At 39.5% G+C, this 72089-nt stretch overlaps 1 protein-coding gene across 1 annotated transcript; it reads right to left on the bottom strand.

Annotated features, from left to right (window-relative positions):
• Positions 1–20269: 20269 nt before the first annotated feature.
• On the bottom strand, positions 20270–47256 carry bsg (basigin). Its single transcript, XM_052037529.1, has 8 exons — positions 46994–47256; positions 37048–37225; positions 34530–34618; positions 31248–31384; positions 30259–30532; positions 24799–24823; positions 24626–24708; positions 20270–22865 (listed from the first exon to the last, which is right to left on the bottom strand). The coding sequence occupies exons 1-7, from the start codon at positions 47058–47060 to the stop codon at positions 24648–24650; spliced, it is 831 nt and encodes a 276-aa protein (XP_051893489.1). The 5' UTR covers positions 47061–47256; the 3' UTR covers positions 20270–22865; positions 24626–24647.
• Positions 47257–72089: the final 24833 nt, after the last annotated feature.

The following is a 72089-nucleotide window of genomic DNA, read 5'->3' as shown; positions in this document are numbered from 1 at the left end:
TTATTATCCATCCTTAATTGCCCTTGTTCAGGTGGCTGTGAACATACTTCTTGAGTCACTGCAGTCCTTCTGGTGAAGGTGCTCCTGCTGCATGAAGATGAAGAAACATTATAATTCCATGTCACAAATGTGGTGCATGACTTGGAGGTGAATTTTGAAGTGCTGGCATTTATACATGGCTGTTGGAAATGCTTTGGGTATCGAAATGCTTTGGATATCAGAATTGGTTTATTGGTTTATTGTTGGTTTACTATTGTCACATATACCAAGCTTGTCTTGCATTCCATTCATACAGATCAATTCATTACATAGTGCATCAAGGTAGTACAAGGTAAAACAATAACAATGCAGAATAAAATGTAACAGCTACAAAGAAAGTGCAGTGCAGGTAGACAATAAGGTGCAAGGTCATAACACCTTCAAATACCTAGCCAGTGGTTTGGTCTTGTAGCCACCATGATGTGGATTTTGCAATCAGTGATAAAGCGACAGTGTTTTCTGCTGACTTTGAAGGAAGATCTGGCTGTCACTATGGCACGAATTTCACCTCTCCCAATGTCAGTTGGTGTAAGACGTCAGTTCTGGGGAATCTCTAGCATCCAGCAACTGTAATCCCAACAAGTCATCTAAGCATCCAATCACATTCAAGAATTCTAATAGACAGCAAAGCAGGAATTAAAAGCTACAATTTTACCAAACTTTTTACATAATTTACAGAATGCAAAATTAGTCCCTTCAGAATGCTGAAAGGGGAGAGGAGGGGAAGATGTGTTTCGTGGTAGAATTCCTTTGAAGGCAGCATCAATTACAGAGTGTATGATCCATTCAGTGTGGGGGCTGGTGGATGGAAGCTGAGGACAAGGGGAATGCTTTTCTTCTTTTATCTTGGAGGAGAAAGGCTAAAAGCATAACTGCAGGAAATATAGAAAATATGGTTGAGAGCTCTGTTGACGATGGTAGAGGGGAAGCCATGGTTAAGAGAAAATATTTTCCATGATTTTAAATATAGAATTTAAATCATCCACGGTACAACTTGACATCTTCAATAGATTTTGTGTTGAAATGCACAGCTTGTCAAATTCAAGTAAGCGTTGGTGGCCAAAGCAATGGATCAAGTATGGTTCACAATTTGGTAAGACGGCATCTGGCACTGTACCATTTAATTTGTCTTAGATTGCTTAGGAATCTTTCAAACATGTCCAAACAAGAGTTAATCATCAAACTATTCCTTTCAAAATATATACCAGAGCAAACATGTTTCAACAGGAGAGGAGTATATCACTCTGCAGAAATAGTATTTTTCATCAACTGGAAGGATTAACAATATATGTTATTGACTAACTTTCAAATGTTTATGGCTTTAGAACTCTGCTATGAATGTGAGCATATCTCTTGGTTGAAACTTCAGGATTCACTGAAGGTGTACTGCATTATTACAAGGATGACCTTTCAGAGGCCTCACCTGGTGGAAATAAAGAGATCCCTTGAACCAATGAAACCAAAACAAGTATTTTTCTCCATGACTTAGTATACAACTCCCCATCAACCAACACCACAGTATAGGTCAGATACTCATTCATTCATTTGCTGTTGGTGAACATTTGCTGTGCATAATTTAGCTACAATGAATGCACTTCAAAAATTAATTCATTATTTGCAAAGTGCTTCAGGATGTCAAGCAAAATAAGCAAAATGCAATATTAATTCAGATTACTTCAATATCTTGCAATACATTGCTGCCTTTACGATCAGGACATTTTTAGAAATTAACTAAAAGATTTCATACATCTATATTCTTTTTCATATTCATACACAGGTTGCAGGCATTTCTGATAGGGTCAGCATTTATTACCAATCCTCAATTGCCCTGTTGTTAATCTACTTCTTGAACTGCTATAGTCCTCATAGTAAAGGTGTTCCCACTGCTGGGTGGGGAGTTAGAGGAGTACAACACAGGAGCAGGCCCTTTGGCCCAGTGTCTGTGCTCACCATGACGGCTATTTAAATTGCACATCTACCTGCACATGGTCTATATCACTCCATTCCCCACCTGTTGATTTGCCTGTCAACATGCCTCTTAAACATTGCTATCATACCTGCTTCCACCACTTCCCCAGAGGCACTGTCCAAGCAGCTACTTGTTTCCTGCCCAGCAACTGCAATCCTAGCACGACCTGAGCAGCCAATCACATTGAAGAATTCTCATGGACGGTAAAGTAGAAAGTAAAAACTACAATTTCTAGCAAACTTTTTAAACAATTTACAGAATATAAAATTAATATCAATACAAGCAAGATTATGGATGAAAGTGAAACATCAGAAACAAACTTTATAAAAATAACTTTCCTTATTTTAAAAGCTATTATATTTTGAAACACTTATCACAGAACATTACAATTCACACATATAAGATTGGATTATTGGGTCAGAAAAATTGCTGAATAATAAATATGCTTTAATATGAAATTAAATAGTCACTTTAATTTCACTTGCTTAATAAACACAGACATTCTGGTCCATGCTGGCTCCCAGCACAGCAATCCCATCTACTCCATCCCCCCTCCTTACTTCCCTATTGGTCTGCCACTTACTCTCTCTCACATATGCATCAATTCCTCTTTTGATTATTTAGCTACCAGTCTACATTTAATTACCAGTCACCAGTTAACCCACCGGCACACCTTTGGGATGAGAGAGGAAACTGTGGCACCTGAAGGAAATTCAAGCAATTACGTAGAGAACACAGGGGCAGTACCCAAGTTAAGGATGGAACCTCTGTCCTGTGAGGCAGCAGCACTAAGTGCTGCACCAAAATATGCTTAATAAAGCATTAACATTTCCAGGGTATTTTAGCGGGTAAGTTTGTAAAGTGTTCATTGCATCACTGATTACTGAAGATTATTTTGATGGCAATAAAACAGCACCCATGTGAAGGAACAGGAAATCGCTGAGAGTAATTTTTGGACTTGTGCATTTAACTAGACGTATGAGCACCAGAAGCTGCTTGCAGTTTCACTGTATGACAGCAAACTTTTCATATTTTATTCCAACACAAAATGAGGCCATTTGGCCCATCAAACTCTCAAAGCAATCTCATCAATCCCTTCCTACTGACTTACTTGTAATATATTCTCTCTTCCATGCCTGTTAACTCCTCTCTGATTCTCCCACCACCCATCTACACCAGGGGTAGTTTACAGTGGATTATTAAACTACCACTAGTATTAAACTGGAGCACTCTGGGGAAATCCACACAGTCACAGACACAATGTGCAGAGTCCACACAGATAACATTCGTGGTCATGGACAAACCAGCTGGAAGTATGGGGCAGTAGCACTAGCTGCTGTGTCACCCATAAGGTTGACAGTTTCATCATTACTGCAATTACAAAGTCAATACTGGTATATAAGTAGCTGGTCTAGTTAAATATTGGTAAAACAAAATGGGCAAGTACACCACAAAATGCACTCCTAATGCCACAGATTTACCCATTTTTGCTAAAATTATAAAAATATTTGCATGCGCATATTTTCATCCTCATTCATTGACGTGAATTACATTATGATGCAGCAGCTGCCTTAAATGGTTGTAGGTGCAGAGCTGTCAAATATGTTTAAAGAAATACAATGGATATATCTGGAGGAGAATACAAACTGGCTCCTTCCAGGAAAAGAACCATATTTTATTGTTCAGTTGAATTAAATGGAATTTTTTTTAGTGTTTTGAAGTCACCTAGTGACGATAAATCACTGCTATTTAGCTACTCTAATAGTTAAAAATATACCCATACTATGCAGCTTGGCAAAAATTGACATCACGCCTAATATGTTAACTGATCACCAAACAAGAATGTATCATTGATGGTAGAGAATAGTGATGTATGATATTCCAATCCCTCGCCCCATTTTTATTGAAGCTGCTTAAATTCCCTTACTTCAGGCTGGTGCTGAAAGAAAATCTTTGATTTCTCACTGACAGCCAAGAGATAAATACAAGGCTTTTTGAAATAGATATGTTCTGAGCACAAATGGGCTTCCATCATAAAAGTCCTGCTTGTCTCTAGAACTCTTAGTCTCTCTTTGAGACTTTGGCTCTCAGGCCTATAATCACTCTCTCCAGGAGAGGCTCAATGTCCTGCTGACCCCAAAGGCACTTTAAATTTAGCCCCTTAAACCATTTGTACTTGTCTGGATTCAGGAGTTGTTACCCTTAAAAACAGGCAGCTGATTTAAATTGCAGCACTGCATTTGAATGACATCAATGGGTTTTGATGTCCATTTTACCTGCAAACTTCAACGATCAAAAGATATCAGTGAGAAGCCCAGTGGCCATTTCACACATTGTTATAGGTTCTTTGTGGGGCAAGAGGAGCAATGAATGGTTTTCCAGACCCCACAGGCATACTTTGAGCTCTCCTGGTAATTTCTGCTTGTTTCAGGAGAGAATAACTGTAGGCCCAGCACCAAAACCTCCTGGGGTACAGAGGACCTTTAAGTTTTTACAGTGCTATGCCATTTGCTCGCAAAGCTTTATTCCTTGTCTGTATATTTCTTAGTTTGCAGTGAGAAGTCAAAGATCTTCCTTTGCCATTGGCCTACGGTAAAGGAGTTTGAGTTGTTTCAGTCCAATTCTGCTTCACAAAATTGAATTTTATTCACAAAAATGGAAGGCAAAAATGGATGAAACTGACGGGAATTTTTTTTTTACTGTTAATTCACTAAGGCAAACTATTGGGTTATAGAGAGAAATCCATCAGGCTGCAAAATGTTTCATCTGAGCCTGCTTGATTGTGAAGCTTTACACTAGAAGTGGAAAGGCGAGGTATGATGTAGAGTAAGCATGTCATTGTTGAGAGGAACAGGTATCTATGTAGCTGTGGTTCTCAAGCTCTTCATCGTTGGGGTTTTCCTTGAGTCATGTTTGGGTCTGTTACAGAATAATTGATTACTATAATTAGTCAATTCCATTACCTTTATATTGTTCAGAAAATGGAATGGTAGAAGGCAACTCTAAGTTCTCAGATATTCTGCTTCACAAGAACCAACTAACATATGTTAAAAATAAAAATTCACAGAGGGAAGAAAATATATTTTAAAAAATCTAACTGCATTATTTACAAGCTTTTTTTTGGTGTCCTGGAGGAAAGAGACATCTCTTTAGAACTGAGATGAGGAGGAATTTCTTCAGCCAGAGGGTGGGGAATCTGTGTAATTCGTTGCCACAGAGGGCTGTGGAGACCAAGTCATTGGGTGTATCTAAGGCAGAGATTGATAGGTTCTTGACGGGTAAGGGGATTTATGGTTATGGGGAGGAGGCGGGTAAATGAGGTTGAGAAAAATAATCAGCCATGATTGAATGGCGGAGCAAACTTGAAGGGCCGAATGGCCTAATTCTGCTCCTATATCTTATGGTCTTATTTTCAGGTCAAAGGCAAAGTGATAGCTCTCACCACTGACCATAAGGAAACCTGCCTGTGAAGTATTAGTAGGAGCTAAGCATTTTCTCAGTATGGTGTTAACAAGTCCCTGCTATTGAGGATATATGATGTCCAGGAAATGTGATGTAATCAACTATTGAAGAAGCCAATCAGATTGAAATTTTTTTGTCACACAGCAAACTGCAAAGGAATAGACTTTAATTTACATAACTTTTTATTTAGAATAACATTGCTTATGAAACTTCAGTTTCTATCTAATCAATCTTTAAAGAGTAAAAATTAAAACACTGAGTTTTTAACTCTCTTTTATAGCCCAATATCTTTGCAGTTTTGTCATTTCTTCAGATAACCATGTCCAGTCCTCATCAGCTTCAAGTCACCATTGTTGCTTTGAAATTGGTTCTGGCTGACTGAATACTGTTCTGAAAAGAGAGCTCAGATCTCCAAATCCTTCATATTTGTGAGTAATTAACCACTTGTTTACATGTTCCAAGTTTTTTTCCCTCAAAAAAAATTGCTAATTGACATGCTTGACTACTTCAGCCTCACAGTAAATTTGCATTCTTCAGGGTATAGGCCAGAAGGTTAGCATTCTTTACAAATGTAAATTAGTCATTTGAGACTTTGTGAGGTATCTATTGTTGATTAATCCCTAACACTGCCACTGTTCAAAGTATCATTTTATTGCTGAGGGTTAAAAACTTCTATTAGACAGCATCATTGCCTTGCAATGAAGAAAGATCAAGGTTAATAAAGGATGATCCAAAATTCCAAGAGGACTTTACAAGCAATTTAGGTTTCTTAGTTCATATCTGCTAAAGCACTACCAACTAATGCAAAATGATGGAAGACAGCATTGGTTGGAGGAACCTGAATTAACAAAAATTATTATTGGCACCAATAATACAATTGAGTCTTCATTAAAATGTTAGCTTTGAAAGAAGGAAAACGGTGGACTTCTGATAACAATAGCTGTTACAAATGAGCAATTTAATAGCTTGCTTCAGTAGACACTCAAAGTGTAATGTGGGACTAGAGACCTGCTGGGAATAGTGGCAGGTTACCTTTCCTGAAGGTTATTAATGAACAAGCCAAGTATTTTATAAAATTACAGTACTTAGAAAAATATCAGCCCACAGACAAGATTTATTGATTTCAGTTTCACAACATACTATAAAGGGATTTTGATTTCATAACATGGATACAGTGAATCTATGACTATCAGCATTGTAGCACCATAACCACATTAATATTCATATACAGAAACTCAGAACCGGCTCATGCACTCCATTCCAACATGACCAAAGCTCAAATGGTCTGTTGTGAGTTAAATGCCTCCTATATTAACTTTCGCCAAGCTCCTGATTCTACCTCTGCCTCCAGCTTTACTACGAATTACCTGGCAATGGCAGTTAAAACTATAGTCTGGGGCAGAAAACTCTAGAAATACTCACATCTGTTACTGCTAGAGTTGCTTATGAACCTGAGGTGTAATAAACTCATTAACTTCGGTCCATAGTCAAGTTAAATAATTCTCTTTTCAATTATCAGTCACCCTGTGTAAGTCTATGAATTTTTCAAACTCAAGCTTTAACAATTTTGCATTGGAGTATCAGAAGCAATTTATCATATCACTGAAGAACTTTCCATGTCAGAACCCAAAAACAAGGACTCACTGGAGACAAGAGACTGCAGCTGCTGGAATCTGGAGCAACACACAAGATGTGGAGGAACTCAGGGGGTCAGAGTGGCAGGCATCCTTGACAATACCATTAGCCTTCCTGGTGCAATGCACTGTGAAGATGGTGACAAATCACTCACATGCAAAACTTCATGGTGCATATGCAATTTTCACAGCCTTCTGCAGAAAGTGCCTAAAGGAGAGCTGAAAAATGTCTTTAATTTAATGTTGTGACAGACATCTTTGAAATTGAGTAAAATGTTGATGGATTTGACAAACCTGGCAATGAATTTGAAAAAATAACAGTCAGCATCCAGAACGTGGCAGTGGATGGATTAGACGAGGGTGTAATAAATTAGCTGCTCCTTCCACTCAGACACAGAGTTGAATATTCCAGACATTGTTATTAGCAGTCCAGCTGACTCTCACACCTGAAATTTCTCCCCTCTACCTCAGTCCAATCATCTTCCTGTGCTACCAACGAGGAGTTGGGTTTCTGTGTTGTGCCCCTTCTTCTGCTCCCGCCACTGTGGACAACCAGAGATGGGAAGGGCTGGTGGAGAAATGGTCAGGGTTCTGAAGCAGGGCAAAAATGTGGGCCTCATAGGTAAGGTGGGAGAATTTATAATGGGGAATAGGAAATAGTGGAGGAGTTAAAAATCATACACATCTGCGTTTGCAGAAGACGCACTAAATATTAGTTATATTAGTGAATCGAGGGTCTAGCGAGAATGAGGAACTGAAGAAATTAAGTATGATCAAAAAACGATACTGTTGGTGAGCTTGAAAGTTGATAAATCTAGTTATCAGACAGAAAGAGTGGGAATAAACAAAACACTCTCAGGTTGGCAGGCTGGACTAGTGGGGTACCACAGACCCCCAATAGTCACAGACTATATCAAATATTTGGCTGAGCAGACCAAGTTTCATTCTTCCAAGTTTGCTGATGGTACTAAACCAGATGGGATCATGAACATGGAGGAGGATGCAAAGAGAAATCCAAGGATTAAGGACAAGTTGAGTGAGTGAGTGAGTGAGTGAGTAAACGGCAGATGGAATGTAATGCAGAAAAATGTGATGTCATCCACTTTGGTGCACATAAGAACTTGTAGTGTTGATGTTCAAAGGGACCTAGATGTTCTTGTGCAAAAGCCAACATGCAAGTGAAGAAGGCAATTAGGGGACATTAGCCTTTTTTTATGAGAAGGCTTGATTACAGGAGTAAGAAACTCTTATTGCAATTTTATAAGGCCTTGGTGAGACTGCACCTGAGGTATTGCCTACAGTTTTGGTCTTCTTACCTAAGAAAGGATGTATTTGCTATGAGGGAGTGTAGCAAAAATCATTAGAATGGTTCTATTAGATTTGTTGTACGAGGAGAGATCTGGGACTATATTCTTTGGAATATCTCAAAACAACTTACACAATTCTTAAAGGGCTAGACAGACTGGATGCAGGGTGAATGCTTCTCTTGACTGAGGAGTCAAGGACCAGGAGACCATTTGGGACTGAAGTGGAGAAATTTCTTCACTCAGAGGGTGGTGAATCTTTTGAATTCTCTACCCTGTAGAGCTGTGGAGGCACAGTCACCTTCAGTCTAAACAGAGATTGATAGACTTTTGCACATTGAAAGAATCAAGAGATATGCAGTTAGTGCTGCAAAATGGCATTGAGGTGGAACATCAGCCATGATGTTGGTAAGGCTCAAATGGCCAGAAAGCCTACTCCTGCTCCCAGTTCTAATGTTGAGTGGTGGAGATATCTCATGCCTACTCCTATATTCCTTAAGTCTCTTGCAATACACCACCACTGCTTATAGAAATTCATCTGCAGGCAGCAGCAATAAAGGTATTGTACAGTTGCATTAGCACATTGTAATCTACCTCCAGAATTAATTCCCTGAAATGACCATGGAGTATGTTTAGAGTTACAGATCAGGGGTGTATTTTCAGACAAGATTTTTTTAGCTGTAATTATCAAAAGAAAAATATGGCCCTGGAAAAATATTTAATAATCACAAACTGCATCAGCACCTATTTCTGGACACAAATTTGAACCATCTTAAAGCAGGAAATCTGCTATTATAAACTCTGTTATACACATGCCTTTGTACTCATGGTCATCTAAATATCGCAAATGCAAGCACTGGCAAGACGAGTTGACATGGGTGTTACAAACTGGTTCTCAAAGGACTTAAATAACACATGACTTGAAAGATCTCAAAGTAGATGGGTTTGAAATTGCAGAACTTTTCTATTTCTCATTTAGTATTTTGATATGCAGGCATGTTTCCCTGTTCAAATACAACTTGCGTGAATAGGAAGCAGCATTATGTTTCATTAGGATTCAGCTGAAGGCTGCCTTCATGACAAGATGGTCACATTATCCTCTGAAAGAAAATTGAAAAGGAATCATTTTATAGAGAACAATGTCACTTCCTGATAACCTTGCACAGCATAAACTGCACTAATTTTATAATAATTAAATCACAAATTCAATTTGTCAGTGAGATGTCATTGTTCATCAAGTGATTGGAGAGCACTAGCCACTAATGTTACTGTGACCTTTGCTTTCCACATGACGATAATGGGATAGGCTGTTTCTTTAATGTTTAGATCACCCAGATATCCATAAGATTAAAATGTATGCATCTGAAGAAGATCAATTATGCAGACCTTTGTGATATTGTAAGAACATAAGAAATAAAGGCGGGACGTTGATGGTGGATTCCTGGCTATGATAATGCCATTGAATGTCAATGGTAGGTGATTAGACTCTTTTGAAATTATATTATTCAACATCCAATTTAATGGCAAATATAATCATTTATTATGTAAATGATTGCTATTTATTTAGCAGTTTAGCATCCATTAGACCCCTAAAGCCTGCTCTGCCATTCAACATTACAGCCGATCTCTTACCTCAAAACAATTTTCCCGGCCTAACTCCCTATCCCTTGATTCCTGTAATATCCAGAAATCATCGCCAGGCATCATGTCTGAGGGGGAAGCTTAATAATCACTAATGTTTTATTTCCTGCAATGTGCTACAATCTCTTCAGACTTTTCTCCTATATTGGATTCTCCCTGAACTCTTATTTCATTCACTGGCCCAGAAGACGGGCATTGAAGCTCCTTTCTGATGTAAACCTAGAAATATAAAGAAAGCCATTGTTTATGGTTATGGGAATGCTGTGAGATGTTATATTTTCTTGCAAATATTTATGAATTGAACAATCAATCCTTTTCCGTATAATTCAGGTAAGTTCATGAAAATAATTTGGGCAATGACAGTGTGGAAGATGGTAGGTAATAAACTTCAGTGGACAAGAAATTCAGGACGAGAACAACCTGCCCAAAGCTGTAATTTACTTGGGTAACCCAATTTTACCATCCTATAGTGACAAACTGAGTGGTACAGTGATGCACCATGCAGAGCGGCTGCTTCACAGTGCCAGAGGCCTGGGTTCAATGCTACCCTCGGGAATTGTCAATGTGAACTTTGCACATTTGCCTTTCCTCCAGGTGCTCCAGTTTCCTCCCGCATCCCAAGGAAACTAGTTTACAGAAACCACCTGATTTTTTTTTAAATTACTATTTTTCAACTATAGATCTGTGCACTTGATGGCATCACTGGATGATTATCATGAATAAAACTGCTAAATAAATATCAATCATTTGCACAATAAATGATTAAATTTACCATTTAATTGGATGTGTGTTGAATAATGTAATTTCAAAACAGTCTAATCACCTACCATTGACATTCAATGGCATTATCATAGCCAGGAACCTACTATCAACATCCTGGGGATCAATACTGACCAGAAAGTCAGCTGGACAAGCCAACCAAATACCATATCTTCAAGAGCAGGTCCCCTATGGACAGTGACTCACCTTCTGATAACCCAAAGCCTTTCCACCATCTTCAAAGCACATCAGATGTGTAAAGGAATACTCTCTATTTGTTTCAATAACTGGAACTTCAGCAACACTCAAAGCTAAACATCATTCACTTGATTAACATTTTTGTGGGGCTAAACTTACTTACCCCTTGTCAGCCCTTGCTTGAACCTTGTCTGGTTCCTGCTGCATGCAGAAATGGACTACTTTTTCTGAAGCATTTCAATTGGAGCTGAACTGTGCAATAATCAAAACACTACCACATCTGACCTCATTGATAGAAAGAATGCCATTGATGAAGCATCTGAAGGTGGTTCGGCCTAAGACACTGCTCTGAGGAACTCTTGTAGTGATATCCTGGACCTACCTATCTGCAGGGGTGACCCTGAGCCTCCTCTTGCCCGTCACTTTAACTTCCCATCCCCCTCTGACCTATCTATCTATAGCGTCCTATACTGTTATAATGAGATTCAGTACAAGCTGGGCACATTGCAGCCTTCAGGACTCAATACTGAATTCTACAACTTCAGCTAATTCGCTTTCTCAGTCTGCATCAGAATAGGCTGGGTCATCCAATTTTCGATACTGGGTATCCATTAGCACATCCTGACCTGCTGAGCATTTCCTGCAGCCCTGCATTTCACAACTCTTACATCCCATTGTCTATGTTCTCACTCTATAACTGATCTCATTTAATTACTTTTGGAGAGGATTCCTTGGAGAGGATTCTTAGGGATAGGATTTATGAGCAGTTGGAGAAGCATAGTCTTATTAGGAATAGTCAACATGGCTTTGTGAAGGGCAGGTCATGCCTCATGAGCTTAATAGTTTTTTTTTGAGAAAATGACAAGACAAATTGATGAAGGTAGTGCGGGGGAATGTGGTTTATATGGATTTTAGCAAGGCGTTTGACAAGGTTCCCCATGGTAGGCTCATTCAGAAAGTCATGAGGTATAGGATCCATGGAATATTGACTGGATTCGAAATTAGCTTGCCCACAGAAGGCAGAGGTGGTTGGAGAAAGGGAGTATTCGACCTGGAGGTCGGTGACTAGTGGTGTTCTGCAGGGATCTGTTCTGGGACCCCTACTCTTCACGATTTTTAGTGAATGATTTGGATGAGGAAGTGGAAGAATGGGTTGGCAAGTTTACACAGATGACACAAAGGTTGGTGGTGTAATGAAGAACCATAGAACCATACAGCACAAAACAGGCCCTTCGGCCCACCATGTTGTGCCGTCCATCAAACCACCCTCACACTATCTAATCCTTTCCTCCTGCATATCCCTCTATCTCACATTCCTCCACGTGCCTATCCAACAAACTCTTGAACCTGTCCAATGTATCTGCCTCCACCACCACCCCAGGCAGTGCATTCCATGTACCAACCACTCTCTGGGTGAAAAACCTCCCCCTGACATCTCCCCAGAACCTCCCACCCATAACCTTAAAGCCATGTCCTCTCGTCTTGAGCATTGGTGCCCTGGGAAGGAGGTGCTGGCTGTCTACTCTATCTATTCCTCTCAATATTTTATATACCTGTATCATGTCTCCTCTCATCCTCCTCCTTTCCAGTGAATAAAGCCCTAGCACCTTAAGCCTGTGCTCATATTCCATATGCTCTAATCCAGGCAGCATCCTGGTAAATCTCCTGTGCACCCTCTCCAACGCCTCCACATCCTTCCTATAATGCGGTGACCAAAACTGAACACAGTACTCTAAGTGTGGTCTAACTAGAGTTTTGTAAAGCTGCAAATTGTCGTAGGTTGCAACAGGATGCAGAGCTGGGCAGAAAAATGGCAGATGGAGTTCAATCCGGAGAAGTGTGAAGTGATGCACTTTGGAAGAACGAACTTGAAGGCAGAGTACACGGTTAATGGCAGGATTCTTAGCAGTGCAGAGAAACAGAGAAATCGTGGGGCCCAAGTACACAGATCCCTCAAAGTTGCCGCACAAGTGGATAGGACGGTTAAGGTGGCGTATGGTGTGCTGGCCTTCATTAGCCGGGGGTTTGAGTTCAAGAGCTGAGAGGTAATGTTGCAGCTCTATAAGTCTCTGGTTAGACCACACCTAGAATATTGTGTTTAGTTCTGGTCACCACATTATAGGAAGGACATGGAGAGGGTGCAGAGGAGTTTTACTAGGATGCTTCCTGGGTTGGAGAGCATGTCTGATGAAGAGAGGTTGAGCAAGTTAGGGCTTTTTTCTTTGGAGCAACAGAGGATGCGAGGAGACTTGATAGAGGTATATAAGATTATGAGAGGCATAGACAGAGTGGACAGCCAGCATCTTTGCCCCAGGACAGCAATGGACAATATTAGAGGTCACCCATTTAAGGTGTGTGGAGGAACGTTCAGGGGAGATATCAAAGGTAGGCTTTTTTTAAACACTGAGAGTGCCGGAATGTACTGCCAGGGGTGGTGGTAGGGGCCGATATGAGAGAGTCATTTAAGAGACTATTAGATAGGCACATGGACAAAAGAAAGAGGGTTATGGGAGGCGAAGTAGAGAGGGGGATAGATTGAATGGGGATGTTTATATAGGTCAGCACAACATCGTGGGCTGAAGGGCCTGTACTTTTCTATGTTTATGAACAGTTCTCCTCCCTAACTGCCCCCATTATCCCATTGATCAGCTAACCTCATTGAGCCAGGTCTTACCCACCTTGAGGCTTGATACTAACTTGTTTACTCTCCTTCCAAGTTCTGTTTAAGTGTATTTGACCTGAAACATTAATTCTGCTTCTCTGTCTACAAATGCTGCCTGACCTGCTGAGTATTTCTGGCATTTTCTCTTTTTTTGTAGTTTATCTAGCACTATCTATATTTAAAACTCTTTCCCCTGGAACTTAATTAGTGCAATTGGTTGCCTTATCTTCCTCAGGATTGTTGGTCACATTTCCCAAGAACATGCGATCACTCGTCTGAAGAAGTGATATTCATTCCCGCACAACAACTCCACCTCGAGGTAAATCCACCCTAACAACTAGTATGTTTTCAGACTACTGATCTCGTTTCCTCTAACATGAGGGAAATAGCTCAACATCTGAGTAATACCATCAGCTGCCTGAACCAGACAGCCTTTACAAGAAAATCATATAACCTTTCCTTATCTCTCCAGTTCCTCCAATAGAATGAGTGATCCTTTTGCTCGGAGATATAATTTCCAGCATTTTCTTTCTAAACATGGGCAGAGCCAGAAAAACATTTTATCTTTTACCATTTTATGTAATTAGTTTTCTATTTTGCCCTTGGGAGCTTAATATCTTTGTAAAAGATGGTCTAATTGGTGGCAGTAGATTACTGCAAATTGTGACCTTCAGTGAAATCTGAGGGGATCCTCAGAAAATGTAATCAATACTATAGGGTTTTTAAAATAGGCATTTTAACACAAGCAGTATAAAAATTACAATGAAGGAAAAGAGGGCTAAGTAATTTACCCATGTATCCACTACTCATCCTGTTTACAGGACTGTGACTTCTTACAGTAAAAAGCCACAAGAGGGCAGCATCATTCAAGACATCTTTTTGCTTTGTGTTTATGTGTATTTGTGTGAATATTCTTCTAAACCCTAATTACCGCCAGATTATTTAACCAAAAACTTTTGTATATTGAACTTATTATAATAATTAAAAGTTAAGAATATAATTAAATCTTGGATCAATATAATCAGGGAGTAGTCAGGTCCAAAGCCAATTGCACAATGTCTTTACAAATGACCCCTTTATTCCCTATTTTATATTGGTAGGTTTCTTTCACCCAGAGTGAACACTAGTTTTTGTCCTCCTTAACAGGTCTTCTCAGAAGAACTGAGGAGTCTCAAAGGAAGCTGCGTGCAGATCTTCCTTTGAAGATTCTCAGTTTGAGCCTACATAGGCAAAGCCACAATTTGGACAACCAGGCTCTGTACAGAAAAGGTTGGCCCACTATCAGCTTTCCAAGCCATATGCAATAACATTCGAGATTCAAGGGTACCTAGGCATGGTTTTAATGCAGTTGACTTGCTTTTTTTCCCTTTAATTTTGATCCAGGAGGGTATTTAGATGAAAGCCCACATATTGTTTTATGGTGACATTTCAATGTTTTCATTCATTTTACCAGCAAGGCCAGTATTTATTGCTCACCCCCAATTGTTTTTCTTGAAGTACTGCATTTCTTCTGATGAAGGTACATCTTTCTACAGTGCTGCTGAGGAAGTAGCTCCAGGATTTAGACCCAGCACTGCTGGAAGAAAGGCAGATTTCCAAGTTAAGTTCATGTGCTACTTAGAGCCTGCAGGTAAGATCATCAAGTCTTTCCTGATAGTAGAGGTCATGGGTTTTGGAGGTGATCTCAGAGTAGCCAAGGCAGGTAATTTAGTGCATTGGAGGAGAGAATAAATTTTCAGGTGGGTGGTGTGCCTATAAAATGGGAAGCTTTATCCTAGAAGTGTTGGACTTCTTGAGTGATGGTGGAGTTGTACTCATCCAGGCAATTGAGAGTATTCTATCACAGTCCTGACTTGTACTTTGCAGACTGTGGAAAGGCCATAGTATTAGCAGGTCAGTCAGTCACTGCAGAATACCCCAGTTTTCAATATGCACTTGAATCCACGATATTTATTCAGCTAGTCCATTTGAGTTTCTGGTCAATATTGACTCCCAGGATGTTAATGATGGGAAACTTGCAATAGTAATTGAATGTCAAGGATTCCTTAAGTGGTTAGACTCTCCCTTGTTGGGGATGGCCAATGTTTGTTACTTCTGTGGCAGTCTGTTAGGAACTAGTAAGCCAATAGTAAAAGGGTATATAGTAATCATTCATTTTATTAAAACAGCCTTCATGATATCACATGGAGTGAATCATATTGGCTTAATTCTGGCTTGTCAAGAGAAAACAGAGTTTTAGAGAACACTTAGCTGGATCATCAATTTGGCACCTCTGGATAAACATGGCTGTGAATACTTTAACCTTAACTATAACACTCACATGCCAGGACTCACCTTTGCTGAAGATGGAGATGTTCTTGGATTATCCTCCTCCTGCTAGTTGTTTAATTGTCCACCACTATTTATGATTAGTTGTGGAAGGACAAGAGAGTTTCAGTCTGATCCATTGGTTATGAGATTACTTAGTTCTTTTTACTGCATGTTGCTCAAGTTAAGTTTGTCAAATGGTGAGGTACAGTACAATGAAAACCTTGCTTGCAGCAGCATCACAAGCACGTTAGTACAAACACAGTATAAAAATCATACATAAATTATACACAACAGCAAAGAGAGAAAAAAAACTTCAAAAACATGTACTTATTGTAAAAGACACAATCAGAGACGAGTCCATGGCCATACAAGAGGTGGTCTGTTGTGTTCCATTGCTGAGGTAAGGTTGGAGTAGTGCAGGTCGATTCAAGAACCTGATAGTTCTAGGAAAATAGCTGTTCTTGAACCAAGTGGTGTGGGACTTCAGGCTTCAGTACTTCCTACCTGACAGTATCAACGAGAAGAGGGCATGACTCAGATGGTGGTGATCCTTGATGACAGATGCCACCTTGAGGCAGCACCTCCTGTAGATGCCATCAATGATCAGGAGGGCTGTCCCCTGAATGGACCAGCTTGTGTGTACTATTCTCTGCAGTCTCTTGCGTTCCTGTGCGTTGAAATTGCTGTACCAGGCCATGATGTAACCAGTCAGGATACAGACAGCTCTTGTGTCGTGGTCCAAATGTCAGTAGTTGAGATACAGAATGCAGATGATGCTCAAAACTGGGCATGCTCAGAGGCCAAGTTTCAACCCATTGTTGATGCTTTCACTGAAGCACATGCGACGATGAACCTATACTCAAAATCTGCAAGGCAATGTACCAACTTGCCCCTGCTGTATCTCACTGCCCTCCAACAATTGAGATTCATAGCGAGACCCTGGAAAACACAGACCAATTTCCATATCTTGTAAACCACCTCTCAGCAAAGGCAGACTTCAATAAAATTCACTACTGCTTTCAATGCACCAGTCTTGTATAACCTTGGGTCCACTTGAAGATCAAGACATTAGATCTAACACAAAACTTATGGTTTACAAAGCAGCTGTAATCCTTTCCTGCTATATGCTTCTGAGACCAGGATGCCCCTCAAGCAGGCATCTGCTTCTGAGACCAGGATGCCCCTCAAGCAGGCATCTCAAGGCATAATATCATTAACACCATCTCTGCAAATACCTCAAAATTTACTGGAAGAGCAAATGAGCCAACATCAGTATCTCTCCCAGGCCAACATTCACACTACGGAGCTCCTAGTTACACTAAGTCCGTTACATTGGGCATACCACATTGTTTCATGCCCAACACAACAGGCTCCTAAAACAGTACATTCCGAGCCCTGTCATTAGGAAGACTTGCAGTAAAACTCTGATAATCCACCATCTGACCATTCAGAAATTCTGATGGTTTGGTAGCAGGCTCATATGTTTACTGCATTCCCTTCCTATCTGCTGGGGCCCTGGTTCGTCTGCTCACTTCCAAATCACCGGGGCTCCAGTTCCCATGCTCCCTTCTGACTCTCCAAGGCCCCCTCCAACTCACTGTAGCCTGGTTCCAGCGCTCCCAGACAATTCAATGGGGCTCTGGTTCTCACCCTCTTTTTATACTGAATAGAATAACTTTTACTACATATCCTCTGAATCTATTTGGCTCACTGGGAAATGTATTATAACATTGTGTAACATCTTAAAAAATAGAGAATTAAAAATGTTGGGGTATTAATAGGAATAACATCCAATAGTCCAGAAAACCTGTTACTGAAGTCCCAAGCATGCTGTATTATTAGACTTTTACTGACACAGACCAATAAAAGGAAAAAAGAAAATCACAATGTGCTTAAAGCTACTTTGAAGCTATGCAACATGCCTATTGATACCTAAGAATTTATGGGCCGTGACTGAAGGTGTAGCATTTTGAATTTGACAACTTCAAGGCTATGCATTAGGAGCACACAGAAACCTGTATTCACAGCAGAATAGCACCACCTCACAAACTACCCATCCATCCACCCTATTGGTCACCACCTTTCCCCATCTATGGAGGTATCTGCGGTTCCCATCAGCCTTATTGGCCACGTCACCCCCGATTCCACCTCATTGTTGGTACTTCAAGTTGGCAACTCATCATTTTTAGGTGTGCCTGGTGTTGCTCCAAGGATACCCTCCTGAACCAGTATTGATCCCCTGGCTTTATAGTAACGGGTGAGGCAATGAGGTTACAGATTCTGTATTTCTGTTGGTGATTATGATGCAAAGTACCTGATTGATGTGCAGTTTTGAGCTACTAGATCTTTTCTATCCCATTTAGTAAGATTTTAGTGCCACCCAACATAGTGGGTGTTACTGATGTGAAGACATGACTTTGTCTCAAGAACTACCCAGTCATCACTCATACTGATGCTCTCATGGACACATACGATCACTGGCCCTAATCACTCTGTTGGTTCATTCATTACTTGATGCAGACACAACCTGGCAGATGTGCCTTTAGGGACTTGGCCAGCATGGTCAGTGATATTACTACAAGCTACTCTTGTCCATCACCTAGAGTACATTCTGTGCCTCATTACTTACACTACCTCTTCCAAACATTGCTCAAAATGGAGGAGCAATGATTTGTCAACTGAGCAAGGATGGTCAGTAATGGAATCAAGGAGTCTGGCATGTTATCTATAAAAGGTACGATTCAGTGAGGTCTATTCCTTGACAGGTCTGTGGAACAGCTCTCAGAATCATTTCAACTCCCAAATCAACTGTGCACTTATCAAGGCATTACACATATACATGCTTTGTAGGTTAGTGCATGCAAGTCTCCTGGGTCAATCGGTGCACAATACATTCACCTATTTGCAATTCTGACTCCCACCTAAACAACGCTGAGCTGAGCTTCCTCAAAGTGCTGACTGCTGAGCATTTCTGACTGCCACCAGCTCCATGTTGCAACTCAAATATCATCTGCCTGCCACCCATCCCTATTAAATCTTGACTTCCTGCCCGAAGCTAACATGAACCACCACAAAGATTGGAGGCTCCATGAAACACTGCTACCAAATGCCTAAATTCACAACTTTCTCATTCCACTCGAGCATTACTGTTTAACATATTCTGTGGCCCTTTAGTGGATGCACTTGGAAAGATCACACAAAACAGCCTGTTTAAGAGCCCAGAGATCAAGTCCAAATGATTTGCAACTTTTTTTTTGCAAAAACTTTTCCTCAAAGTGATTAATTACATTTCACCAAGTTTACCCTGTTTGATCTCCAGAGATACCAATAGGAGGCCTGGCACCAAATATCCAGGAACCAGGTGGATACAATTTTTAAGAACCTGATTGGGTAAATACAATGACTAATGTTAATGTGAAATGCTTTTGGCATCACACTACATGCTATTAATTTTCTCACCTTATACAAAGTGGTCCATTAATGAGAGACCATCTACACTTGCATATATTTACAATGTAGGTGATACTGAATTTGAATCTTTGAAATGCAGTTTAGTACAAGTCTAACTTATACCATGCCCCAGTCACTCCCTCAACTAAAGGTTCAGAAGGTATTTAAACCACATTGTCTGATCCTGGCTGATTTCACACCAAATCTATTACCAAAACGGCACTGAACACTTCCAATACAATATCTAATAATGCTTCTACCTATTTCCCCACAACTGCTGAACCAATTTACATTTTCTACTTTGCTGAATCAAATGCTCTCAGTGGATTCCATAATTCTAATCATAATCCACCTAATTCAGAAAATCTACAGCTCGCAATCCCTTCTGCATCTCTCGGCTAATATTGTGTAATGGGTAAGAAAGTGAAGAGCAATAGATTAAAACATGAAAAGAAACTGAGAAAGGACCCAAAAGAATAGAACATTCATGAATTTAGTTTGTCTATTGTTCCAAAGAGTTGATTTAATATCTTGTATAAATAAAAATAAAATTTAAATTTCATTCTGAATGTCACTCATCTTCAACAGCAACACAATATGAATCACACATTTTCAAGTGTTGATCTTATGTGGATATGATACATTGATAAACAAAGTTTATGATGTTTAAGACTATAATTCCCAAGTTTATTAAAATGGGTGAACTAGTTATTGACAGAATATGAATAGAAGAAATATCAAAGACTAAATTGAATATAAAAGCTTACTTCCAAACTAAAATCATATTCTGGTCCAATGAAGCAAGCAGGAAAAACTTAAATATGAAATAACAATAGCTAAATCATGTTAATTTTTCCACATTTATTTCATCCACAATAGCAAAATATGCCATAGCATTTCTAATGAAACACAGGCATGCAATGAAAGTAATGCCACGAGCAGAAGTGGGGGTTAATTTGCCACATGGCTCTGAAAGTTGTTCATGTTGCAGGTTAGCCAATACACAGGTCACATTTTTGGACGTCAGTACTTTTGCAGCAGCCTTGGACAATCTAAGAAAGCAAAGCCACACACAATATAATAGTTGCATACCATCATCCAAAGTTGATGGTTTCCAATATGGATTTCTTCCAGTCATCAATGAAAATTACTATTCAGTAAGCAGATCCAAGGATTCTCAGCAAAGCTTCAGTTTCTCAATGTTTCAGTAGATTTCACACATCAATTAAATGGTGAATTCAGCTATCAATAACAAGCTAAATAATAAAACTCAGTTTACCATATTATGTTCCATTGTTCATGAGGGTAATGAAATAAACACCTTCATCTCAGTGATACAAGGTAGACTCAAGTGGTGGGGACACAGTCCAGTGAGTTATTCATACATGTCCAAAGTATTCTCAACTACTACATCAGAAAGCAGTAGTAATGAGAAAAATCTGTGAACGAACTTGAAAGAATGCACAATTTACAGGTGAAATTGATAAAATCGAAAAATTTTAATGATGTGAATTCAAACATAGGTATTGCATGCTGTTGAGGCAGTGGCAACACGAATTTGAAAAAAGTTATCTAATTTCATTTTAAAGGATAATCATTTAGCAATAAAGATTTAGCAGAAAAAATGCATTACAATTAACAGTGGTGCTGTATGATGGCCAAATACTACAAACTATCCTCTGTCTACACAAAAATTATAGATTTCCAAATCAGATACATTTCCATGGATTTTGAACTGAGAATTTCATCAAATGCAAAACTGACATTAATTGTACTGCTTTCCAAAAATCAACCACTGAACATAAAATTAACATGCAGTGTCACTAGGGCCAACATTTCAAACTCTGATGAGAGCGGTCCTTCATTTTAAAGGTTAAAAAGGCAGAAACCACAAGCAACAAAAATCACCATATTATTTGGGCCTTTTCTTTCCCGGACAAATAGGCAGCAAAAAATATTGGCAAACTAAGCTCCATAAACAATGGCATTAAAAGTACAGTAGTAACACACTGTGCTATATATCCACCTGCAGGAAACTAGGAATTGCAGCCTACAAAGCAAGAATTTATGCTAAAGACCACAGATCATGCACAATCTTACCAGTAATACTGAAGAGGGGAAATTGAATTTTTTTTGTTTTTGAGGTGAATAATGGAGCATTAGCAAATAATTCAAGTATACTCAATATTTTCAAATCTCCATTACTGAATGGTTTTTGGTCAAGAAATCAGAGAGTGTGTTGGTGAAAGCTTGCAGGTGTGGGAAGGTCTGGGAATCCCAGTCCTCATTTAAAGAGAACTAATGAGCCACTCATCCTTAGTAGACGGCTCCAGCACAGTTACTGATTCAGACCAGCTCTTAGTGGAATCTGATTCTTTGGGCCCAAGATGGCTGCAACCTAGATTTTTCTGATGGGAACTGCAGAAATTTCCCCCCCCTCAAATTACCTTCAAGGGGCTGAAAATATTCACCAATGGGTTCTGCTGAACTGACATATATGGCCAACTATAAAATTGGTATTTGAAACCTTTGTCATTAAATCTCAATGTAAGTATATTCATTAGATGCTGCCCTCTCTGGGTAGGCTCCCAAAAAGGAAATTAAACTAGTGGTAGGAATTCAGCAATAGGGTACAAGCCAGAATGAAGATTATTGCTTTTATTTTAACTATCACCACTAGCCAATGGCATTCCCATCTTGTTTCCAATGATAACTATTAAAATATAAGTAGGATAGACTGGAGTTTTATCCAATCACTCTATAAGGATCTTTCTTCATAATGGAAGTTAAAGGAAGACTGACCCCCTTCCCGACAACGAAACACTGAATTTAAACCATATACATGTGCAAACTACCACTTCCTTGAGTATACATCAAATCAAGGGAATAACATGACAACATTCGAGAAATTCACCAGCATCACACTACGTACATCAGAAGCCAATTTGAAAATTTAAACATGCAGGATTAAAAACATGAGAATAATGAGACAGCATCCTTACTGTTGACCTACATGTGATAAATTAAGAGTGAAACGTTTTTATTTACAAATTCCAGCCAAAATAATTATGGTAATCCGTAGTTTATATAAAGCAGGATGATAAATATTAAATTACTGTTTAACAGAACACACAGGTTTCAATCTAATTGTGAAGAAAATGCAAATCTTTACCAAGAACATTTTAGTCCAGTTTATACAGGTGAGATAGGCCTAGAATTTTACACTGTTCCTTTAACTAATTGACTGCTGGTGCCAATGGCATTATACTGCAGTTGAAAGGCACCAGCAGTTAAATTAACAGTTTTTTTGTAGATCCAAATGATTTAGGATCTGTGAATAGATCAAATACTTGAATCATGTTGAAGGTGTCATTCTCTATACCAACTAGAAAACCCATCCTTTTTGCAGTCTTGCTTAAAGTTGTGTAGGTCTCCTCCTAGGGGAAAAAAAGTGATCTTGACTAATCTTGGTCAATGTTCAGAACTTTAAGAAAAATGAATTAGTAAATGGACAGTAAGATATGATGACACAATGTGTCGTAGAACTCCAGCTTCTATATAATGCGTTCTGCATATTAAAGTTCAATGGACTGTCACCCAATCAAATTCAACATTCATGCAATTTTTTTTTTACAAATAATTCTCAACACAAGAGTTTGAACTTGGTGTTCAGCAGCTCAATTTGCATCTATAGTGATATAGATATGAGAAAAAAATACTAACAATGAGCTATAATTCTGAATAATATGGTACACCAATGAGCAGAATTAAAAATTACCTTCTCACAGACTTTATCACTGTTAATTGTGCTGCCATTTTTTGTTCCCAATTATAATTTCCTTAATTTTTGACTGTAAGGGACCTACATTTTTATTCACTAACCTCCCTTCACGTATATTGCTTTTACAGTTAGGTTTATTGTTTGCTGCAAATTTACTCTCAGACTTTATCATCCATTTCTTATTCAATCTTTTTGTCCATGCTAAATCCCAAACTGCTCCCAATCCTCAGACCTGCTGATTTTTCTGGCAATTATGTAGCTTCTCTTTGCATCTAACATTATCTCTAATTTCCCTTGTAATCTACTGTTGAATCATTTTTCTAATTTCTGTAGGAATTCCTGTATACATTCTTTAAATATTATCCATTGCCTAATTACAGTCAATCCATTTAGCAAAGTTCCTCAGTCCGTCACTGGCAACCTAAGCCTCATGCCAGTGCCATCTACCTATCATTTATTGGTCACTTTTTCCTGAGAACACATACACACACATATCCTTTCATATTGTACCCCATCTCTATTCCTACAATCCCTTTGCTGTTCATGTGCCAAAAGAATTTTTTGCATTCTATTTGTTGCTTCTCTTTTCTCACAATGGCTCCGTTCCCTCATTATCTTCCCTTTGAACTTACTGTAATAAACCTGGTTATCACATTAATTATATGCTCATTATTTATGTTGTATTTTGTTTTCTCTTTTTGAACATCCAAGGAGCTCCCAGTTCAAATCTCTCATGACATGTTCCCACAGTCTACCTGAAACTTGACTTAAAGGCCTTCCTTTGTACCCTTATTGTTTGATTCAAAGCCTTTCAGCTCAGAATAATGCAATTATCAAAGATACAGTACGCTGCATATTAGATAATGCCAGATTTGCCTCAATTGGTAGTCAAAAATCACATGTTGAACACAGACTGGCTGACACTCTAACCTGAAGCTCAGTACCATCAGGTGCCTGTTTGTGGATGTAATAGATCCCGTGGCTTAAAGAGCACAGAGCAATGCCTCTTGTATCGGCTGACATTTACCTGAAGCAAGATCTCGAGAACATATTATTTGGATGCTATCACTTTGATTTTATGGGATGTTGTTGTGCACAAAATTGGTTGCCATCTTGTCTACATTACAACAGTGACCATACTTGGAAAGTGGCTCATTGACTGTAAAGTTTACTTTAAGCAGAATCAAGAATTTTTGGGGGAAATTTAAATGTAGAAAGAAAGCCTATGTTCTCCTTAAAATAGTTCACTGATGCTTAAAACTGTGACAATTCTGATATTGCTGTGCCTTTTAAGAGATAGATCATCATGCAAGCTTAGGCAATGATCAGGATATGAAACTGGAACTTTGTGAAATAGGAAATTAATTTCAAATGATAAGCCATGAATTTAGCCATTTAATTAGAAGATCCACTGACCTTTCCTGAAGGATCAATCAAATCAGTTGGAGTTTCGCTGCCTGATATTTTTATCCTTATGATTCGTGGCTGAATTGCTTTTCCTGTAGAAGAAATTAGGAACTAGTTAACAACTGCCTGCAATGACTAAATTCAAAAGAAACATCTTAAATATGGAAGTTAGGTAAACTTACAAAGGTGCAGATCCTTGTTCATCGTCTGTTTAACATCAAATTCACATGCAAACACAAAAAAAGGAGGTTTAGTAAAGGTACATTAAGATATTTAACGAATTTACTGCTATTAGTTTATTCTGACATTCAACTTTTTAAAACCTTAACGTAGGTCAACTCTGTAACAAAGGGCTGCTCCATAAGAAGCGGTTAAAAATCTTTGAGCCAGCATGAAATCCCTTGATAACAAAGTGGGAGACTTTCACAGCCATTTTCTGGTGTTAATGTACAGAAATGAATTATTAATGTTGAAAGATGAAACACACTGGCATAAAGATGCCAATAACATTTTATAACAGTCCTCACATACTCAAATTCATCAATACTTTTGCAATCTGGTCACACGAAGTGCAATTCTTGTTTTGCCAAGACTCCCCACATTTTGCAGATCATATTTTCCAATTGCACCAAGACTGTGACTTTATCTCATAAAATACAGTTCATAAAGTTTTCTTCAGACCTTAAAACTGTGTGAAGAGATTCATTCCTTAAAATCATGAATTCATACCAGCACTTTTTTTTGCAGTTCTCAAACTGATTATATTAAGCCTGAAAGCAGAAAAGCAGCAATTTCTTGTTTCTAAAATTAACACCAAAATAAGTAGATGTCTTAACATCAACACTAGGAGCTGCAGATTAGCAGCAGTTTTGTACACATGGCAAGCTGTTTAGCATTGTTCTCCTTAAATGAGATTTGCTTAGGCTCAAGGTTTAACAATATCCATTGACATTTTTTTGCTCAAAGCACAATTTAAGTACAAGAGTTTTTAAAACCAATTTCCAGATTAGATTTTGTTAGGAAATTATATTAATACCAAAATCTATTTTAAAAATAGACCTAGTATACAAAGGAGCCTTGTGCCTAATCTCATTTGTTTTTACCTTCTCAGTACTGTAAATCAAAAACAAGCACCACTGCCCAAAACCGATTCTTGTTATACACTGTTTGGCATATGATTATCCTTTTTAGCAAACACAATATTCTATTAACAATCTATTTCAAATAAATTGTTTGGCCAATGGAAATGTCAATTTAGGGCAAGTTGAGTCACCCTTGACCAGGTACTTAAAGCTAGCAAGTCAGATAGAGGTGGGAGTAAACCTGCTATTACGTACACAATATTTACAGAGTGATAGGGAAAGACCAGGGAGTAAAGTTAAATGGATAGTTCTATAGCACCAGCAGGTACAAAAGCTTCATTCTGTATTACACCATTCCATGATTGAATCATTTATATTTCCTGCCTAGAGTGGAAACTTAAGAGGTACGATTATAATTGCCAGATTTTCCCCACTTTCAAATAATTTCTTATCTTTGAGCAACACCATTTGTATAACTATGTTCCAGTGGAGTTATTTATATTGCCAAAATCAGTAGTGACCATTTGGTTATTTCACTGCAGGGAAATAAACCAAATGATACTAAAAATGACAAATTCTGAAATCAATTTAGATCTGCAGTTACCATAAAATTCACAGGATGCTTACAGAAACATTTACCATGTATGGAGACTGCACTGTATGTTTATCACACAGTGACTTGCTGAAAGATGGGAAATGCTGCAATCATAAACTAATGACGTTTTATATGGTTTTGAATGTTGTGAAATTTAAGCAGGTCCTTGTATTTGACACTGCAGTGATAGGCCTAATTTTAACTTCTCTTTTATTCACCTCAACTTACAAAACAAAACTGTTCAACATAGCTTGCACCATAGCTTGTACCTATATTAAATGGCTTTACAGCATCATGCTGAAATAATAGAAAAGGGTCAGTTGAACCAGCAAGTTATTCGATTTACAGTAACTTAATGCTAAACACATGAATAGCACAACTGTGCAAAGATGGCAGGAACCTGAATTCTGAGCAACTCATCCAGTGGAGTATGTCGCTTAAGACCGACATGCATGTTAATCCACTTACCACAGGATATGAACCAGCAGCAAACAGGAAAGAAAACATTTTGCTTAAATTAAGTAAAGAAGACCTTGCATGGCATGCTGGACACCAATCAATTAATTCACCAATCAAGAAACCTTAAAGTATCAATTCTCCACAAAATTCACTACCAGCTACATGACAATGACACTGGTCACAACCTGTAATCAAACAGCCAGGTGATGAAATTGGTCTTTACTAGTAGCATGAAGCTCAACAGAAACTACCAACCTGCTTTCCAACATACATAATTTTCTTTTCCTCCGAAATTAATGGAAACACAAATGTTCTGCATAAACTGAGCTGTAAATGTGCGTAAGTCTAATTTCAACCCTCCTTGCTTTCCCTAAAATGCCACAGGTCACCGATTTGACACAAGGATCAATAACACACAAAAATCAATTTATCAGCAGGTTCCTGTAACTCTGGCCACAGGTTGTCTTATAAATGTCAGAACGGCACATAGGGACTCTTCTGCTAACTATGTTTCACAGCACAGAATTTAATCAAGAGCCCTCACTGATAATTTGACGTAGAACTCCCTCTTTGGTGGTATCACATAGGCAGATTACAGAACGTCTCTAAAATTGAGTAAAATTGAATAAGTATGACAAGAGTACTGCAACAATGGAACTTTTGCTAGTCACAAGAAACATTGCTCTTTACACTAACTGGCACCTTTTACATTTCTTGAATAAGAAAGTAAAGGGAAAACAGGACCTAACCTGCCATGATTGTGCTGCACCTGAATTAGGTGGGTGGGCTAAACTTCAAATAGGTATGTTCAAAAGGCAAAGAGGTAACACCAAGCCCCCAAGCTCAGAATGTGGCCACCATTTTGCTTCAACTGGGCTTGGTTTCTCAAGGGTCAGAAAAACTGGGAACTGAAGTTTTAAGAATTGCCAGATCCAATAGCTATGTCATTTTCTAATGGTGCCAAAAAGAACTGGACCTTGACCAATGGGCTTGGCCTTAGTGGCCACACAGCCTCTCCATCTTGCCAGCAACAGTTGGCAGGATTTCCACCTTTCCCAGTTGCTACCTCCCTTCAAACACTAAGATCATTACATCCAGTACAAGTAACAGAAAATACTCCTTTGTTAAAATTGCCACCCAGAACTATTAATTATTAACTAATCTTAGTAACAATGAAAATTTTTTGTCACAAGTTTTCTTTCCCCCAATCATCACAATGCAATTGTTTAATTGAAAAACACAACTGGTTCATTGACAAAGCTTCACAGTAGTACAAGATTACATATTGCTCCTCTCATTTCCCTTCACTCAAACTATCTGTCAAAATCCAACAGGAAGGTGAAACCAAAAATTGTAAATTTCAAGAAATGGACACACTTTGTATCAGTCAGTTTAAAGCAAGATATCAAAGCCAACATGAGGAAAATAATTCATAAAGGAAGACAAGGAAGCAGATAACATCACATCATCAACTTGGACACTATTTGTTTTCATGGAAGACAGAGTACAAGTCAACCTTTAATTTAAACTCCATGATTAATTCACAGATTAACGGAAAGTGTTGGTGAATATACAATATCTTCTTGATTTGTGAATTAGATCTCACGAGCAAATTCAAATTGAAATCTCACAAATATAAAAAAGTTTCAAATGCACAACTAATCTGACAATTTGTTAGAAATGACTTTTGCATATACTAGTATTATCAAAAAGTTGTATTCAAATCATTAATCAGTTTATTCTTTCAGATTTTTATTTCCTGGTTTTATTTCAATCTACTAGTTGAATCACAATATACTGTGCTCAAACAAAAACAAGCAAAATTGCTGGATTTTTTTTTGACCTGAAGTCAGCGATGCTGCTCAACCACACAAATATAGGCATCTATGTTCAGACAGGGTTAAAATAGATCCAAGAAAACAACAATGCAATTACTACAATTTTCAGTTGCTGAAGTTCATATATAGGATTACTTCAACTGCAAGCTCAAAACACTGCTGATTATTTACAGATTATGTAAGATGGTCACTTTACAACTTTACTTCAGTAACAAAACTTCATCATCTCAAAGGAAAAAAAGTCCCATCTCAAAGGAAAAAAAGTCCCATCTCAAAGGAAAAAAAGTCCCATCTCAAAGGAAAAAAAGTCCCATCTCAAAGGAAAAAAAGTCCCATCTCAAAGGAAAAAAAGTCCCATCTCAAAGGAAAAAAAGTCCCTCAAATTCCCTTCCTAAAATTTTCCCCTCTTAATCTTTAAGATCCTTCCCAAAAACAAACCTCTTTGACCAGGTGTGTTCCAACACCTGAAATAAAAACAATGTACTGGAAATACTCAGCAGGTCAGGCAGCATCCGTGGAGAGAGAAAAACAATTAATGTTTCATTAGTGAAAAGACTTTTAAATCAGAAACATTAATATAAAATGTCAGATGTCCTAGAGGCATCACCAACCTGATGTGTACTTTCAATATCAACTGGTTTTTATTTCAGATTTCCAACATCTGCATTGTTTTATTTGTGTTAGATTCCTACTCTAATATCCTTTAAAGGACCTTGGGCTGTTTTACTATTAAGGGGTCTAATGCAAAGAGAAGCTGTGACTTTGTCCACTTAAATGCAAAAATATCAATTATTTTGACACAGATTCTCCCAATCAACCACCATAACTTTACGGAAGTCAATCTTCAGGATATCCCAAGGATTTTGGTTGGGGGGAAAAAAAATAAACCAATCTTTTGCTAATTAACCTCACCCCCTACTAATGAAAATTCTGCTCCAGAATCTTTTTACTGTTTTACCTGACTGATAATTTTTTTAAAAAAGTGGCTTAATGCTGTTTTAAACCCAACCACTAACAACTACCTCAGATAATTGACCTATTTTACTACTTTTTCTTGACATCACCACAACATTATCCATTACAACTGATACAGAGAAATGAAGATAAAGAGTGACACAAGGATTATCACAGTAAACTACAATAAGAGGTAGATGAGAATTTTTTTTTATTATTGACACAAAAGCTAAAAATGAACGAAAACAACTAACACAATACAAGTTTTATTTTATGCATGAGAACTGTCCCACATATCAATATGGTTGCCATTATGCTGGATCTGATCTTTTCCATAAGGCAACAATTATTTGATTATATTTCATCTTAAGACACATTTACCTTGAGCTTAAAATTATGCACGTTGTTCAAAAGCAAGCTGAGAAATAGAGTTTTAAAACTGTTGTGTCTCAATTTTGCTGGTTGACATATCACAGGTTCATTCGATGCATTCACCTTGTACTGGATATTCCACAATAACATTCAGTCAGAAATATCATTGGGAAAGAACAAGTCAAGAAAGTATCAGGAACTCCCAGCCCTCAAGAATGAGTCTAGTTATGATTCCCTGCAATCGCTCCAGTCATGAAAAAGTTATTCCAACATTCTTGAACCAGCTAAAAGCCTGCATTACGTTGCACAAATACACATAACAGATTAATGTTATTAACTTACCATCTGAAATTTCATCAGGCTTTCTCCTTTTCTCATAAATGAAGATAATTGCAACAAGCACAATCACCTCAGCAACAATTCCCAAGAAGGGCCAGACAGCAGCATAACGGCCACGAACTCGCAGGTGAATGATTTCAATTTTTGCGCCAATTTCATTGGTCGCATTGCAGAAATAATCTCCTTGGTCTACCTCAATATCCAGAGGATAGATGCGCAACTCAGTCTTATTTCCCATATTCTTGATGTGAATGTTACTTGTTCCATTGACGATTATCTAAATTTGAAATAAATATTAAAATGTTCCAATAAATAACAACAGAAGTACTCAAACTTTCTAGGTTTTCACAATTCTAATGAAGGGATTCCAAGCGTTTCATACTATTCTGGGGCAAGATGTTTACTTCCTGTCCCATAACTGGCTTTTGTCTCTTATGCTCAACAATTCTCACCAAATGGATAATTACCTCTTGTATAGGTCAGCACTCTCACATTTCTCTTGTTTATAAGTTTTGCTTATTGACCAAACAAAAAAAAAATCAGGTGAATTTTCAGAAAGAAAAGTTACTGGATAAATGGAAAAATACATTCCCTTCAACTATATACCTAAAATTATACATTTTGACATTGCTTTTAGCGATTCTAAGATTCATAGTACATTAGAAAGAAAAGTGGCTCACGAAACCAATTGTAATATTAGACTTTGTTATAAAATGTAACAAACCAAAGCCAAATCACAGTAACGGGACTTCCATCCTTAAAGCTTCTGCAATAGTCATACTTCAATCAGTGACTGGATTGATTGAACAAGATAAAATAAACGTCGAAGCACTAATCAGAAGTTCAATCTGTTAGAAGCAATGCTGGATTCCACAACAGTAAAAGAGGAAACAATATTCTAACTTACTAAAAATAAAATCACAAGTGAAATCAAACTAAATAAGTGGCTTTATCATCCATAATTAGTTTGGTTATTTTGTGCTGCCACTTACTTCAGTACCAGCTTTGGTCTGCCGGGACCATGTCCAGTTCTCAACTGGTGGAAACCCACTGCTCCGACATTTCAACACTCCATAATCTCCTTCATTTCCATGTTCAGATTTCTTCTCAACACTCACACCAGGTGGAGCTGGTTAAAAATAAACAAGTCAAGTATTTTCAATCAATCCCAGCCAACCATGTTTGTGAGTCACATGAAAGAGTCAGAGGTCATACAGCATGGACACAGGCCCTTTGGCCTAACTCGTCCATGCCAACTGTATTGCCCAGCGAGCTAGTCCCATCTGCCCGCATTTGGCCCATAGCCCTCTAAACCTCTCCTATCCATGAACTTACCTAGATGGCTTTTAAGTGTCGTTAATGTGCCCTCTTCAATCACTATTTCTGGCAGCTCATTCCAAGTACGCAGCACCCTTTGCTTGAAGCAGCTGCCCCGATGTCCCTTTTAAATCTCTCTCCTCTAATCTTAAACCTATGCCCTCTTGTTTTTAGCACCCCCTCCCTGGGAAAAAGACTGTGCTTTCACCCAGTCCATACCCCTCATGATATATCTCCATCAAATCATCCCTCAATCTCCTACATTCCAGGGAATCAAGTCCTATTCTACGCAATCTTTGGGGGGCGGGGGGGGGGGGGGGGGGGGAGCAGGGGGTGTGAAAGTCCAGGCAAATCATTTCTGCACTTTCTAGTTTAATAACATCTCTCCTATAACAAGGTGACCAAAACTGTACACAATACTCCAAGTTGAAAGATGATGAAGAGTTGGATTCCCAAGCAATTTTTAAGATACTGTGTCAAATTACTTACTCTTTTACTTCTGACTATATAGTTTAGGTTCAACACTAATCACACACCTTTGTGTCATCTCACAGATCTTTACTGAGTAGCCTTGAATAGCCTCAGCCAAAATTGTAAATGTGGTTCTTTCTCACAAGCTAAAAAAAATGTATTCTTGAGAAACCAATAGTTTCTTTGGGTTCTATAAAAATAACCTGGGTGGCTGTGGCTACACATGGTCTTAGGTTAGCTAGCAGACTCCCATTTCTGCTCACTTTCTTCCAGTAGTCTTTAGTACCTATGCTAATCAGGTACTAGCTGTAAAGTGAACCAAAGCTCCTTTAGGAACTTGGGTAGGCTCAACAGGAAGCTCTACCTCAATGTGTTACAAAGACCGAACATTTGTGATTAGAGGGTAATAAGGCATTTTGTAATCTAAGCAGACATCCGTCATGGTTGCTTGCTGAATAAGTAATGCTTAATAAATAATGTTATTGCTTCCATATTGCTGGCCATTTACATTCTCCAGAAAATAACTTGCACTTACTTTGTAAACTGAAAACACAATGAATCTGTCATCAGTAGCAAAAATTCAATGGTTTTCAAAAGACTTGCTTTTATATAATCCAAGGACATTCCTAAGTATTAAGAACCAACAAGGTAATTCGAAAGTGTATGACGGAAATGTGGCAGCCAATCTGCATACAGGAATCTCCCACAAACAATAATCAGAATCAGGTTTATTATCATTGACATGTAGTGAAATTTGTTGTTTTGCAGCAAGATAAAGACATAAAAATTACTACAAGTTACAAAAATAAATAAATAGTGCAAAAGAGGAATAACAAGGTAGTGTTCACGGACCAGAAATCTGATGGCGGAGGGGAAGAAGCTATTCCTGAAACGTTGAGTGGGGGGGTCTTCAGGCTCCTGTACCTCCTCCCCGATGGTAGTAATGTGAAGGGAGCATGTTCTGGGTGGCAAGGGTCCTTAATGATGGATGCCACCTTCTTGAGGCACTGCCACTTGAAGAGGTCCTCAATGGAGGGGAGGGTTGTGCCCACAATGGAGCTGGCTGAGTCCACAACCCTCTGCAGCCTCTTGCAATCTTGTGCATTGGAGCCTCCATACCAGGCAGTGATGCAACCAGTCAGAATACTCTCCACTGTACATCTGCAAAAATTTGCAAGTCTTTGGTGACATACCAAATCTCCTCAAACTCCTAATGAAGTAGAGCTGCTGGCATGCCTTCACGATTGCATCAATGTGTTGGCCCAATGTAGGTCCTCTGAGATGTTGACACCCAGGAACTTGAAGCTGCTCACCTTTTCCACTGCTGACCCCTCCTTGAATACCGGTGTGTGTTCTCCTGACTTCCCCTCCCTGAAGTCCACAATTAATTCCTTAGTCTTGCTGACGTTGAGTGTGAGGTTGTTGTTGCGACACCACTCAACCACTGATCTAACTCACTCCTGTATGCCTCCTCATCATCATCATCTGAGATTCTGCCAACAACAGTGGTGTTGGTGAATTTATAATGGCATTTGAGCTGTGCCTAGCCACACAGTCACGAGTGTAGAGAGAGCAGAGCGGTGGGCTGATCACACATCCTTGAGGTGCACCTGTGTTGATTGTCAACGAGGAGGAGACGTTACTACTGATCCGCACTGACTGTGGTTTCCCAATAAGGGAATCGAAGATCCAGTTGCAGAGGGAAGTACAAAGGCCCAAGTTTTGAAGTTCGTTGATTAGTACTGAGGGAACAATAGTGTTGAATGCCAAGATGTAATCGATAAACGGCAGCCTGACATATGTTTTGCTGTTGTCTAGGTGCTCCAATGCAGAGTTTAGAGCCAGTGAGATAGCATCCGCTGTAGACCTGTTATGGCATTAGGCAAACTGCAGCAGGTCCAGGTCCTTGCTCAGGCAGGAGTTAAGTCTAACCATGACCAACCTCTCAAAGCACTTCATCACAGTAGATGAGGGTGCTACCAGGTGAGAGTCATTGAGGCAACTCACCCTACTCTTCTTGGGCACTGGTATGATTGATGACAGAATATCCAGTTAATATGCATTCATGATAGTTGTTGAGGGAAAAATATTAGCTAGAATACCAAGAACTCTTGCTCAGGAAGTTTGTACATTCCATCTGATCAAACTAGATTAAAACCAGGCTTGGAGTGTGTATCATTAATCCACAGGCATGCAATTAATTTAGCTCACTGCAGTTAATATTCTTTATCCTCTTATTCACTTCCATTTACCCTTTCGGACAAATTGTCACATTCAGTGGGTACAAAGTAAAATCATCAACATTGATTGCTTTCCAACAATCAGTGACAAGCGTCAGTGGTATTGGTAAGCAATGAAGCAGATTTTATTTTCCCTTTTACCACTACTTCCATTGTTAGCACAATATACCCACACCCCACAAAAAGGAAATGCTTTTATTTAGTCCATTCAGCTTACATAAAAAACTCTTTTTTTAAATTCCATACCTTTCACAAGGATGGTATCATTGACAGGAGGAGTCGTGAAATAATGACAAGTGTACACTCCCGAATGTTTTGCATCAACAGCCTCTAGTCTGAAGGAAAAAGCAGAACAAATAAATGTATTGCATCTGAAGCACAATCCAAATCTTGTATGCCTGAGAAACAGAAGGGTTTTTTTGAAGCATTTACATAATTAAGCAGACACATTTGGTGGCATTTTCTTAACATTAGTCTTGAGCACTAGGAAACTGCCAAATTTTTTTAAAATATGGTTGCATAGCAACAAGCCTAAAAGACATGCAACAATCTCCTTGAAGTGGCCTAATGCCAGAAACAGGCAAAAGCATGTTCCAATGGCAACAGCTTGAATGCATTCATCCTATTCCCATTTCTAGGGCTCAGTTTACTAACTATAAATCCCCTTGCCTGGGATTGGGCAACATAAGTATAGGCTTGGTGGTAGTGGGAGGGTGGTCACCTAATGGAAAAAAAATTTTCATTGTGACAAGTTTAAAAAAAAGAACTAGCTATTTAATATGGGGGAGTTCAGGGTCACACTGAACCCTTGGTTAAGAATAATCATTTCAACACTCTTAGAACTCGGGAGCCTGTTGCAGTTGGGACTGCAGCACATAGCTTTCTGCAGATTCCTAGATGTAGGAAAAAGTTGAACAAATTTACCATTTTCTTTTTAATTTTTGTTTTAATGTCAACAGGCTTCACTACTTAAAAGCTCTAATAAAAAACTATTTGGAAAAACTAAAATTAATTTTGAATCCCTATTGTGCATGAAGTAAAGTGTTCAAATGAATTAGCTTCTTACAGATCTTGTATGTAAGCACCATATGATTTAGCACATTTGAAGCTTTTTGCTATTTCGCCGTGATTTGTTTTGCAGTACAGAATCCAGCATCTCAAAATTAGCAGCTATATCATAGCTAGTAATACTGATAATCCCTCCTATCTAGCTCAGCCAACAGTGTTTACGTTAGCAAAAACACGTCCACCACCACCTCCATACTTCAAATCCTCCAGTAAGGATAATCCCCCAACAAAGCTAACAGAATTGGGCTTACTAATAATTAGCTCAGTTCTCAATGAAGAAACAAAACAACAGTTCCATTAATGCCTCTGGAAGCACCAACAAAACAGGAAGCCAGTAGAATTCAGAGGCAATAGAGGACACTGCTGCTTCTACAATGCATGAAGATCAGAAAATGTTCCAAGATAGAACAGAGGAAGAAAGGAAAGTAAATTACCTATTAACGTATGGTCATCAGGAACAACACTTTGCTAGAAAGGATTCTTAAAAAGTAAATTTATAAGAATAATTTTTGACTTACTAACAAATAGATTAGATACAGGTCCTCCCCAGGTTAGGACAGGATTCCATTCCTGAGAAATGTTCGTAACCCTAACAGTTTGCAAGTCAGAAATATGGCTGCCCATCAAATATATTTAAGATGTAGGCCACCCAAGGGCAATGTGTAGGTAAGCCTGGGCATTTAATCTGACCATTAAGATTTCTCTGCAAGATGCAATGGTATTGCCGTGAACTGAGTTCCCGCACAGCAGAAGGTGCCTATAAGCCCACAAAAGCTGGCAAATTCATCCTGCCGATCTCCCAAATGCTTGCAAGGGTTATACACAAGTCAGGCATTTGGGGAGGACCTGTAAGTGGATAGATTTAATTTGCACACATATCCCGCATGTGAATTATGTATATTGGTGTTTGTGTTCATTAATTTAATAATCAGCTTCCTCAATGTTTTGCAGTCTATTAGAAAAGTCCATATTATGCTCATTTCTAACTGCAGTCTTTAGGAAAGTGTTCCCAGAAAGCTGTTGGAATGAAAACTAATTAATTTTAACCCAAGTGGAGAAAGACGGCATGCATCTTGGAAATGATTCTACATAGCCTTGTCATTTTAGGGGGTAGAGATTGTGGGTTTGAGTAGAGCTGTAACTTGTAATCTATATTAATAATATTTATCTCTTGTATATATTCCACTCACTGCATTATGTCAGATAATGAAGGCCAGTTTGGATACATGCTCTCTTCTTGTCAACATCCATTCCCAAAGTGCTTTGCCCAAATTGTCCCTTTAGCCCAAAATGTTTTGTAACCACTATCAGGCTTTCTCGAAAAGCCAGTTTTTTCCCCTACAACAAAAATCAGAGGGAACTTTGGTTGAAAATATCAAAGTATTAAATCAAAAAATGAACATACAGATATCAGTTGAAGTGTGTGGAGAGAAGTTACCCAATTAATTTTTAGCAGTGATACCTATACTTCTCATATTCTATTATCCCTTAAGAATTCTGGAAGGTTAACCAATTTTATACACTCACAACAGGAACTGAGAACAGGTAGAATATATAAATGGCATAGTAACAGAAACAAAGCAATACAAGTGCCATGATCACATTTAAAGAACTATTGTGAACTAGAGCCAGTCTCTGAAAAGACAAAGAAAAAAAATTCACTCTTAATGACTTCCAGCAGTTAAAAATAACATACTTGTACACCATCCATGTTGATGTCTCCGAATCCTTAGTTGTTGGGATTTCCACATCATCCTTTTTCCATACACGACCCTCTATCGAAGAGGGTGGATTTGTCAGGTTGCAGCTAAGAATGCCTTCCTTTGTATTTTCCCCAGATTCCAAGACTTCAGGATCTTTGATAATTATAGGATCTAATTGCAAAAGGAAGGAACAGGTTTGAGATATGCATGAAAACAAAGTGAATGCAAAGACCAGGTAATACTGGTCTTAAATGAAAAAAGACATCAAACACCCAACTCATCTATCAAGCAACCATGAGATGTTATAACATAATGCCCAATTACCAGAAGGTTCAGTGCCTTGTTTACTGTTTTCTGCACCCATCCCCACACCAATCCACCACTGAAAGATTTTGTTTATAATAGTTAGCCACTGTAATACAACCAGCAAAATACAAGCATACCATGGCATAGTCTAAGACAAGGAGGGGATAAAGGAGACTTCAGCATTCAAAGTTGATCATGTAGAAAATGGCAGCCATTACACAAATCAATACACAATCTTATAATCTAATACATTGCTGTCAGAAATTGTGGGGTATCCAATTCCAGCCTATAATACTAGAAAGTTTTCAGGTGCCATCTTCTGGTTATAAAGGTAAAACTAAAGACCAGTAACAGAGTGTGAGATTGCAACATTACAGAAAGATAATCTACATCTTTCTATGTTGTATTGCTGTAAAGGTTAAAGATCGTGCCTAACATTTTCTGTTCAGATTTATACTACTGAATCTAAAACTGCTGCACTCACCAGTTCTCCAGCAGCTTTCTAGATTACCATGCTACATCGGATTCATTTGACAGATGACCACTGATCTGCAATATTCAGAGTTGCTCTAGCAGAAATGATCATGTATTAAGCAAAATGATCTAAAATACAACAACAAAATTTAGGAAAGCAATCTCACAACCTTGCAACAAGTCACAGGAAAAAAAAGGATAGCTATAGGGATGAAAAGGGCTGGAGTAACATTGTTCGTACCAGGGGCTTTTCTTGGAGGGATGACACAAAGGGCAGCAAAATGCATACCAGGTGCTTGAACTAAGCTACTGGTAAACATCTGTTTGGCAACCACCACTCACGTTCAATGACAATTACTGTTGCCTGAGACCGTATCCACTTGACCTTTGGGGTCTTTTTTAAATCATTGCGGTAGGGATCATTACTGGCTCTGCATTCGTATGTGCCTGTGTCTTCGATACTTAGATTCATGATGCTGATGGTACTCTTGGCATCAAGGTTATAGGTGAAGTTGATGTTGACCCGGTGTTGTCGTGCACCATCATAGAGCTGTGACATGACTTCAGTGTCATTGCCCTCTATAGCCCACCACTGAATTTCAGGGGTGGGTTTTCCAATTACCTCACAGTGCAATTCTATACTGTCTTCAATTAGCTTCACTTCAGACAGTGGCGACTTTATAAAGCCAGCTGCAATAAAAAATATCATTTGCAACAAACAGAAAACTTAAATATAAGTTTATGAACAGAGAAAGCACTGAAAGGAAATTCTTATACTTTAGTATGAACAAATCCTACCTACAGCTCAGACTCATCAATGTGAGAGCCTGAAGATAGAACATTTCCACTTTTAAAAAAATACCTTCAGTATGTAGCTTCCTTCAATAAAGCTCTGAAAGTATTGGGTCTACCTTAAACTGCAGCACACCAGAACTCTGCAATGTTGTTAATACTTATTTGACACAAGATTAAAATGCAACATATTCAGCAATGTTTCATTTGTGACATCCAATTCAATACTCGAACCCAGTAACTCAGTAATTATACAACTGCACATACATTTCCAGTATACAGTTAATGAAAATTTCACAAAAACCATTAAACATTTGCCAAGATTGATATGTAACTGCCAGAGCAAAATATCACTGCAATACTGTGCGTGGTTAAAAGATTTCACTCCATGACCAAGGCAGGAGATAAAAACAGTCTTAAGTTAAATATCTGTTCAATTAGAGCTTTGGAAGAACACTGAAAAGATTATTTTGCCTCTCATTTCAAATAATAACATCCTAAAAGAAGAAGCATCTTATAACCAAAATGGGCATCAGTACATCAGATTAATAATCGATGTGGTTTAAAACATCTTGTGTCTTACCACAATACAAATATTTCTCATTTGATAACCTTCCATGGTTTCTACCTTTCAGTACCCAAGGATGTTCTAAATTATACCATTTTTGAGGTACATTTAAGATATGCAACTGTCTTAACGCAATAAGTTCAAACAGAAAAATTGAAAATGATTTACTTCAATTTGAAACTAGGGTCCCAAATCTGAATAAAACAAATAGTTGATACATACAAGGCACAAGTTGGCTTTGGTAAATTAGAAGACTAAAGTGAAAGACATGGCAGTAAAGCAACGGCAAACATTCTTAAAAAGTATTGTTTAGAACATACCCCTTCATGGCTTAATTAAAATAAAGAAAAAATGTCTATAGCAAACAGACGAAGTTAAAGATAATATTAGATCAAAGGAGAAGGTCTGTATGTTGCCTGAAAATAAATCAACAAGCCAGAGGATTGGGATAATGTCAGAGGGACAAGGCATTGACAAGGAATGGGAAAGTAGAATACAAAACAGTAGGCACAAGAGCAACATCGAAACAGAACAAGAGCTTCTATTGATTTAAAGAAAAGATTAGCAAATGTTAAGAGATCACTTACAGAAAGCCAGGAGAAATTATGCTGGGAATAAAGGAATGACAGATAACAATAATCTGTCCATCTCCATGAAAGATGACAGAAAACCTGAAAACAGTGATGAGTATACATCTAGAGTGAACGAGAAGCTCAGAAATTAACTCAAGTAAAAATGTGGTATTTGGGGTCATTAAAAGGAACTCAAAAACAATAAGTTCCCAGGAACTGATGACCTGCACCAGTGTTTTGAAGGAAGTGGACAGATACCACAGATGGGAAGGTAGCCCCACAATTTAAGATAGGAGGGAAAAGAGATTTATGGAGTACCTATCAATGTATTAGTACTGGAGAAATGATTGAGCAGGGTCAACATGGATTTAGGAAAGGCAAATCAAGTTTTACAAACTAATTTTTGAGATTATACCCAGCAGAATAGGCAAAGACAAAACAGTTGATTTGTTAAATTTGGACTTCCAAAAGGCCTTTAATAATTTAGTGAGCAAAGCAGGCTTACAGGAATTCTGCTTTTGCCAGCACCCATACTGTCATCTTGTTGAACAAAATCAGAGTGCATGGTATTTGTGATAATGTACCAGTTGGATTGATGTCAAGTCAAGGCTCAGGAAACAGGAGTACATATGAATGAGTCATTTACAGGTGGGGTGCTGCATGAATCAGTGCAGTGACCTCAGCTGTTATTTGATATTTATATATACATCTGATGAAAAAAAGGAATTTATACTTATTAAAATTGGTCAGTTGCAAATTATAAATAAAACACTTCAGCAGAGAGTTGAAATTTAATAAGGAGCAAGCAGATGTACATCTCCAAAACAAAATAGCCTGTTAATCATATAACCAAATTTACAGGGTTAGAAGATGGCTCATTTTGATAAACCCATTGATTGGCTTGCTTTGAAAATTTCCCTTTAACTGCAATGTCATTTATCATGGGGAAGTGAGGATGCAGTTTGAGTCATAAAATCAAGTGTGGGTGAGTAGAGTTTAACAAATTCTATTCAAATCACAGAGGTATAAATGGGTGCTAGCAAAAGCAGGATCCCTGCAAGGTTGCTTTTCTCACTAAATTAATTGCCACACTACTAACATCAATGAACACCAGGTGATAAAATAGAACTTGCTGCAGCATATACAATGCCTCATGATCAAATAAATGGAGCCAAGGGCATCAATCATTTTCTGTGCAATTAAGGAAAAAGGAACATGTTACCCAATGGAAAAACAAATACAATTAGCAACTAGATTGGAATTTTTGCAACACTGTCTCAACTTGAAAAAAGATCAGTAAAACCAATAGACGGTCATTGTTTTTTTTGCTTAAATAAATCCAATGATTCAATATTTTGTTTGAGCTCATGCACAGCAGAACTACTTTGCAACACAGTCACTAAAAGGGCCATCTCTTACTTTCCCAAACCGATGTCTGAATATCAGAAATAGCTATAATAAATTTCAGCATTCCCTCCGATATTGACCAGTGGCCTTTTAAAGTGAACTCCAAAATACGTGAACTAAGTATACGCTGTTCGCTTTCTTTGGCCTCTCGTCACTGCACACAAATCAGCTGCCAGCCCATCCAGCTTTTGTTTTGCTGCCGTGAAAGTCACCTTGGTCCTAAACATGAACGAGGCTACTAACACCACATTATCTAACACAATACTGTTCCGGCTTTAATTGATTTATTTAAATTTTAACAAAACCAAATGTTAAAAAACTTGCTATTATATTTGTAATGTTTGTAGTACGTTCTAAGTGGCATGCTTGACGAATGGCACCAATCAATAATCTAAAACCAACCATGTCAATGTTCTTAAAGCAAATTTATAATGTTTGAATTACAACTTAACAAATGACTGCAATCAATGACCATGAAAGTAATTTTCTGTTCAAATAACTTGAAAGGCAAAAATAGCAGCACGGGAAACATCTAATAACAGAACACACTTGGAGATGAATGGCACTAGTCTTGTTCCTATGATCCACTGAAGATCTTGCCCCATCTGAAATAGTAGATTCAATTACACAAAACAGACAGATTTCAATATAATGGTGAATCACAAACATAGCACTCAAATTATTAATTACCATAATTCAGATTCCAGTAACACCACTTGTTCAATATTCAAGTGTACTTATTCCCAGCTTCTGTTAGCATGCTTATGTGTTAACTTACAATCATATCTCTGGATCAAAGCTAATCAAACCAAGTCACAATGTGCAAGATAGGCAAAATGCCTTTTAATAAAGACAAAAATGCAAAGATCTACTGGAAAAGAATAAACAAGAGCCACCTCTCTTGGAGGCTGGCCTAATAAAGGGACAATGCTTATAAATTTTACTCTTTCACCCACCAGGCCAGCAATATAAACAGGCCATATAAAAAAAAGAGGAATTTAGAGGAAAGCTCTTTAGAGTGGTGAGAACATGGCACGTGCTATCACTGAAGGGTTTAATGAATAGGTTAAGCAATTTGAAAGTGCAGCTAAATAAACATGGAAGGAGTCTTGTGTGAGACATAAATAAAATAAACTTGTGGAACCAAATGGCATATTTCTATGCTGTGTATCCTATGCAAGAAAACAATGCTCAGATTATTTTACTACTAACAAATCCTAAAGGAAGCTTACAAAATAGTTACCCAGGGAAATTAACAGAATGACCATAAAGCATACAAATTACTTGCCTGCTGCTGAGAAGTCAGCTATCAGTCTTCCCTCTCGTAGCCTCACTAATAGTCTCTGCCCTATGCACATCTTCTAGTGGCAAAACCTCTCCATAGTCACCATTCAATGTTATTACATCTAAAGGATCTTTCAAGGCCAAGTCTCTTTGATTAGTACACTTTACCCATCCAGATTATAATAGGGATTTTTCACGGAACACTACTTAACTTACTAATTTTTAGTGCAACTGTACATCTTAATCCATTTTCACTAATTTTAACATATATATACATAATTTTCTATTCTGATCACTGCGTTTCAACCACAAGATCAATGTGTCAATCCAGTACTATTCAACTGACTGACAAGATGAAAATTCAGAGCTGCAAAATAAAATCCTACAGTAAGTGACCTTGATGAACTACTCTGGAAATTTATACTGCCAGTTTCCACCCTATCCTCACCTTCAAATAATTAATTTCCAACTCTTCCTTTCTGCAACTTCTATCTCAAGTTGAATAAGGGCCAATGACCAATTATCACCAAAAGTCTGCCAACTTAACAGTTCTTTGATTATATTCCCTATAAAGACTTAATTCAATTAAGTTTCTCAGTCTTCTTAACCTTTGATCTGACAATACTTCCTTATCATTACTTCCGATGTCTCCCTTTCTCTTCAACTGAAAATCATTCTCCACTAGTCAACAAGGTCCTAAACAACATTTGTCTGATATCTTGTATTCCTGCATTCACCAATTTAGACCCCACCCAGAATCATTATAAAGATTTCACTTATCTGCATTTATCACCCCACCAACTTCCGCATTCAACAAAGTGACTGCCCACCATTTCCAGCACTATTTAATTTGAAGCCAGGAGCATAGTTTATAAATTGATGAGCACCTTCCACTATTTACATTAGGATTCTGTGATCCTGATTCACGGACTCAATACCATCCTAAAACCTTATCCATTTTGAGCAGTCATGGAACAAGGATTCCCAGTAATCTGAGGGGATGTTGCATTCCCCCACCCACCCCCTTGTAATTTCTTCCCACAAGAGAGCTCAGAGTAGTGTGTCTGTTTCGAGAGTCCGGTGCTGAAATCTGTTTCTTCTCATGCACTGTACTGACTAATATGCCACTGCATACATTATATAATATGCATTTAAATGGTTTGATTCCAGCAGATGTAGGATGACGACAGTGGGAACCATATTTTACAGGCAATTTTTAAAACATTACAATTCTTTAAACGTTCATCGAGAACCATGATCAAGAAGCAATTGTGCCATCAATGAATGTCATTACGGTCCAACATGAAAACTTCTCAAAAATTGTTTGTATTAAACTAAAATCCACAATTTTACAATTATGCATTATAAATGTAGAGATTCAAATTCTCTTAAAACTGTACATAGCAAACTTAGGGCTGTCAATACCCTAGTTTGAAGCTATAATGAAAAAGACAGTATATGTTCAGACCTCTTCTACAAATGGCTGTCGAGGCAAGGTCAATTTCAAATTCTGAGATTAATAGAATTTTGATAACTAAAAAGGTATTGGAAATATGGAGCAGAGACAGTATTTACATTGCAGATTCACCATGACCTCATTCAATAATTGCACTGGGTTATTCATGTACAGTGGCCTAAAAGAACATCACCCTTTCCCCTCCCTCTTTACCAAGTTCCCAAGCTTCAAACTCTGGGGAACTGCACCAGGCATTTAGTTTCTTCCCTTGTGACAGCTATTAATATGGAATGTCTCAGTTGACGTGGCACTTTGGGCAACAAGCACAAACCAAATAGGGATCAATACACTTTAGAGACCTAACTGACTGAACCAATAAATACTGTGACTATAAGTGCAGATCAAAGGTTGGGCATTCTGCAGCAAGTAACTCACCTCCTGACACCTCACATCAAGAAGGCACAAGTCGAAAGTGTGATGAAACACTTACCACTTGCCAGGATGAGTGCAGCTCAACACCATACCAAAGCTGCCTGTTCAATTGACACCCCAGCAATCACCCTAAACATTCATCCCTTCCACCACTGGCACACGTTGACTGATACAAAATGCAGTGTGGTTACTCTGCCAGTAATTCCTAAATGAGACTAGCAGATGCATGGGAACACCACCACCAGCAGGTTCCATTCCAAATCCCACACTATCCTCATTTAGAAATACACTGCTGTCCATCATCTTCACTAGACGTGATCCTGGAACCCTTTCCCAAACAGCATCAATAACAACATCTAAAGGACATGAACAAGTACATGGATAGGAAAGGTTTAGAAGGATATGGGCCAAACACAGGCAAATGGGACAAGCCTAGAGGGGCAGCTTGGTGGGCATGGAAAAGTTGGGCCGAAGGGCCTGTTTCAGTGCTGTATTACTCTGACTCCGACAGCAGAGGAGCATTATCACCAGAAATATTGCAAGACAGGGCCAAGGAGAGAGGTCACCACTACATTCTCTCAAGTACAGTTAGGGATGGGCAATAAATGCTAGGCTTGCCAGTGATGTCCTGATAATGAACAAACAAAACAAGACAGACAGACAATAAATAACTTACTTCAACAGAAAGCTATATATAAAAAAAGTAGGCCACATTACTGCCAGCCTAGTCCACACATTTAAAATTATTGAACAACATAACTAATCAAAGATGAGTGCCAGATTTTCAAAATCATTCAAATGAGATTTGCAAATGGGAGTAGCCAGTCTTCATTTTTTATTAAGCATAAAACAGCACATTGAAAATCTTGAGCATTAATGATGGGATTCATATCCACTACAAAAATAGCATCATGTAGCTTGCCCTCTGGTTACTAAAGGCATTCTCTTAACTGACAAGTGAATCAACTATAAACACCACTACCATCTCCCACACTGTTCAAAATGTTTTTGTCCCCCACACCAAGGATGATCAGCTTTTATTCCTCAAAGGGGTCAACTAAAAATAAAACTCCATAAACCACACATAGTAAAGTGCAAATTCAGTAGTGTACATCCACAGTAATATAAAAGTTGGACGTTTTTCTTGGTTATTCATGAAATGTTCAATCCTGTACATTAATCTTTCACAACTAAATGGCTACAGTATTAGGTTTATCAGAACTCACCTTTTCTAACACAACAAAAATAGAATATAATGGCCACACAGAAAATTGTTTTTTTTTAAATTCAAGGTCCAGCAAGTGCTTAAAAGCAAAACTGGAAAGAAATCAGATTTTAGCAATTCTTAGGGTTACATAAATTAACTGCAAAATTTTTTTTAAATGTACACATTTTAAAAACTAAGTACAGACTCTACCAAACCCCTCACTCACATAGAATTGCTGTTGTTATAGATTCCAATACTAGTTTATTATTTGTGGACCTTCACACAGAAGGATTACTAAGTAAAGCTGCCTGTGTTGAAGCTATTATTAACCTAGTTTTGATTATAAGACAGAACATTCTGTACTAAACACTGCAGGCACAGAACAGTAATTGTGGTAAAATGAAGGAGAATCACCATGGTAAACCAAATTGCATCAGCCAGTTCCAATGTCATCAAAACACCCTGAAGCAAGTAAATGATTTGAGAACTTCCTGTGCATCTATATGGCAATGAACCAACAGATTTACTTAGTTCCCTTCTGAGAAATACCAAAATTATCATGTGAAACACTCTCACTTCTATACCCAGGGCTAGTTTCAACCCACCGCTGCCCAGAAAGGCGTTATGGCAAAAATTCCAATGCTGATTCTTAGATCTGTTACTGGTGAGTCATAATTTAGCAAGCAAATGCCCCTACAAACTCAGATTAATTTAATAACAGTAACCTTAAAGCCAGGCTTCCGTGTGAGGGCTTGACTGGAAACAAAGGAACTTACAAACCTTTAAGATTCCAAGCCAGCCTGAAACGTGCCGCGCATCAGGTAATTCAATGACCATAAAATTACAGATTTATAAGAGCAGATATTAGGCTCCACGCGTCAAATTGTGTTTGATATAATCTCCCTTGGGATACTTTTATCAAGTTACAAGTGCTGAAGAAATCCAAGTTACTGTGGTCAGTGGGGCTGCACTTTGCTTAGACTGGGCAAACCCGGAGTACAAACCCCCCCCCCCCCCCCCCCCGCCACACTCCCCACACTCCCACCACCAAGCCCTCCAACCCAAAAGGCGAGCGGGTTCCCAGGACGTTTGGTGGCGCTCGGCCGCCGTCCCTAGAAACAGGATCAGACCGGTCAGCCCGGCAACGATCTCCGCCGCCGCCAATTTCCTCACCGACGGCGGAAAAAAACCCCCACCGGGCCCGCCGCCAGCCCCCGAACCCACCAACCACTTTAACGGAAGACGATCTTTTTCGCCTTGATCTGAAAAAAAATGAGGTAAAGTGCGAAGTTTTTTTTTCGACGGCGTTTTGGGGGGGGCAACAAAAGGCGCCGAAGATCCGCGTGTTCTCCTGAACACGACGCCAACGGCTGAGGCGTTTAAGTATCGCCGAGCCGTTTAAGGGTTTAAAATAAACCAGAGGCGCCCCGGCGTGTTTTACCTGTGTAAGCGGTCGCGCTGTGGAAGAGCAGCAGCAGGACGCCGAGGGTGGTGGTGGTCGTCGCCATTGCCCGTGCGGCCGTGTTGCTCCGGGTGCGGCGGGTCGGTCCTGCTCCGCTTCGCTACTCGCGGGAACTGTGTCCTCTGGTTGCCGTCGGCGGTCACACAACCGGCGCCCGCTGGCGACGTGCGCTGCCTGCGTGCCGCTTGATTGACAGCCGGGAGGCGGGACCGCTGCCTGCGTGCCGCTTGATTGACAGACAGGAGGCGGGGACCGCTGCCTGCGTGCCTCTCTTGATAGACAGCCGGGAGGCGGGGCCACTGCCTGCAAAGTCCGGGCGTGTCATTACCATCAATGGGCGATGCATCCCTCTACCGAGGGGGGAACCAACGTAAACCATCAATAAACCACAGGAACAACACCCTTCCGCGTTTGGCCGGGCTTTGGGGTGGGGGGAGGTGAGATGACTGCAACAGCTTTGAAAGAGGTGATGTCAAAAGCGCAACATGTGAGTGGCTGAACGAAAGATTGTTGTCAGTAACCTTCTGCCTTGCTGAGGATTAGGATTTACTTGGACTCTGCCCCCCCCCCCCTCCTGTCACATCGGTCCTTTGACAAAGCAACGTTGCAGACAAGTACTGGAGCCCGTAGGAGTGTAACCCAACCTGAGGTTGCTCTATCAGGACAGAGAGAGGGGGAGGGGGAGTGTGAAATTAAGATACATACTGAATAGGGCTTGACTGCTCCAAAATGACTCAGTGTGACTGAGCCTTGTTTGTTCGTTTAGGCATAATCTTTATTTTCATCCTTCTCACCTATTAATTTATAATATCTAAAATGTTTCATGGTTATAAATCTCAAACCCAATATTTCCTCAATGTTGGCCGCTTTGGCCATGGCTCCAGTTAAATTTTCCATTAAAGATCTAAATACGGCATCTTATGCATTTGTCCTGTACGTCATCAGTATTAGTCTACACCCTTTGTGCCGTCATTGCCCAGAACTCGGTTTTACCAGGATCTCCTGACATAACTCCGCCCTTCAGTTTCAACTTCCTTTCATAACCCCAAACTAGAAACAGATCAGTAATACTAATTGACTCACTTAATCTATTCTCCCATTTTTTTCTTCATTTCAGCATCTTCGTTTAAATTATGTTCCCAGTGATCAGAAAATTTGCAGCCTTAAATGTGCAGTACTGTACTTATTGTAAGAGAATGGAACGTGTCCTATTTTGAAAACAAAGACTGGTATTTAAATATAACAATAAAACTTTCAGAATAACTTAAATGCTGCCATATTTTTGCCTTTATATATTGTTTTTGAAATATTTTAGTGAAATAAAAGGATAGGTATTCAGTTAAACTAAACCATATTTGGTAAACTTCGATATTCAGCCAAGCATTATCAGACCTAGAAAATCTCACCTTCATATGAATCTTCCAGTTTTTTTTGTTAAGATAATGTAAGCAGTTTGTCCAGCTTTCAGAACTATTTTGTTATTGTCCTTACTGTCTATTCTGAGATAATGTGTGTTAACAAATATTATGAGAGGAATACCTTCCTTGTTTGAAAAGGTAACAACAGTTCATGGGATCCAGAACAATTTGGCAAATTGATTCTGAAATTGGCATGTGATAGGAGGCAGGGGGTGAAGAGCTGTTCTTGTGGTTGGAAGCCTGTTACCAGTAGTATAATGCAAGAAATGGTGCTGGGATTCATACTGTTTGTTTTGAATGTACTTTGCATGTCAATGTAGGAGGTATGATTAGTAAGTTCACAGATGACACCAAGGTTGGTGGTGGTGTTGATAATGAGGATGGTAGCCTTTAGCTATAGAACAATTATCAATCAGTTTGTAAGATGGGTAGAGAAATGGAAGATGGAACACAATCCTGAAACTGAATTGTCTGGAAGTGAATTGTCTGGCATAGCCTGCGCAAACAGGTCAGTGAGTGGGCCAGGACTTGTCCGCACTGCCAGATGTCAAAAATCCAGCGACACACCAAGGTCCCACCACAGCAGTTCGAGCCTACCCGTAGGAGGTTCGACCACATACACGTCGACCTCGTGGGCCCTCTGCCGGTTTCAAGAGGAGCCCGGTACCTCCTTACCATCGTGGACCGATTCACGAGGTGGCCTGAGGCAATCCCCCTGACTGACATCACAACTGATTCCTGCGCCCGGGCGCTGCTCACAACTTGGGTCTCACGTTTTGGTGTTCCGGCCCACATCACTTCAGACAGAGGCACCCAATTCACTTCCAGTCTCTGGGCTGCATTAGCGAACCTGCTAGGGACGCAGCTGCACACCACCACGGCCTACCATCCTCAATCAAACGGGTTGGTGGAACGTTTTCACCGCCATCTGAAATCAGCCTTGATGGCCCGCCTGAAGGGTCCTAACTGGGTTGACGAGCTGCCTTGGGTCCTGCTCGGCATACGCACTGCCCCCAAAGAAGACCTCCGCACTTCGTCAGCTGAGCTTGTGTACGGGGCGCCCCTAGTTGTCCCCGGGGATTTCATACCTGCCCTTCGGGACCAAGGGGAACAACCCCCAGCGGTCCTACAAAGACTGCGCGAGAAGCTTGGCAACTTGGCCCCGATTCCCACCTCACGGCACGGTCAAGCCCCATCCTGCCAGCCCAAGGAACTACGGGACTGTAAGTTTGTTTTCGTTCGCAGGGGCACACCTCGGGCGCCATTGCAACGACCATATGAGGGACCGTTCCGAGTCATACGGAATAACGGATCCACCTTTATTTTGGACATTGGAGGCAGGGAACAGGTTTTCACGGCGGACCGCCTCAAACCGGCCCATTTGGATCTGCAACAACCTGTCGAGGTTGCAACGCCGCGACGCAGAGGCTGGCCCCCTAAGCGGCAGCTGGCACAGCCCACGGACCTTGGGGACTGTATCGCCGGTTCTGGGGGGGGTTGTGTGGCAACTCACCATTTAGTCGGGCGAACTGGCTCGGCAGTCGGGTCGCGCGGCGTCGGAGCGACGAGGCCCAAGATGACGGCGGGCCTCGTCTTTCCGAGCAACGGGGAGAACCCGTGCGCGGGAAAGTCTTGATGACGTAGGACTTACGTCATTGCCGGTTGTTTTGGGCGGGAACAGTCTCCCTTAAAGGGCCCGCGCAAGGCGGGAAAAAAACCACTTCTGTTCGACAATCCTCCGACTAGCGTCTTGTTTTATTTCGCGGTAGCAACCACTACAAGGCAATACATTTGAATGGTCGGGCTGTAGGAAGTACAGAAGTACAGTGGGACCAGTGTACATGTCCAAGGATCCCTAAAGGGAGCAATGTTGGTGAATAAGGTGGTTAAGAAGTCTAATGGGATACTTGATGAATGGAAGAAACCCGGGGTTCAAAGCCAGAGTTCCTTTAAAGTGGCAACACAGGTAAATGAGATGGTGAAGAAGGCATATGGCATCACGTACAAAGTGCTGGAGGAACCCAGCAGGTCAGGCAGTATCTATAGAGGGAAATAAACAGCCAACATTTCGGGTCAAGACCCTTCATCAGGACTAGCAATGAAGAGGGCTGAAGCAGAATAAAAAGGTTGGCGGAGGTGAGTTCAGGTGAGAGGGGAAGGTAGGTAGGTGGGTGGGTAGGGGGGATGAAAGGGAGTGATGTGAGAAGCTGGGAGGTGATAGGTGGAAGAGGCAAAGGGCTGAAGAAGAAGGAATCCGACAGGAGAGGAATAAAGGGAAGGAGATTGGGAACCAAATGGAGTGGTAGGCAGGTCGTGAGGGTGAGGGAGGGGAAAGCGAAGGGGTGAGTGGGCCACAGGAATGAGGAAAAACAAAAAGGGGGTTAAAAGAAGGAAAAACAAAGGGGGGGGTTACTGGAAGTTAGAGAAATAAATGTTGATGCCGTCAGGTTGGAGACCACCAAGATGGAATATGAGGTTTTGTTCCTCCAACCTGCACCTGGCCTCAAAGTAGAGGAGGCCGTGGATAGGCGTGTCAGTATGGGAATGAGAAGTGGAATTGAAGTGGCTGACCACTAGGAGATCCTGGCTGTTGCAGTGGATGGAGCAAAGGTGCTCAACGAAGTGGTCACCCAATCTGCGTTGGGTCTCACCGATGTAGAGGAGGCTGCACTGGGAGCACCGGATGCAATAAATGACACCCTCACCGGGAAGGACTGTCTAGGGCCCTGAATGGTGGTGAGGGAGGAGGTGTAGGGGCAGGTGTAACACTTTGCATGGTTGCAGGGATAAGTGCCAGGAGGTAGGTTGAATGGCATATGGCATGTTTGCTTTTATGCGTTGGGGCATAGAATATAAACGTTACATTGCAACTTTACAAAACACCGGTTTGACCGTTTTTGGAATATTGTGTGCAGTTTTGTCCCCATGTTACAGGAAGGATGTAGTTGCGCTGCAGAGAATGCAGAGGAGATTCACCAGCATGTTGCCTGGATTAGAGGACTCTGCTTCTCGGGAGAGATTGGATGAGCTGGGTTTGCTTTCCTTGGAGCAAAGGATGCTGAGGAGTGACTGAGAGAAGTATATACAATTTTATAACTTCAGAGGCATAGACGGTAGGTAGTCAGAATCTTTCTCCTGTGGTAAGGGTATCAAAAACAAAAGGGCATAGGTTTAAGTGGAGAAGAAGGTTTAAGTGGAGAAGAAGGACTTTTAAAGGGGACTGAGGGGGAACGTTCTTTTACACAGAGAGTGGGTTGATATCTGGAACTTGCTGCCAGAGGAGGTGGTGGAGTCAGATATATTCACTACATTTTAGACACATTTAGGCAGGCACTTAAACAGGCAAGGCATTGAAGGATATGGACAATGTGGGCAAATGCAATTAGTGTAGACGGGCAAAAAGGTCAGCATGGACATGGTGGGTTGAATGGCCTGTTCCTGTGCTCTGAAACGCTATAACTCTGACTCTTTTGGCCCAAGAGCAAGGAGTTTATGATACAAACTATGTAAAACATTAATTAGGTCTCATCTGGAGTACACTGCAGTGTTCTGGTCGCCACAGAAAGTTGTGATTGTACTGAGAAGGGTTCGAAGGAGATTTACCAGGTAAAGAGTATTTCAGTTGCCTTGTGTAGAGTATTTCAGCAATGAGGAGATACTGGATCACCCTTTGGTCTGCCCGAAACTTGTTGGTCTTCCAGCACTGCGAGATGTCCGTAGGGCAATGCTGCCGACTGGCACATTCCAGGCTGCAGGAGTACGTGCTGAGGGACGCACTGAAGCGCAGTGCAGCCAATGCTAAGGCTCTGCAGGGAAGGACCACAGTACAGGCTCCTTCTGCCATCAGTTTGAGTTGCATCTGGCAATGTGGGGTTCTGACATACTTTAGACAAGGTTGAAATCCACTAGATGTATCCCAGAGACATCTGTGCTGCCATAAATGCCAATTGCCCAGGAGATATGGGACAGTATGGCTCAGGCTCTGTGGGATGGTACATGGACACTGATGGGAATTCCAGTAATAAGGAACGTTGTTGCAACTTTAAAGGGGGAGGCTGTGGGGTGGTGATAGTAATTGGAGAATAATAATGCCCACAGTTCAGAAAAACCAGTCCAGTATGTATTGCATGGAATGTAGATATCTGACTTATGAGGAATACTAGCCTGAGACTGGATGACCAGCTCTTCCTGAAAATGCTCAAGGAGTTTGACCCACTTTGGACTTGGGAATAGCAATGGAACCCATGTGCTCCACAATGGTGCCATGGACCAGGATTATAAAATGGAAGAGATCACAATGTGACCACAGTAGTGGTGCTCTTGGTAGAACACTGGGACTTTTCTTTGTGTGCCATCAACTGAGATGACTGATAGGAGACTGCCACACCAGGCATTTAAGACTAGAGTTGATGATATGTATTGGTTTATTATTGTCACTTGTACCGAGGTACAGTGAAAAACTTGTCTTGCATTCCGTTCATACAGATCAACTCATTACACAGTGCAGTTACATTGGGTTAGTACAGAGTGCATTGATGTAGTACAGGTAAAAACAATAACAGTACAGAGTAAAGTGTCACAGCTACAGAGAAAATGCAATGCAATAAGGTGCAAGGTCACAACAAGGTAGATCATGAGGTCAGAGTCCATCTCATCGTATAAGGGAACCATTCTAATAGTGACAGCTGTGGTCTCCCATGTCACAGTTGGAGGCAGTATGGTAACAAAGGTAGCGACTGCAATGATCACCTACCAAGACAGATAGGAGCCAGGGCATAATCTAAACCTCCCACCCTCTCTGCCATCTAATCATACAATCAGTAAGGACTGCTTTCAGGGTTGACATATAGGTAGCGGCAGCCCTCACCGTCAGCAGGGATGACTCCCAGATATACCTTACAGCATTGTTAGGGTGTTAATGAACCTGGGCATCTGTATTGATAACTGACTCTCTCTTGCCCACCACTGGCAAGGTGATCATGTAATGGGTTTGGGGGATAAATGCAGAGTGCAGAAAGGAATGACTCCCAGCTGTACCAGATAGGGAGATTGCTTCTTTCAGCACATATCTTGGTGTGCACAAGTATTGTATGTAGTTGGTTCCTTTTCTCTTAAGTATTAACAAAATGGATGTTCTGCAGTTCAGAACAACGTTCTTATTTTGGAAGACAAAATGCCAGTTTGCCGTCATTGTATACTAAATGATGTGCTACTTCCAAATTGTTACATAAGTAGTTAAGCAAAATCAGAATAATGGAGTGTGATTCCCATGTAAACAGCATAGGTATTTTAAAAATGAAGTGTACAACTGATGAATCATTCTGAATTATTCATGTTTTTTTGTATATGTCAGGTATCTGTTTGAAATAGCATCTTCGTTACAATGTAATGAAATAACAGCAGTGAGCTCTGCATTTATTTAGAGCCTGTAACATTGTAAATTCACCCCAAGGCGTTTCAGTGAGTATTAAAAGCCAAAATCTGACATCAAACTACATTGCGATGAGCACGTGTGACAAAAAGTGCAGACAAAGAATAAGTTTCAAAGTACTAACGTACAACACTGAATTGTACATTGCAATTTCAGAATTCTTGTTTTTTTTCCACGTCCTACTTTTATGTAGCCTTGGTAAATTTGTCTAAAACATTTTGAATTAGAATTACACAAGGCAACAAGAACCTGAAGGTGACAATTACAATTTAGTTTGGCAATATAAACACAGCTTGCTTATAACAATTTAGAATAGCTTCCTATGGCATATTATTACAGCTGACAGGCCATAGGAAACAATTTTCACCACTCAAGCCTATGTTTCCTTAAGATCTATTTATGTATATTGAGAATCATTGAACCGCACAGTAGGGGTGATGCCAAGCACTGTCGTAAGTATATATTATACAAATATATATAGTTCAGTTGCATGTGATATTTTTGTTTGGTTGTTTTTAGTCACTACCATATTGGATTTTTCTAACTTGGCAAATCATGCTAAACAGATATGCATCTTTCCGACACCTTTCACAGCCTCTGGTCATCCAAAAGTGCTTTACAAAAATATCTTTTCTTGAAGTAGTTATCTCACGAGCTGGAAATGTGACAGTCAGTTTGCACACAACAAATTTTCATTGTGGCCTAACTATTGAGCAGAAACTGGGGATAATTCCTTGATCTTTTTCAACATTTTGTCGTATGACCTTTTGCTTCCATATTAAAGAGCAGATGCCTTGCTGGTTTGACATCACAATTGAAAGAGGCCTCTCTGACAATTTGATACCTCGCAGCTGTGTTGATCTACATTTTTGTACTCAGCTGGGCCTTGAGGTTTTTTTTGTGTTGCTTAATTTAATGTTACCTTCTAAACAATCGTAAAATGGCTTTTTAGCATTTCCTTTCCCATTCTAGTTAATGCATAAAATGAGGAACAACACCTCATATTCTGCTTGCGTAGTCTACAGCCCAATAGCATGAACATCTGAGTTTTCCAATTTTAGATAACCCTCACCTCCAGTGGGTTGTTTCCCCCTTCCCCCTACCCCTTTTCCCTTCCTCTGTCTCTCCTTCCGATTGTCCTCCAGTTCTTCCATTTTTGTCCCCTTTCCCTCAAAAGCCCCCAGTCACCCATCATCCATCTTTGTCCCCCTTCCCCCACAGGTTCCATCCATCCACTGCACACACAGTTCACCCACAGTCCCACCCCACCCCCCCACCAATCTAGTTCTGGTTCTATCTGCCATTCACCTCTCCCCTAATGGTTCCTATTATCACCTCCTTTATTTACCAGAGTCTGGCATTGCTAGCCCTATGTGTTCCTGCTTATCTCCCTCCAGCACCTCTCTCCAATCTTCACACTCCTCTTCCCCTACATTCATCTGCCTCTCAATATTTTTTTCCTCTCTCTCTTTGTCATTTATCATTCACCTGCCACTGTCTCCCAACTCTACCCCTGCTCCCCTCAACTACTTGGTACAACCTGCCTGTCATCTTACACCTCTCCTCTGTCCACCAATCACCTCGATCTCCTGTCTCACCAAACCTTTATACTGGCCATCTCACCTCTCTCCTCACAGCCCTGATGCAGGGTTTCAGCCCAAAATGCCGACAATTCCTTTCCTCCCACAGATGCTGCTCGACCCGCTGAGTTGCTCTGCAGTCTCTTGTGTCTCAATTCATAAAATGAATTAGACCAGACATTTAAGGCTTGAACAAGAACTGTTCTCTCCGTACTAATATTAGAGTATTCAGGTCAGCAGCACAGAGAGTGAGCTCTGGGATGGCAAATGTTTTGCATTGACCCCCATATGATAGATGATTGATGGTCTCAGATTTAGATGAGATGATTACATCAATCCTCAATAAATTGTTAAAATAGCAATGATAAAATTAGTAACATGTCACTGACAATCTGCACATGACTGAGCTCTTGTATTTAATTACTTCAATTTAGTATTTGGATCAAAAGGGTAATGGACTGCAGCAACGAATGTCTTTCTTCACCATGACGGTTTTGTTTGCGGTGCTTGGAAGGAGAGACATAGGAGTAAGTAACATGTATCATGCATACTAATTCTTTTAAACATTTTCTTCATCCTTCCTCTGCAACCTGCCCTAGCACAGTATTCAACCCCGTACTCTGTAGTGTTCTCTAACTGCCTTACAGTACATCACGAGTAGGTCCCAAGCTTTTAATAATCAATTTGAGAATGGGAGATTTAAAAATGGCATCATTACTGCACCTTTAATTTATTGACCAAAGTATTCACTTTAGACCCTGTACCATCTCCTCAGTGTTATATATTAACTTGATATATCTTAATGTTCCATACTTCTGCAACAAAGATCATAGGTTTTTTTAGGTATCATTAATGTGTGCTGCTGTAATACTGAGTGAAGCATGAATCTACGCCTTTATGAAATTTTAAGTGACATGTGAGGAAGAATACATACTTTTATAAAAAGTGAGACTAAGAAACTAATTGTATACTCATTGTATTGCTTCTGGGTATTTTTAGAAACCTCAGCAGTTGTAACCTCAGACTTGAGCTTCTCAAGAATAGAGAACTGGGTCCTGTACTTGACATGCATCTTCAACCTATGTGAATTTTTAGTTAGAATGCACACTTTCAATTAACTTTTCTCAAACATTCAGAGACAATTCTAAGTGGTAGTATAATTTAAACTTACATAAATTTTCAGATTTATTTTTTAATTTTTTATTTCAAAAATTAACTTTATTCATAATAAAAAAATATGTATTAAAGAATAAACACAGTGCAAAACCTTTTGCATTCATGGTCAATATATTCAGTAGTGTTAATTTTTTTTGTAAAATTTTAGCACTGTTGCAGTTTCCACTTACTTAAATTGTCATATTGGTGTGGTGCTGATAGCCTTTTGTGTTAGCTCTGGTATGTTACTTTGAAATCTGTTTCTCGCTAAGCAGAGGCTTATCAGAATGCAAGTGCTGATCATGTGATCCTCATGGAATTATTAGCCCTTCAAAGAGGTCTGCACATCAGATAAGCTTTAGTTCTTATTAACATAATTAAAATTAATACTTGAATAGGTTGGTTTTGGGGGAGTGTACACCCTATCTGGAACTTTGCCTTTGCCATTAAATTAAAAGTCCAAATATAATATCTCAACAAAAGGCTTTGGAGACAGTAAAGAAAATATTTACAAAAATGGTTTCTAGGATGGGGGATGCAGTTGCAGGTAGATTTAGAGAGGCTGGGACCATTTTTGTTGGAGAACAGGAGATTTGATATAGAAAATGATGAGGAGCCTGGGCAGAGTGGCCTCAAGGGTCAGAGGTCACAGGTATAAAATTAAGAGTGAAGTATCATGAAAATCTTATTTAGATAGCATGTGATTGGAATCTGAATCCTGTGGTGGAGGCTGATCCACTCTGGCCTTCAAGAGGGAACTGGATATATATATATATATATATATATATATATATACATATATATATATATATATACATATATATACACGGTGGAGAAAAATTTGCAAGGCTGCAGAGAAAGAATTTGTGGGTGGAACTAGAGAGTTGCCCTGGAAGAGAGCCAGCACTGTCATAGTGGGCCAAATGGCCCACTGTGCAGTAACCATTCTGTAATTTGATGAAAACATTATTGATTACAGTGCATAAAACTTGCAATTATTTTATTAGGAGGGTAATTAATTGCCTTACACCCAAATACTAATCTATTCTTATCATTCAGGCATTGACTGAACTGATATACATTCCGAACTTTTATTTCAAATTCCCAATATTTTTATCAAACAAAAGTTAGTCTGTAAAAATAGGGGCTGAAGCTGATACTAAATTGAAATCTTCCATTGTCTGTCCGCTATGCCCTTCTGCTTGCTATTTTGTGTCTTTAGTTGCCACCATTCAGTGATTATTCTCAGTTCTTGAGCGGACAATGTAGGTTGTTATTTCAGTGCAGACAGAATGCTGTCTTTTGCATGAGACGTTAAACTTACATCCCATTAGCCCCCTTCGCTGGAAGCAAAATATCCCAAAGCTGATGTTTGAAGAAGAGCACGGGAGTTCCCTCCAGGATCCAAACCAATATTTATTCCTAAATTAACAAAACTAAAAAACAGATTATCTGATCAGTATCTTATTGGTGTGATTGGGATCTTGCTGGGTACAGTCCATCTGCTTCATCTCCAGCAGGTTCAAAAACGAATTCATTATTTAAAGACTTCGAGGTTGTTAAAAATGCTATTTGAAGGCAAAATCAAATGACTTTTGATGTTGTAGGTATAATTTATTGAACTTTATCATTAATTTCTTTGGTTAATGTTTAAATTGAATATTTAACTTTGAATCATTAATACTGGTTAAAAATTAACTCAACAGAGGGAAATTTTGAATTTCCATATTAACAAATATGTTCTTAAATTATAAAATGGATTAAAAAAAACATTCAAATCAATGAATAACGGATGAGAAACTGTCAATATATGATATTGACCTGCAAGATTTGCTTTTTGACGTACTGATTGTTCTGGATTTGGTTTATACACAAATATATTAAATTGCTTAGGGAGCAGAAGTTATAGTCAACATTTAAACCTAAGCATTTTTCCAATAGGGTAATGGGTTAGGTGCCTGTTATTATGAGGCCTGAGCTTCTAATTCGCAGGCCTTACTTTAGTATCATCTCTGAAGCTAGTGAGGGGGACTGTGAATTGGCAGGAGCTGGATATTTGGATATTACCTAAAGCTCATAGTTCCTGCTGTAACTTTAGCTCCAACTGTGGTTCTGACAATCTGTTTGCGAATGGAAGAGTAAAATATAAATAATTTGAAGCTATCTTTGCTTCTTCTCTCCTAGCTGTAATTTTGCATCTCAGTTCCTTGTGATACAAGAAACTACAGATGCTGGAATCTGGAGCAACAAATAATCTGCTGGAAAAACTCAGCGGGTCAAGCAGCATCTGTGGGAGGAAAGGAATTGTCAACATTTTGGACTAAAGCCTGCATCAGGACCGATTTGCAGGTAAAAGGGGGCAAGCAGATATAAAACCTGTCCCTCTGACAATAATCCCATAATAAATGAAAAAAAAATTAAAATGTTGATGTATGCTTGCACGTGTGCTACCTGTCTCCATCCCCACACTCAAACCACCAATATGATCCCTTCACATGAAAAGAAGTTCAAATTTCTGTGCATTTACCTGTTGGTGACTTTGACATTGTGCAGATCTCTCTCAACACAGGTCAGAGGCTATTCATCAGAAATGTTCTGATTGTCAGTCAGCAATTCTGATGAATGGTCTTTGACCTGAAACGTTAACTCTGTTTCATCTTCCACAGACGCTGCCTGAAATTGTGAGTGTTTCCAGCATTTTCTATTTTTTCTTTAGTTTACTCTGACCTGTTGCTGCCTTGTTTCTCATCTGATTTCTTTTGTTACTGTTTCTCTACAATAATATTTTGTTTATAATGAAGTACATGCTTCTCTATTCACACATACCTCAATACGAAAACCAAAAATTCCGGTCAGGTCACATCTGTAGAGAGAGAACAGAGTTAACTTTATAGGTCAAAGACCTTTCACCAGAATTTTGGAATCTATAATATTTTGTTTTTATAAACCATTTCTAATTTTTGCTGTAACCCACTGTATGCCTTGTGGTATTAATGAGAACAATTGTTTAAATGAGATATAACAGGTTCCTATAAGATAAAACAGAAAATGCACCTTAGGCCAAAGGGATCATGTTTTATCTTGCTTAGTTCTATATGGTACTGCAGTGGTTAATAGCCAGTGCTGCAGGCAAGTAGACCTTGAGGAAAATTTCCACTCATGCAAACTGCACTGTGTAATGGTTTGCTCAGCCAAATGAATTTGCTAACTCAGTGCAGTAAAAAAAAAGACGACCTTTAAAGGAGTTTCAAAACTAGCCAGGCCTGTTTTTAATGCACTTGTCCAGTTTCCTTGTGTTAGGAGCTTGTTGTGGACAGGGCCTCACTTGAATTCAAAACTATTTGGTGTTGGATCTTATTAGCATAATCCTATTATGTAAACAAAAGCCCATTTTACAGCACAGTCTACATTTTTGTAGGGAAATGTCCATCAGAAAATCATACGTGCATACTCAGTCTCAATTTTAGCCCTGTTTAAGCTGCTGTCAGTGCTCCACAGTGTATGATTGAGGAAAAGAATATTTGAAGATGAAGAGCTCAGATCAGGCACAAGGCTTGTAGTCTACCACAGCATTGATCCCTCACTTTCTGTACACTTCTGAGACATGAAACTATTCACAGCAGGCTCCTCAAAGTACTGGAGAGATGGCATCCATGCTGTCTCTACAAAATTGTCCAAACTCACTGAGAGGATAATGTCAACATATTCAGCATTAAATCTCTAATTACACTTGGTTGTCTGTGGTGGGGAGGCACTTCATTTGCAAGCCCAATGTCAGACTCCAAGACTTTCACAAGAGACTGCAATATGGAGAAGAAAGAGTTCTTAAAGCATCCATGGAAAATGTATAACATCCCCACTGCATTGTGGCAATTGCTCTGTGTATTGTCCATAGCTGCTCAAAATGGAGGAAGGGCATTTGGATGTCACTCGGAACTTCAAGTCCCTTCATCAGGAGCAAGCAGAGGCTCAGCTTAAAGAGCACATGGTGTACATCATCTCCCAAACTACCCACTTGCCATCCCATTCAACCCTCTCCTGCCCCACCAGAGGCAGAGTTTCCAGGTCTCTCACTGGCTTCATCAGCCATGTCAAAACCTTAAGTCAAAACAAACTATCCTCAAATAATTGCCTAAAGGAACAGCACAGGCAAACTGGCATATTCACCCTGCTAAACCATTCTTTACCAAATAAATATTAACTTAATCATACTTTTTTTGTAGTCATTTTGTACTATGTAATGGTTATTTGAGATAAACTTAAATCTGTTGCATTTTTTTTGCAATCTAGTTTATAGCCAAAGCGGAGCCAAGACTCAACTGGCAAAATGCCAGACAAACACATCAGTGATCAAGGGGAAAGGTTAATGATTAGCAATACAAAACATACCCTGCCATGAGACATTCAGGGCCGATACTGTTGTGAAATTGGATCCTAGAGAAGGAGGAGAGCCCATTCACCGTTTGTGTCAGTAGTCTGGTGAAAGTTTTAGATGTACCTGCCCTAATTAAGGTGCAGCCAAGAAACTGATGGGTTCAAATTAGAATCCTAAATTCTGTCTGTTTCCTGCTAGGATCCATGCTCAATCAACCGACTGATACCAGAGCATTGGTAATGGATACCAGAGCATGGGTAATAAAACAACAATTGAGGAAGGGTAATGCTAGGATTTTAAAAATGCTCATCTCCATTCCAGACATTACAAATTTTCTCTCTTACTGTTCTCTCAAAATCCTTTAGTACTGTATATAATGTTATTTGCAATGCTGTCTGCTTTTGTAAGAATTGTAATCCCTAGACAAACCTGAAAACCAGGCCCATAAATTTGCTCTACATAAAATATAATATTGACAGGTAACCACTTAGGACTTTGTTTTCACAAGAACAGTTTTCACACAGAGAATGCCCTACATCATGTTTAATGGCATGACATTCATGCTAAGTGAGAAAGATTCAGGAGAGAGAAAACAGCACAATACTAAATTAATTTTTGGCATCTGCAGCAGCAGAATTGCATCCACCACATCTGTAAACTCATACCATGTTATTTACCTCATTGAAAATGAATCTAGGGGCATTCCAGATTCAATGGAGAGTGTAGAAGAGCACACAGAGACAGCACCAGTCACACAAAAATGAATTGCCAATCTAGTGAAGCTAGAACACAGGACAGCATGCCATAGGCTGAGATCAGCAATCTTATAAATGGCTGGTCGAATGAAACGAGACACAAATGGTGGAGGAAAATGAGACAATAACAGTGGGATAACACTTTCTTTATCTTAATGATGACTGAGCCCACCATGTTATTACAAAAGATAACTCATGAGCCTATACTGCTATCTTCAAAAAGTGCAGAGTGGATGAATCATCAAAAAAAGTTAGTCTTCAGCCATTCAGTTCACCAGGTATCATGAAGGGAGTGGGCAGACTAGATATAACTGCAACTCACATAAGCACCCTCATCTTCAATAATGTTCAAGCAGACCTCCTTACCATTTAAGTCTTTTTCCTTGTTGCCACCCATGCTGTTTCCCAGTCATGTTTGCATGCTCTGGTATTGCAATAATGATGGCAGATCTGCTGTGACGTCCGTGACTTTGTAGCTTTCATGTGCAGCACATGGACACCTAATTCCATTTCCTACCATTGCTGTAGACAAACAAAAATATAATTAGCAATCCATTTTATTTTCAATTCTATTCAGTCACATAGTGAATTAACTCATGAGCTACACAATTGAATTTCTAAGCCAGAGTACTTACCATTCTAGTGTAAGTATCACTCAGGAAATTTTCCTGCTGTGATTACATTGTCATCATCAAATAATGACCAGTGGAAATCTTCCTACTAAAGCAAATTTCCAAGCTGTAACCACCTCTAAGGCAGAAAATGATGCCGGCAAGCCTGGGCTTCATGAATCCTAATTGAGCAGCCAGAAAGACAATCCACATTGAGTCGCATTGCAATCTCTGCTGCCTCACATCAAAGCATAAACAGTGGGTAAGATAACACAGTAGTTCAGTTATTGGACGAGCAGCCAGAGTTCTGGATGCCTGAGTTTGAATCGCCTCATGGCAGCAAAGGAATTTTAATTCAAATAAATAAATAAAAATCTGCAATTAAATGGTAACTGTGAAAACTGCAGATTGTTTTACAAACCTATTCGATTCACTAATGGTCTTAAGAATCTGGCGCTGTTTGTCACTCCGGACCCAGCAATGTTTGACCCTTAAGTCGTAGCAGTTAGAGATAAGCAATAAATGTTGACATTGCCAATGCAGTCTACATCCTGTGAGAAAATTTTTTTTTAAGAAGAGCCCTTGGCAACACATTGCCTCCTATGATAGAATTTGCTTGTAAGTCTTCTCAGAGCCACAAGTAAGCATTTTGATTTCCTATCTATTCCTGAAGCAAGAATAACTCCTATGTCATCTGATGGACAGAATATGCATGTAAACACTCCCTATTCCCAAAGGAATGCCTTTTAAGTTTATATCTACCTCTCCAATTCTTCACCCACCACTCCCCTCTCACCATCTTTCTTATCAATTTTTCTCTCAATCCTCTTATTTACTCCACCCTTCTCCTTCATGCCCTTGAAGTTTCTGTTCTTCCATTATCATCCACTTATCCATGCTCCACATACTATTTTCTTATCCAGCACATGCCCTCCATATTTCCCTAACTGCCCCTCTTCTCCCGTACCCAATTATCACTTCTGCTTCCCGCTATCTTATATCCCAGCTTGGTTTCAGTTATGTTGCCCTGACCTGAATATTGTCCTTGGCCTCATCTTTGCTGACAGTATCATGGAAGATTAACTAGTCCTTAATGCCTGTTCCTGTTATGCATTTATATTATTTTTTAATGAAACCAGGTTGTTCACCAGAATAGAATAGTCACTGCTGATGATTATGCCCTACAAATACACTGACTATTTATCAAAGTCCTGCTGGTGAGAGTTTTTTATAATCTTATGCTGCCAGCTGAATTGTGTGGAAGTATGTGGGTCAACCCAGCATTTTCCACCTAACAACGTAAGCAGAATTCTACCAAAAATCTTTTAAGTAAAAAATGACCACTGTACTTAAGGAGCCTCAAATCTCAAAAGCTCCATTTCCAAGGTTACTATTCATTGTAATTCATTGTTTTCACCTACAAGTGTAAAGTTGTTTAAGTTATTATTTGAGGATTGTTGAAGGTAGTACAAAATCTTTGAGAAGTAAATTGTTTTAAATAAGATTAAAAACATGTATAATATTGATGCAGTTTAAAAAAATAAACTCAGAGCTTGTACACTAATTAATGTACGCTAATGTTACATTGATTACTTTAAAGTGCATCTCATGGTTCTCCTGAACACCTACAGGTCAATGCTGCTTCTGGCCTTGGTTCTGGCTGCTCTGTTCCTCCTCCGTCCTTGAATTAAGGACAAGTGATTCAAATACATGAAGCTTTGGGGCAGCACAGTGACAGTGTTAGTAGAGCTGCTGCCTCACAACTCCAGCAAATCGAGTTCAGTCCTGGCTTCCAGCGCGATATGTGTGGAGTTTACACATTCTCCGTGTGACTTGTGTGGGTGTCCTCCAGGTGCTCCAGTTTCCTCCCACATCCCAAAAACTTGTGGGAATGCAGGTTAATTGGCCACTGTAAATTGCCCCTATTGTTTGGTATCTGGAGGGAGTTGATGGAAATGAGGAGAGAATAAATAGGATTAATGTAATATTAGTGTAAATGGGTGCTTGGAGGTTGACATGGACTCAGTGAGCTGAAGGCCCTGTTTCTGTGCTGTATGTCTCTTCATGTCTTTTCCTCTATGATGGATCACAGACTTATGATAGTTAGAAAAAAGATTTGGGGGTAGAGATTATTATTTTATGGAATATTATTTTGAATTTAAATGCATGGGCTGTAAGTTCAGTAGCACTTTTCAAAAGATACGTAGTTGAAAAGAGGAAATAATTGCAGGTTACAGGGAAAGGGCAGAGGAGGAGCACTAATTAGTTTCTCGTTCAAAGAACTGGCACAAGCATAATGGCCTAGGTCTTCTCCTGTACTAAGTGATTCGATGAGTCAGGTTCCCAAATACTGTAAGTAGAGAACACATGGGTTTGGTACAGCCTGATTCAGATCTCGTGTAGCTCGGCACATATTCCCAAAGGTGCATTCCTCTCATCATAATGCGTTTGCATAAATTCAGCATAGCAGTTGGTCCATGAATCCCTACCATTATGTTGTTTACAAGTTAAAGGTTAATGTAATATAGAAACTTGTGCCTCTGTTAGGCAGAAAAGGTCAATCAAATTGCATTCTGAGCAGTGATCTCTCCTAATATTGCTGATATTCTTTCTCGGTGACCTCCTGCCAAGGGCTTCGATATGATAACTAGCTTATTACCTTGTGCACATTTACAATGTGTTTATTAAAGTAGCAGTGTTTATATTTATGTTCTGTCAATCATCCACAGTTTCATAGTATATTGTGCGTTCCTATAGTTTTGGTCTCACTTTGTTACTCTTGTTCCGCAGATTATTCATCAAAGCAAAACCAAATTAAGAAAATAGGCTACAAAACCAAGAGGATAACTTCCAAATAACTACACAAACACTAATGCGGGCTTAGTTTATTAAATTTTTTCTCGATAGCAAATTAAAAATTGTTAGAGTCACAAGATTCCACGTGCTCACACTGTCCAGTTCAACTGAAAAAATTGTCATTCAAGATTTGACTGATGGTTGGATTCCCAGCACTGCTAAACGAGCTCTAAAAATGTGTTACTTATTTGCTGAATGCACATGCTAAAAGTTAAAGGGCTTGCTTTAGTTTACAACGTAGCTAATGAGTATGTAGGTCAATTGAGAATCAAATAACAGAATGTGAATCAAGATTAGATATCTGAGGATTTAATGAATGACTGGATAATTCCACACTCTAAGAAAGGAATCTCAATATAGAGATCATGGTGTAAACTTTACATTTGATTTTAATGGAGGTGAAATTTGTGCAACTCCTATAAAGGACAACTGATTCACTGTGCCTGCTATACATCTGGGGTCAAAAATAGACTCAATAGTTAACATAAACTGTTACAATACAGGGGCTCCCCAGATTATGAAGGACCTGACAAATGGAAATCTGACTTTACACAAATTCTCCCATAAATTTTTAAAGCATTTTTCAAGCTAGTAATAATAGTAAAGTCTCTCATAGTATTTGTTAATGACTGGATACAGTATATATTCCGTTAGCTTAATTATGACTAGTGTTTGGATGATTATTCAATGAAGTGAAAGATTTATAGCAAGTGCATGTAGAACGATACAATATGGGTTACTATAGCAAGCGGATGTTCCTGACTTAGGGAGAAACCCTTATGTAACCCAGGGACTGCCTGTACTGCAGTTTCACACTCCTTGTAAACAATTCCATTCTTGGAATACGTGGTCATGACATTTTTCCTCATCACCATGAAAGTGGTATACCTAACCCGATTACACTTCTTTGTCTACTGTCCGGAGGATATTGGCATTTCAGTTCTATGCACATTGAGCAATGGTCAATTTTGTGCTTTTTTAACATAAGCTAAAATTTTACCTCTAGCTTACTTTTATGAATGAAACTTATGTTCCAACCCACTCCCAAAGAGATGACTAAAGATTATCTGAGGCCGTGGTACTACAGGCTGCACCCAAGAGTACCAATTTATACCATTAAAGCAAGAAATGGATGTTGCACACATTGATGATGTCAATAAGTATGCAGATAACACTGGGAAACATTTTACCATATTAGAGTGAATATTGCATGGCCTTGCTTAGTCCATTTTTAGCATGGATGTTATTTCTAATGTATATGGCCACCATCCCTGTAAATCATTGTCATTCAATATAATCTTGTGTGGTGTGATCTTGGTTTCAGCTCCACTTCCCTATATGTTCATTATAGTTCTTGACTCTCTACATCAAAAATCTGCAGAGGAGATTTACAAGAATGCTGCCTGGAATGCGGAGCATGCCTTATGAAAGCAGGTTGAGGGAACTCGGCCTTTTCTCCTTGGAGAGACGGAGGATGAAGGGGGACCTGATAGAGGTGTATAAGATGATGAGAGGTATTGATAGGGTAGATAGTCAGAGGCCTTTCCTCAGGGCTGAATTGGTGGCCACAAGAGGACATAGGTTTAAGGTGCTGGGGACTAAATATAGAGGAGATGTCAGGGGTAAGTTTTTTACTCAGAGAGTGGTGAGTGCGTGGAATGGGCTGCCGGCAACGGTGGTGGAGGCTGATACAATAGGGTCTTTCAAGAGACTGTTAGATCGGTACATGGAGCTGAGTAAAATAGAGGGCTATGGGTAAGCCTAGTAATTTCTAGGGTAGGGACATATTCGGCACAGCTTTGTGGGCTGAAGGGCCTGAATTGTGCTGTAATTGTTCTATGTTCTATCTTGTTCTTGAATATGTTCAACAATTCATCTCTGGGGTAGAGAATTCCAAAGATTAATTACTCCCCTGAAAGACAAAATTCCTCCTCAAATCTGCCTTAAATAGATAAGCCCCTTTTTCCAAAACAATTCCCCAATTCTAGATTTCCCTCAGAATGCTGTGCTTTAATAAGATAACCTCTCAGACTTCTAAATGCCAATGAGTACAGGCCAAACATGCTCAAGCTTTTCTCATTGGACAAACCCTTCATCCCAGGTATCAACATAGTGACCCTTCTCCAAACTGCTTCCAATGCAAATATATGCCCTCTTAAATGAGACCAAAACTGTGTGTAGCACTGCAGGTCTGGTCTCACCTGCACCTTCACCAGTTGAAGCAAAACTTCACTACTTTTATACTATGTCCAGTTTGCAATAAAGCCTAAAACTGTGTAAATTCTTCCTTCCGTATTCTCTTTAGACAATTTTCTTGCCTGGAAATCCAGTGCTTTATGGTAGTGTGGCGGTTAGCGTAACACTATTACAGTGCCAGCAACACAGGTTCAATTCCAGCCGCTGTCTGTAAGGAGTTTGTACATTCTCCCTGTGACTGCATGGATTTCCTCCAGGTGTTCTGGTTTCCTCCCACATTCCAAAAGACGTGCAGGTTAAGAAGTTGTGGGCATGCTGTATTGGCGCCGGAAGCGTGGCGACACTTGCGGGCTGCCCCCAGAACACTCTACGCAAAGATGTATTTCACTTTGTATTTCGATGTACATGTGACTAATAAAGATATTTTATCTTATTTGTATCATAGTGTACCATCTGAATTTAATGACAAAACTCATTGATTCTTGCTGCATAACCTTGTGTTATCTCAAATAAAAACAGAAAATGTTGGAAAAACTCAAGTCAAGCAGCAAAGTGGAAAGAGAAACAGAGTTAATATTTCGGGTTGTTCCCCTCATGTATTATCTCAATTAGGAAGGATCATGCTCAGGCATAACAATTCATTTCAGCAACTGCCCATGTCTAGGTACCTTTTTTTATTCACTCTCTAAAATACTGTAAATAGTAGTTTAAACTGTCAACAAAAGTATTTTATTAATGACAAAAACAGTATCTTTCAAAATTTCATCAACTGCCACAAATGACACCACATCTCAGTGCCTCTCTTATTCACTTTACAAAGTACTGAAAATTGTCAGTAATTTAAACTAACGTCAAAGGTACTTACAGTAAGAGCTTACAGTACCAACTGCTGCTCTTGTCCTGGAATTTTCTCCATACAGACTGCCTCTGGAACTTTATTCACCAAATATTTTTGCAAACACTGGAGAGCATTAGTCACATGAAACAATCTGTCAAGCAGTGGTAGCATAATCAGGAAAATTTTTGCATATTGCAGACTTATTTGTGTTTGACTTGCACACACACACAGCCAACACATATGCATGATGCATACAGAGGAGTATGCTTCCCTTACATTTTAATGTTAAGTAAAAGTGACTTGGAGCATTCATGTTCTCCTAGATTCAAAGGTACTCCATTTAAAGCCTTAAAAGGAATCTTAGTAGTGTGGTGAGTTGGGCATTGGTCTTTCACTTCTCGGAACTGCTCAATCGCATTTAAAGCTGTGCTGCACATAGAGCATAGAAAAGTACAGCACAGGAACAAGCACTTTGGCCTAGCATATCTGAGCTGACCATGTTTCCATATCCTATTCCCTGCTTGTTTAAATATCTGTCTAGATGCCTTTTAAGTGCTGTTATATCTGCTTCTCCCACCTCCATTGGCAGTATGTTCCAGGCACAAACCACTCTCCGTGTAAAAAAAAAATTGCCTCACAAATCTCCTTTAAACTTTCCCCCTCTCATCTTAAACCTATGCCTGCTCGTACTTGACGGGGAAAAAGACTTTTACAATCTACCCTATCTATGCCTCTCATAATTTTATATACTTCTATCAGGTTCCCCCCTCAGCCTCTGACAGAGGTCTCACTTTGGTTACAACAAAAGGTACAGTATATGTATTTCTACAAGGCCCCTGGGCTTTTGTAAGTCTTGCACTGTGTGCTTCAGGATCCAGCAGGAAGTTATAACGCTTAGTGCCAAAATCATTCTTCACTGTCAGGATTGCAGCAGCATAACCTTACAGAAAGATCCTCAAATCCCTTTCTGTGATATATCAACTTAATGCCAGGAGTGTTAAAGATGATATGAACTGCAGGGTCTTCAACTTGAAATATTAACTCTGTTATGCTGCCTGACCTGCTTTTCAGCATTTTCTGTTTATATTTCATAAGTATTGAAGAACTGCTTAAGATCCTAGCCTACTGCATTGAGCTGTTCACTCCTTCCGCCATATCAGCCTGGATCTCCCAGTGGCCAGCCATTTTAATTCCATTTCCCATTCCCACACTGACATGTCTGTCCATGGCCTCCCCTGCTGCCAAGCTGAGGCTAAGCGCAGATTAGAGGAACAACATCTCATATTCCATCTTGGTAGTCTCCAACATGACGGCATCAACATCAATTTCTCTAACCTAACTTCCAGTAACTACTCCCCCCTGCTTCCCCCCCCCCCCCCACCTTTTGTTTCCCCTGATCTCTCTGGCCCCTTTATCCCTTCTCTTTCCCCTCCCCACCCCCTCACAACCTGCTCATCACCCACACCTTCCTCCCTCAGGTTCCCCACCTCCTTCCCTTTATTCCATGGTCTACTGTCCTCTCCTATCAGATTCCATCTTGTTCAGCCCTTTGCCTCTTCCATCTATCACCTCCCAGCTTCTCATATCATTCCCACTCACCTCCCTCCCCCACCCACCTATCTTCCCCCTCTCAGCTGGATTCACCTCCCACCCGCCAGCTCGTGCTCCTCCCCCTCCCCCATCCATTTATTCCAGCTTTTGCCCTCTTCCTTTCCAGTCCTGATGAAGGGTCTTGGCCTGAAATGTTGACTGTTTATGTTAAGTGTGAAGACCTTAAACTTCATGATCAGAAACGTTGGGGTCAGTTGTAACTATTCTCTCTAAGCAGAATTGGCCAGGTATGTAGATAATTACTCACTAAGGTCCCAGCGACTTCTGTTTACGGGATAAGGCTGAAAGAACATGAATGATTTGCATCCAACTATAAGGCTAATATTGGACAAAATGCTTGAACTACAAGGTTGGCAGTTTTCTAATTTTCTGTTTGGGTTCATATAGTCAAAGCATTCTGTTTCAAATATTTGAAGTAAATTAACCTATCAAAATTAATATACATAAAATTATTATATTTATAGACTTTTTTCGGTGATGTTAACATATCACCACAATTGGTATTGTTCAACTTGTTTCTGATATCATTGTCAGATATAAATTTTATCATTTGTGCATGTGTTCATGCCAGGCTGAACCTATTATATATTCATCCATGTAAACCAATGCCAAGTCTAAGCATTCAGTAGGTGGCATTATATAGGTATGTGACCTTCCAATCTGATGGCTCCTTCTACCATATAGAAAGAAAACCATGTTGGTTGTGGAGCTAGTCTTGTTGGAAATCAATTTTTAAAGCCACTGTCTTCCAGTGTAGGGTTGTCACTTTTGGTAATTTTGATTAGGTTCTCATTTGAATGAATAGGACAACCTGTTTTTAGGCTTGTGTGTTCAATGTCTATTGTATAGAGTACAATCAATCTCTTAATTCTCTTCATCTAGAAGCTCTGCCACATGCACAACACCAACTAACATCAGTTTCTTATTAATGGATTACCTTTATAGTCAGTTAACTACAAAAGAAAGTTTGTTTGTTAAACCCTTAAGACTTTGTCGTACTACTTGTCCTCCATAGAAAAGTTCCTTCAGAGAAACACTTTTGACCACAAGCCATTCAGGCAGTGATCAGCACAGAATGTCCTGTGGGCTCTGTAGAAGAGCATGATGAATCCTGTGGGATGGTTTCCCTAGCAGACTGAAAAGACCATTTAGCAAAATGCCTCATCGCTGGAATTCACCAACAAGAACCAAAAGCTTTGATTGGTTGACAATAAGAGGGGCCCTTTCCATTGGATCCTTCCTGCACAGTCGGTCTCAATGGACACTGCCCTTGAGATGCCTGTGATGAGGGTGAAACAATCATAGAACATTGAAGAGTATAGCAGAGGAACAGGACCTTCAGCCCACAATGTCTGTGCAGACCATGATGCCAATTTAAACTGCACATTTACATGAACATAGTCTCTGTCCTCTATTCCCTGCATGTTCATCTAACTGTCTAAATGCCTCTTAAACGTGCAATCATATCTAGTTCCGCCGCCACCACTGGCAATCTGTTCCAGGCACCTACCACTCCCTGTGTAAATAAAACTTGCCTCGTAAACCTTCTTAAACTTTTCCCATCTCACCTTAAAGCTATGCCCTCTAGTATTTGACGTTTCATCCACTTCTTTGTAGACCGTGCATTTATGAAGATGGTCTGGGAAAGGACGCAAGGGTCCAGGGTTTGTCCCAAGCAGATGCATAACAGAGGGCTCTCTGATCTACAGGCTGCTCCCAAGGAAGCACACTGAGACAAACCCCAAGCTGCAGAAAGATCAACAACTTTGTTCTGCCCGAAACTTGTTGGTCTTCCATTGCATTAAGGCAGTAAGACTGGAAGAGATTGAAAATTTCTAAAACCATAACAAAGCAGAAGTCATTCCCCAAAACTAAAATAAGATTAGCATGTGCAAAAAGGGAGATCAGGATAACAAGCTAGAACAAATTAGAACAAAATATATTGAATTCTTTGGTCCCTATGACAAAATGCAGGAGGCGTTTAACATCCACGCAGAATGAAGTAAGCTGTTCTTCCACGTCAATTACTGGAGAAAGTTTTGTGGAACACAATGTAGCAATACAGGAATGTGGGTGAGACATATTTGTGGCAATGATCAGGTCAGGTACCTATTTTGCACTGATTAGTTACATAGCATAGCATGATCCCTTCAGTGAAGTTACTGAAATATTTCATAATGATGTAGAAGGAGATCATTCGGCCCTTCAAGTCAATGCCAGCTCTCAGACTATTCCCGTCAGTCCCATTC

This window comes from Pristis pectinata, chromosome 24 (assembly GCF_009764475.1).
Source record: "Pristis pectinata isolate sPriPec2 chromosome 24, sPriPec2.1.pri, whole genome shotgun sequence".
Classification (NCBI taxonomy): Eukaryota; Metazoa; Chordata; class Chondrichthyes; order Rhinopristiformes; family Pristidae; genus Pristis; species Pristis pectinata.
Note: the sequence above shows the minus strand (reverse complement) of the source record. Positions and strands in the feature narration are given on the sequence as shown.

Excerpts from the sequence above, each read along its gene's own strand:
- bsg (XM_052037529.1), bottom strand. The coding sequence starts at position 47,060 with ATGGCGACGACCACCACCACCCTCGGCGTCCTGCTGCTGCTCTTCCAC. Across the intron at positions 34,619-37,047 it reads TCAACATGGATGGTGTACAA|ACTAGAGGCTGTTGATGCAA; the intron begins GTATGTTATTTT and ends TTTTTCCTTCAG. Across the intron at positions 30,533-31,247 it reads AGACCAAAGCTGGTACTGAA|ATAATCGTCAATGGAACAAG; the intron begins GTAAGTGGCAGC and ends TTTCAAATTTAG.